The sequence below is a fragment of the Pangasianodon hypophthalmus genome, chromosome 17, assembly GCF_027358585.1.
Source record: "Pangasianodon hypophthalmus isolate fPanHyp1 chromosome 17, fPanHyp1.pri, whole genome shotgun sequence".
Lineage (NCBI taxonomy): Eukaryota > Metazoa > Chordata > Actinopteri > Siluriformes > Pangasiidae > Pangasianodon > Pangasianodon hypophthalmus.
In genome coordinates this window covers 7,353,697-7,419,482 of record NC_069726.1, presented here as the reverse complement: position 1 = coordinate 7,419,482, position 65,786 = coordinate 7,353,697, and the positions used below count along the sequence as shown (strand labels likewise).

Here is a 65,786-nt window from a genome sequence, read left to right as displayed (position 1 = left end):
TATCACATTAATTGTATATAAAAATGTGCCTCTCTATGTAGCAGTAACATTTATAAATAAATATTAATTAAATTATATACACTCACTGAGCACATAATTAGGAACACCTGTACTCAGTCATGCAGTACAATGCATAAAGTCATGCAGATACGGGCCAGCAGCTTCGGATAATGTTCACATCAACCATTAGAATGTGGAAAAAATGTGATCTCAGTGATTTTGACCGTGAAAACGCCTTGTTGATGAGAGAGGTCAACGGAGAATGGCCAGAATAGTTCACGTTGACAGGCTACAGTAATTCAGATAATCACTCTGTACAATTGTGGTGAGCAGAAAAGCATCTCACAATGAACAACATGTCGAACCTTGAGGCAGATGGGCTACAAGAGCAGAAGACCATGTCGGGTTCCAAGTCTGTCAGCCAAGAAGAGAAAGCTGAAGCTGCAGTGGGCACAGACTCACCAAAACTGAACAGGTGTAGACTGGAAAAATGTAGCCTGGTCAGATGAATCTCGATTTCTGCTGAGGCACACAGATGGTAGGGTCAGAATCTGGCACCAACAGCATGAATCCATTGACCCAGCCTGCCTTCTGTCAACAGTCCAGGCTGGTGGAGGTGATGTAATGGTGCAGGGAATGTTTTCTTGGCACACTTTGGGCCCGTTAATACCAGTCAGTCATTGCTTGAATGCCACAGCCTATTTAGGTATTGTTGCTGACCCTCATTGTTGCATCCCTTCATGGCATCCCTTCATCTTCTACTGGCTACTTGATGATAATGCACCATGGCACAAAGCAAAAGTCATCTCAAACTGGTTTCATGAACATGACAATGAATTCAGTGTTCTTCAGTGGCCTTCCCAGTCACCGGATCTGAATCTAATAGAACATCTTTGGGATGTGGTAGAACAGGAGATTCACAGCATGAAAGTGCACTTGAAAAGCATGTTTATAATGCACATATATACAGTATATATACGTTTTAGTCCTCTTTGTCATGTTCCTCAAACCATTTCTGACAATTTTTGTAGTGTGGCAGGGCGCATTATCCTGCTGAAAGAGGTCAACGCCATTAGGGAATAGCGTTGCCATGAGGGGGTGTACTTGGTCTGCAATGATGTTTAGGTAGGTGGTACGTGTCAACGTAATATCCACATAAATGCCAAGACCCAAGGTTTCCCAGCAGAACATTGCCCAGAGCATCACACTGCCTTGGCTGGCTTGCGTTCTCCCCATAGTGCATCCTGGTGCTATGTCTTCCCCAGGTAACCGATGCAAACACACTCGGCTGTCCACATGATGTAAAAGAAAACGTGATTCATCAGACAAGGCCACCTTCTTCCATTGCCCCATGGGCCAGTTCTGATGCTCACGTGCCCATTGTAGGCACTTTCAGCAGTGGACAGGAGTGAGCATGGGCAATCTGACCAGTCTGCAGCTATGCAGCCCATACGTAGCAAGGTGAGACGTACTGTGTATTCTGACACCTTTCTATCATAGCCAGCATTAACTTTTTTAACGCACACTGCCAATTTCCTTTTGGGTGAATCCCTCTCAAGTGGTCCAACACGGGTTGCTTGATCATTTTTAGTTTAATTTTTTTGAGTGATTACTTCTATATACTGGGGTGGTCCCTGGAGGACTACTGGCTAAGCCACGGTGCTCTCACCACCGTGGCCTGGGTTCGAGTCCCAGACAGGGAACCAACCCCAGTATATAGAGGTAATCACAATGAATTCAGTTGCACACGACAGTGCACTCCCAGTTCTGGTCCCAAACCCGGATAAAATTGGGGAGGGTTGTGTCAGGAAGGGCATCCGGCATAAAAACTATGCCAAATCAAATATGCAGACCAGTGATCCACTGTGGAGACTCCTAATGGGATAAAAAACCAACAACAACCTCTATGTATTGGCAAAATCATCAGGTTTTTTTTTTATTTAACTTGGTTTAACCATGACCATCTTATGTTATGGCACACAACAAATTTTGGTTATACAGCTGTTTACAGAAACCTCAGTATCTTGGCTCAGGACTGCCCTAGACTCCTGGAACAAAAACTGATCTCTAGAACACATAACAAGGTACATGGCCATAAATTGCACATTTTGCACATGAACTTAAGTCCTAATGTAATGCCCACAGTCCTAATGGATTGCTTGCAGTTCCACTATTAGGGTCAATTTATAATGGGAAGGGTCCGGGTCTCAATCTTAATGTTTTTAGGGGGTACTCAGGTTTGTGACCTCTCTTATTATTTTTATGGGGGCGAGAAAATGCTTTTTTTTTTTTTGGGTTGAATATCTCTGGTGGGGGATCAGATATGAACCTGAAATTTTCACAGAAATAAGGAATAGATAAATAGATAAATAAATAAATAAATAAATAAATAAAATTTGAGATTCTACTGGTTACAGAGCTAGGGCTAGTAGAAATCTGGGGAAAAGCCTACATTATTCATGCATTTTGAGAAAACCATAACCAATAACCAATAATAAAAATTAACAATATTTTATAGTAATTATGTTTATGATTGACATAAAATAGCTTATGCTTGTCAGTGAAGTAGAAAATGTTACTACATTTGATATTGGCAACAGTGAAGCATGATCAGTCACAGGGTTCTTCAAATTATTGAATTATTGTTCAAATTATTGTTCTTCTGCAGAGTTTAGCTCCATCCTCCAAACTCACCTGCCTGTAATTTTCTAGTAATCCTGAAGACCTTGGTTAGCTTGTTCAGGTGTGTTTGATAAGGGTTGGAGCTAAACTCTGCAGGACAGTGGACCTTGAAGGCCAGATTTGAAGAACCCTGGTCTATCACGCTGGTACATGCTTACAGTTGGTAAATACCTTGTAATATACCAGTTTTTGTTCCAAGGAGATAAGACCATCCTAAGCCAAGATATTGAGGTTTCCATAAACAGCTGTATAACCAAAAACTGTTATGTGCCATGACACAAAGATGGCTGTCATGGTTAAACCAAGAGAAAAAAAAAAACACGAAAAATTAAAAACGATCAGGCAACCACCTTTACAATTATTGGACCAAGAGAGACTGACCCTTTTTTGTTTTTTTTTTTGTTTGTTTTTGAGAGAGACTGATCCTTTTTGTTTTTCGCACAATTCTGTGTAAACTCTGGAGACTGTTGTCAGTGAAAATCCCAGGAGATCAGCAGTTTCTGAAATACTCAGCCCAGCCCTTCTGACACCAACAACCATGCCACGGTTAAAGTCACAGAGATCACATTTTTAATTTATGCTGATGTTTGATGTGAACATTAACTGAAGCTCTTGACCTATAAATGATTTTATGCATTGTGCTGCTACCACATGGCAAAACACATTTATATTTACTCTATTTATAAATGTTACTGCTACAGAAAGAATTACACACAGCAGGTTGTGTTGTTATACGGAAATAATACACGTGAGGGGGTGTGATGAGGCACGATATGCAAGTGGAGTGCCCCAATCCCTCAAAGTGCATACAATAATTTTTTCACAAATCCACACATTTCATGGTGCCATACATTTCTTTTGGAAAATCAATCATAGCATCTAATTAAGGTAATTTTAAAACAATTGATTAGAGACAGATTTAGTTCAGATTTAATTCACTATATCAGAATTCCATTTAGATAGACCAAGCTGACTGTCCTTTTAAACAGTCTTTTAAATTGATGTCACTTTTAGAAGCTTCTGATTGGCCAATTGTCATAATTATGAGATGTTATGAAATTATGAGAATTATGCGAGCGCACCTGTGGCTGTATTTAAGATCCTAGCTTTAGAGACAGTGCCTTTTTGCCCTTAAAACCATGGGAAAACTCAAGCAACTCAGCCAAGCACCCAGAGAATAATTGCGTACCTCCGCAAGCCCAGTTCCTCTGTACAAGGTACCATAAGCATCTGTACAAACAACTGCATGCAAATATAAAAATTTTGGGATCACAAAGAGACAAGTTAACCTTCAGAGATGAACAAACTTTAGTCTGAAATGTTAACTCCCAGAGATGAACAAACTTTAGTCTGAAATGTTAACTCCCAGAGATGAACAAACTTTAGTCTGAAATGTTAACTCCCAGAGATGAACAAACTTTAGTCTGAAAGGTTCAACTGAACCTCAAGAAAGCAACAAAGGATCGGCATAAAAAAAAAAAAGCCAGACTGAAGTTTTGTAAGTGATCACCCAGAAGAAAACCTAGCATTCTGAGGAGTGTTGTCTGGTCCAAATTGAACTGTTTGTCCATAAGGATAAATGGTATGTATGGAGGAAAAGGGTGAGGCTTTTAATCCAAAGATCACCATCCTAACTATGAAGCATGTTGGTGGCAGCATAATGTTGTGAGAGTGTTTTGCTGGAAAAAGGACTGGTGCACTTCAGAAAATAGATGTTATTTTGAGGAAGGAGGATTATCTAGAAATACTAAAGCAATGCCTCAAGACATCAGCCAGAATGTTAAAACTTGGTGCAACTGGGTCTTCCAACAAGACTTTTTGGTACTAACTGCCTGGAATGCTTTCCATAAAGGGCAGGTCTATATCATGTTATGGTAAGGAGCCATTACTGCAATTCACACTTTGGCCCACCTTTCTCCATATTTTTTTAATGCTGACAACACACTGGAGGTCCAGTGGTATCCACGTGAAATGAAAATTCTGAGATCTGAAGTTACTTACACATCAGCTTCCTCTGTGCCATGCAAGCATGACAGAAAAAGGGAATCTGCCTTAGCTCCCGTTGAGCAACTGCACTTTAACTGCAATTAAAATAATTAAATTCTCCTCATTATCACTCACCATCTTTCCAGTCACACAAGCACTTCCTCTGACCATGAACAAGCATATTCTAGCATATTCTCAGAGCCTCATTCACTGCCCATTTAAAGATCACTGCAGTTGAAGCATTGTAATTTTACAGATATGATTAATGCGCTATAAAAAGCAGCACAAATTATGTGCATTATAAATGGTCAACATACAAAATGAAAAGCAGGAAACTACATTAACCATATGTTATTTAAAACAGTGGTTCTCAAATCGGGGTCCATGAAGCATAATTTTTAAAAAATGATTATTATTTTGTTACATTTGTGGAAGACCCAACCACATTATCAAAGTTATTTTATCATTGAGCTATTATAGTTAATAGCCTGTTTGACTGGTCATTTTAATTGAATGGATTTAATCCAAACATCAATAACTCTAAAACCAGTAGGCCTACAAATAATGAGGAGTCTAATGTGTTATGTCAGTGGAAAGTTGAATAATTAAAAAGCAGTATGGTTCTAGTAAATAGTCATTGTATTATTATATACATTTAACCAATAAGCTTAATATTTGAATTGCTGGGCTATGTTCATAAAAATTCTGTGCTGAGAAGGGTCTGTGGAATTTATTTTACTGTTAAAGTGATCCCTGGCCGCAAAATGTTCAAGAACCTCTGATTTAAAATTAAAAAGAAAAACAGTTTCTAGAATTCATTTAGATTATTTGTTATTGCTTATGCCACAGAGTGGTTGAATTCTCAAATCTGACTAGTCAGGAGGTGTTATTTTTGTATATACACATGGCTATCCATGTACATCCATGGTATAGACAGTTGTAGCCAGAGTCTGCACAGTATAGACCATTGTAGCCAGAGTCTGAGCAGTATAGACAGTTGTAGCCAGAGTCTGCACAGTATAGATAGTTGTAGCCAGAGTCTGAGCAGTATAGACAGTTGTAGCCAGAGTCTGAGCAGTATAGATCATTGTAGCCAGAGTCTGAGCAGTATAGACTGTTGTAGCCAGAGTCTGAGCTGTATAGACCATTGTAGCCAGAGTCTGACCAGTATAGATAGTTGTAGCCAGAGTCTGAGCAGTATAGACTGTTGTAGCCAGAGTCTGAGCTGTATAGACCATTGTAGCCAGCGTCTGAGCAGTATAGACAGTTGTAGCCAGAGTATGAGCAGTATAGATAGTTGTAGCCAGAGTCTGAGCAGTATAGATAGTTGTAGCCAGAGTCTGAGCAGTATAGACCATTGTAGCCAGAGTCTGAGCAGTATAGATAGTTGTAGCCAGAGTCTGAGCAGTATCGCCTGTTGTAGCCAGAGACTGAGCAGTATAGACCATTGTAGCCAGAGTCTGAGCAGTATAGATAGTTGTAGCCAGAGTCTGAGCAATATAGACTGTTGTAGCCAGAGTCTGAGCAGTATAGACCGTTGTAGCCAGAGTCTGAGCAGTATAGACCGTTGTAGCCAGAGTCTGAGCAGTATAGATAGTTGTAGCCAGAGTCTGAGCAGTATAGACTGTTGTAGCCAGAGTCTGAGCAGTATAGACCATTGTAGCCAGAGTCTGAGCAGTATAGATAGTTGTAGCCAGAGTATCAGCAGTATCGCCTGTTGTAGCCAGAGTCTGAGCAGTATAGATAGTTGTAGCCAGAGTCTGAGCAGTATAGACCATTGTAGCCAGAGTCTGAGCTGTATCGCCTGTTGTAGCCAGAGTCTGAGCTGTATAGACTGTTGTAGCCAGAGTCTGAGCAGTATAGACCATTGTAGCCAGAGTCTGAGCTGTATAGACCATTGTAGCCAGAGTCTGACCAGTATAGACTGTTGTAGCCAGAGTCTGAGCAGTATAGACTATTGTAGCCAGAGTCTGCGCAGTATAGACAGTTGTAGCCAGAGTCTGAGCAGTATAGATCATTGTAGCCAGAGTCTGAGCAGTATAGACCGTTGTAGCCAGAGTCTGAGCAGTATAGATAGTTGTAGCCAGAGTCTGAGCAGTATAGACTGTTGTAGCCAGAGTCTGACCAGTATAGACAGTTGTAGCCAGAGTCTGAGCAGTATAGACTGTTGTAGCCAGAGTCTGAGCAGTATAGACTGTTGTAGCCAGAGTCTGAGCAGTATAGACCATTGTAGCCAGAGTCTCAGCAGTATAGATAGTTGTAGCCAGAGTCTGAGCAGTATAGACAGTTGTAGCTAGAGTCTGAGCAGTATAGACTGTTGTAGCCAGAGTCTGAGCAGTATCGCCTGTTGTAGCCAGAGTCTGAGCAGTATCGCCTGTTGTAGCCAGAGTCTGAGCAGTATAGATAGTTGTAGCCAGAGTCTGAGCAGTATAGACAGTTGTAGCTAGAGTCTGAGCAGTATAGACTGTTGTAGCCAGAGTCTGAGCAGTATAGATAGTTGTAGCCAGAGTCTGAGCAGTATCGCCTGTTGTAGCCAGAGTCTCAGCTGTATAGACCATTGTAGCCAGAGTCTGAGCAGTATAGACCATTGTAGCCAGAGTCTGAGCAGTATAGAACATTGTAGCCAGAGTCTGAGCAGTATAGATAGTTGTAGCCAGAGTCTGAGCAGTATAGACCATTGTAGCCAGAGTCTGAGCAGTATAGACCATTGTAGCCAGAGTCTGAGCAGTATAGACAATTGTAGCCAGAGTCTGAGCAGTATAGATAGTTGTAGCCAGAGTCTGAGCAGTATCGCCTGTTGTAGCCAGAGTCTGAGCAGTATATACCATTGTAGCCAGAGTCTGAGCAGTATAGATAGTTGTAGCCAGAGTCTCAGCAGTATAGACTGTTGTAGCCAGAGTCTGAGCAGTATCGCCTTTTGTAGCCAGAGTCTGAGCAGTATATACCATTGTAGCCAGAGTCTGAGCAGTATCGCCTTTTGTAGCCAGAGTCTGAGCAGTATATACCATTGTAGCCAGAGTCTCAGCAGTATAGACCATTGTAGCCAGAGTCTGAGCAGTATAGACCATTGTAGCCAGAGTCTGAGCAGTATAGACCATTGTAGCCAGAGTCTGAGCAGTATAGATAGTTGTAGCCAGAGTCTGAGCAGTATCGCCTGTTGTAGCCAGAGTCTCAGCTGTATATACCATTGTAGCCAGAGTCTGAGCAGTATAGACCATTGTAGCCAGAGTCTGAGCAGTATAGACAATTGTAGCCAGAGTCTGAGCAGTATAGATAGTTGTAGCCAGAGTCTGAGCAGTATCGCCTGTTGTAGCCAGAGTCTGAGCAGTATATACCATTGTAGCCAGAGTCTGAGCAGTATAGATAGTTGTAGCCAGAGTCTCAGCAGTATAGACTGTTGTAGCCAGAGTCTGAGCAGTATCGCCTTTTGTAGCCAGAGTCTGAGCAGTATATACCATTGTAGCCAGAGTCTGAGCAGTATCGCCTTTTGTAGCCAGAGTCTGAGCAGTATATACCATTGTAGCCAGAGTCTCAGCAGTATAGACCATTGTAGCCAGAGTCTGAGCAGTATAGACCATTGTAGCCAGAGTCTGAGCAGTATATACCATTGTAGCCAGAGTCTCAGCAGTATAGACCATTGTAGCCAGAGTCTGAGCTGTATAGACCATTGTAGCCAGAGTCTGAGCTGTATAGACCATTGTAGCCAGAGTCTGAGCTGTATAGACCATTGTAGCCAGATTCTGAGCAGTATAGACTGTTGTAGCCAGAGTCTGAGCAGTATCGACCATTGTAGCCAGAGTCTGAGCTGTATAGACCATTGTAGCCAGAGTCTGAGCAGTATAGACTGTTGTAGCCAGACTCTGTGCAGTATAGACCGTTGTAGCCAGAGTCTGAGCAGTATAGATAGTTGTAGCCAGAATCTGAGCAGTATAGACTGTTGTAGCCAGAGTCTGAGCAGTATAGCTTGTTGTAGCCAGAGTCTGAGCAGTATAGCCTGTTGTAGCCAGAGTCTGAGCAGTATAGCACATTGTAGCCAGAATCTGTGCATTATAGACCATTGGAGTCAGAGGCTATACAGTTGATTCAGCCGGTTGGACAGTATGTCTGCCTCTCACCTGCTCTTATTGGTCATAGCCACTCCTCTTCTTCATGCAGGGAGTATACACATATTTTTTGAGGGAAATAAAAATCACTGCTCTCCATGATTTTCATCTAGCTCTTACATCAGCAGTAAGCTACCCATCTGAATGGTGGTTATGCGCACTTTTTCATGCTCAGGCTATTGGTGGAGAATGTTTAATAAGGGGTGACTGACTAACCATACCAAGCTACTTTGAGTGTTAGCCAGGGTTATACAGTCAATGTAAATTGTTATGAAATTTGGCTCATTTTAGCTGTCTTGGTTTATGCCAGCACTTTTTGGTTCATGCCATCACTTTATTCACTTGAATACAATGATCACCCCTGCTTATATCCCCCTGCTTAATATATATATTGATCTTGTTGAAAGTGTTGTTTATGTTTAGTTCCATGTATGGTGCGGACACTTTTTTGGTCTAGAAGTGTTAGAAAAAGTCTAATGCAAGATGGCTTTTTAGTTCGCTGATGTTATCTAGCAGTTAGCTAGCTAAGTAATGAGCTAGTTTAGGCATCAGAATGAGCCACATACCAGAAAAACTGCAAAGATGTCTCCACTGAGGGTTTGTTAGAACAATTTAGAGCAGAACAAGAACATGGCTTTGCTATAGAAGTTGTCAGCACTGCAAATCTTCGGTACAGGATTTCAGCCCACCTTAAAACTGTCAATCACCTCATCAACATTCTTTATCAAATAAACTCTTATAAAATGCATTTAATTAATTCAACATATTAGGGGAGGTATCATGGGCTCAAACCAAGAGTAGGCATTCAGAGCTATTAATTGTTTAAACAATCAATCTAACAGAACACACCTGGGCAACACGAAACACCCGTCAGTGACATGTCCCAATATTTTTGATCACCTGAAAAATGGGTGGATTCAGAGAATAGGTGCCATGTGCTAAGTTGTTTATTACAGCTAGATGTAAATATAAGGAAATGAAAGCTGGAATTCTGATCTATCGTCTCATATTCATCTTTTGATCTTAAACCCAAATCTCTTCAGTGTTTAATAAAAATAAAAGAATTAGCCTTGCTGTTGCAATTCTTTCTGAGGGGACTGTATTGATAAATACTGTATATTCTTTATAAATATATTAAGAAGAATACAAATTTTCAGCTGTCACTACCAGTTTCAACAAAAACATTACACCCTGAGCAGCCTACTAAAATTAGGTTTCTTGTTTGTGAATTTGCATTTATGGATATGAAATATTTTTAAGAATAGAATCAAATTTATAAACCTGGTTACTGACATTTTGTAACATGTGGCATTGACACATGCACGGTACAGAGTGGGCGGCATCATCGCTACCCAATGTGCTGTGCGTGTGCAAAATTGGGCAGCGACAACTCTCCTCACTGTTTGTTGCACAAAATGCACTGTAATGTCAGGAAATGATATACGCGCAGTATAGATCAGCCAGTGCCATAAAGCCCAATAAAAAAAGTGTACATGTGCAATGATGGTGCGCATGCATGATGCAAATTGGGCAGGGGACATGGATCAGGTAGCAACAGTGAGTAGACCAGTGGCATGGATTAATGATGTGGGCACACATGTCTCCACACCCCTGTCAAAGAGTGGACAGAAGTCAACCACAAAATAAAACGACAAACACAAAATGAGAAAAACACTCCAAAATAAATGGTCGATAAGTAGATAAGTGGTATTGCAAAGAATTATTTGTTTTTGACAATATTTTAAATATTTTAGCAACTTGCTGAAGCATCATCCTTGCGATATTTACTTTTTGCTTCACCATTAAATTCTACAACCTTCTCGATAGTCTCAAATTGGTGAAGCTGAGGTATTTCCTCAACATTGTTTGGTAGTGAAGGTAAGAGTGATGAAGCTTTGTCAGCTATATGTCTGTTCAAAGATTTCACTAGTCTCATCACTAACCAACTGAGGGACGTTGATACTGCTTTCAAGGGTGTCAACCTGGCAGATGTGTTCCAGTTCTGGCAGATGTGCAACACAGTTCTCTTTAGCAACCAAAAACAGCAATCAATCACAAATTCTATGAGACCAGCAATCAAGATGTTGCATATAATGGTGTCATGAAGAACCATTATGGACCCAAGCAGAATGAAACATTCCACAGAGCAAAAACCATAAGATACATCATGGTCATGCAGCTGAGCCTTGTATCTCTACCACACAGACGGCATGATCTCTGTCGGCCCTTTAGAACAAGATGCATCACAGGAATAGCATCGCTAGTCAGTGGTGAACTACTTTGCTCCCTGGATATCTTTAACAGTCAGCAGCCTCATGCTGGCAAACTGCTGACTAAATGTGCATGCATGGAAGTTTGTTGGGACACCAATAAAACAGCACGATATGGACATGCTGCTCATAGCAGGTGTCAAAAATAGCCTAAAACAAACTGTTCTTCGCACATGTGACCGCATCTGCACAAATATTTAGCTAAATTCAGCAACAAGGAATTTGCTGTGGTTACTACTGTGATGTGAGCACTTCAAAAGTTGATTGTATTACTTTCACAATAATACCTTTTGAAATATACAGTTTGTAACACCTCACTGGAAATAATAGAATGTATCATAGAGAACTCACTTTGAGTATCCTCTTTATCCTCGACAGGGTGGCAGTGGATCTGGATCCTGCCCGGGGAACACTGAGTCTGAGGCAGGAACACGTCCTGGATGGGATGCCAGTCCATCACAGGGCACCATTTACACACACATTCACAATTAGGGGCAGTTTATCATAGCCAATCCACCTACTAGGTAGCAGGAAACCAGAAAACCCTAAAGAAACCCACACAGACAGAGGTAGAACAAAAACAGAAACTCCACACAGACAGCAACCTTAGCTCAGGATTGAACTGGGGACTCATGTATAGTCATATATATTTTTCTTTAGATGGTGATTTTATTGATTTTTTTGCTGTCTGGACTGATCACTGTCACGGCTGTTTAGGGTCAGGACAGGATTATTCTGTTTCAAGAAGAAGAACGATTAAAATGACACCATTCACTGATTGCTTTGTCATTTGCATCACCTCCCAGAAGATGGCACTGTATGAACAGCCTTCAGATAAAATATGAAATAAGTTCTCTTCCAATGGAATTAAGTAAGTAAAATGACACAAAGCCTTTCTGCTGTGTGTAAACCATAATTCCTTTTCTACAATATAAGTTCATTGGGAGAGAAAAAAGCTTTTTATATTATGGGTAGAAATGGATTCAGCAGTGTCATCAGGTAAAAAATTAATTTGTGACAATATACTCAATGTGTAAGAAAAAAAAAACGTAAATGTTAGCTACATGTTCCTCTTTCAGAAAGATGGACCACTTCTTTCCCCTGCAACAACAGATGCATGACTACAATTGTGCACATTAGTGCATTTTCACTAACTAGTCCATTACACAGTCCTGCTGTGGCCCCTCTCACCCACTGGACCTGCCTGATTGATCCTGATGCTCTGCTCCTCCTCTGTTTTTCCTGTGCTTGTGTCTCACTCCCTGTAAATACAGATAAAATCACATGGATAGGTGCAAAGACTTGCACTTCCCAAAAACAGTTTCATAAACACTGTCTTGTATTCATTTCAGGATTTCTATTAATAATATGATCAAACCGAACATCAGGTATCCTTTTGACACACCTGTATACTGTGTACACACATAATGATTTATAACTCCACTATCTGGTGTCACTCAGACTAGAATGGGTTCCTTTTCAATTCTGGTTCCTTATTTGGGACCTAGAGCTACATTTTTCTTATTTGGGACCTAGAGCTACATCTGGATTAAGTTAAAGCTAATTTACTGAATTTGTTATAGTAATTTACTGATGACTGCAAATAAATCATACTGTGTATGTAGTTACTGTAGACTGTACAATGTACATTTGCTTTATTCAAGTAATATATATAGTGCAGCAATTTATTCTACTGTAGAATTATATTGTCTTTTTTTCTGAACAAAGTATCATCAGTGTTCACCCTGTACAGGTAATTATAAAGTCACAGATACACAAACATCAATCTAATAACATGAAATGTAAAGCAGTTCAAATTGCACCAGATAAGGAGAAGGATTTTAGGCCTATAGGCCATGAAACCTGGCCTAAAGTGGTGTGCAGAACAATGCAACATCTGTAAAAGACAAAGTAACAACATAATAAACTTATTAACTAATACTAATAAGAATGCTACTTATCTGTTGCTACTTTAGCATTACAAAATTGGCTAGCTACACAGAAATGCATATTAGACTATTGCTAACTCCAAATTGCTACTACTGCAGTCAAGACCAATAGCTGGATAGCTATTTTAGCAGTAAACAACTAGATAACTACATAACTAACTAATTATTTATAGCAATATTAATAATAATGAATATAATATACATATACATACAAGTGTGTGTGTGTGTATATATATATATATATATATATATATATATATATATTTCCCACTAACACAAACAAACTTTGAACTACTGTGAGTACAGTCAGTAACAGTGGCTTCACTCATCCTTGTGTTTGTGTGTGTGTGTGTGTGTATGCAGTTCTTGGACACTACGTTGTCTGCCCTTTATGCTTATTTTTGTCTGTAGATGATTTACATGTTTACTCTTTTTTTTTTAAATAAACCATACTGCAATTCACTGTAATAAAATGTAATATAATGTAAATTCAATACAATTCAATTTAAATAAAATGTAGTATAATATAAATTCAGAGTGACAACACAAGTATACAGTTTGTAAGTGTATAAAATACAGCAAGGGTTAACAGTGTAGCTATTTTTGGGATTGACAGGCATAGCAGTAATCCACCATAATCCCCTGGAATTGCCACTGCTTTCAGCACAAACACTTTCTGAAAAAAGAGTGCCACAGTTTTACATTTTGTATTTTAAATATAGATTTTTAAATTACTGCAATATTTTATCCTTATTCGGTGGGTAATTCACTGAGTATATGCTGTTTAGACCTGAACTCAGGTTACTGTCTGTGTGAAGGTTCATATACTCTCCCCATGTTTGAATGGGTTTCCTCTGGGTTTTCCAGTTTCCTCCCACTGTCCATAAAATGGCAGGTAGTTGCGAATGAGTGTGTGATCTCATGACTAGACTAGTGTCTCATCCGGGGTGAATTCTCCTGCCTTGCTGCCAGTTTTCCCAGATATACCGTGACCCTGACTAGGATAAAATGATTACTGAAGATGAATGAATAAGGTGTTCAGACCTCCTGAAATTTCAGTTGTTGTTTTTTTTTTCATGATAGACACAGATTTATCTATAATTAGAGAAAATGTATTCATTTATTTATTTCTTTAATTACTAAACTGGTTAGGAAGTTGAAGTGGTTTGAAGTGGGCTTTAACCTAGTGGGCAGTGGCAGCTCAGTGGTTAAGGTTCTGGGTTCCTGATCAGAAGGTTGGGGGTTCAAGCCCCAGAACCTCCAAGGTGCCACTGTTGGGCCCTTGAGCAAGGCCCATAACCCTGTCTACTCCAGGGGCACTGTATCATAAGAAATAAAATAATAAGTGACCACTAGAGGGTGTAAACTCTACTACTACTACTACTACTATTGAAAGTGCAAAATGTGAAATCTTTCAATTACTATCAGTTAATTTTCTGCTATTGGCTTAATAAACTAGTAAACAACAAGGTTAATACAAATACAGGGGGAAAAAATAGCAAATAGTCTCCTGTGGTGCTGCTTCACATGATTCATAACAGAGTGTTGTGTCTCAGTACATTCAGGACCTGTGTTAAAGAAGCATAAGACAAAGAAAAAGCCTAAGACTTCTTCTTGAAGAAGGAGTTCAGTAATGCACACACTGTTTTACTGCTGTTTGCAGATATTTAGCGCGTTATTGCGCCTTTGGCGTTCCACAGGAGAGCGCTTGGCCCTGTCTCTGGGGATGCAGCAGCGCATCTTCAGCACTCCTCTGAGCAAACAGAGCGGTGGCTCTTTAAGTTGAGCCTAAAGCCGATTAGGGTCGGTTCTGCTTTCAGCGTCTGTTCACTCTGTGTTTTTTTTTCTTTATGTTATTGTGTGCACTAGATGATCAAGCGTTTACCGAGCTCTTTGTGGACTTAAGCGCGCTTTTGTCGCAGGGGATTTACTCTTCTGTCTGTTTGTGCGTTTCTCACGGATCGGATATTCCTGGATTATCTTTCTTTAAATCCACTTTTCTTACTTTTTTTTTTTCGGTCTGTCTCAGATGATCATGGGTTCATGCAAAGCGGCGTGAGACGTCGGGGTGGAAGATGCAGAAAAGTGTGCGCTACAATGAGGGGCACGCACTTCATCTCTCTGTGATCGCGCGTAAAGAGGGAACCAAACGCGGCTACCTGAGCAAGAAAGCGACCGAGAACAGTCGCTGGAATGACAAATACTTCGCTCTGTACCAGAACATCTTGTTTTACTTTGAGAATGAGCAGAGCACCAGGCCGACAGGGATTTATTTACTGGAAGGGTGCACCTGCGCGCGCGCCTCAGCCCCCAAAGTGTCTACAGTCAGCCGAGACAATCCTGATAAACAGCAGGTATGCCTGTGTTAGTACTCTTCTGCTTATTGTTATTAGTAGTATTAGTAGCAGTAGTAGCTTCAGTACTATTAGTAGTAGTAGTAGTAATACTACTACACCTATTATTATTATTATTATTATTATTATTATTATTATTATTGTGAGTAGTAGTAGTATTAGTATTAGCAGTAGCATTAGTACTAGTATTATTATTATTATTCTTAGTAGTAGTAGTAGTAGTAGTAGTAATAGTACTATTATTATTATTATTATTATTGTGAGTAGTAGTTATTATTATTATTATTAGTAGTAGTAGTAGTAGTAATAGTACTATTATTATTATTATTATTATTGTGAGTAGTAGTTATTATTATTATTATTAGTAGTAGTAGTAGTAGTAGTAATAGTACTATTATTATTATTATTATTATTATTATTGTGAGTAGTAGTTATTATTATTATTATTATTATTATTAGTAGTAGTAGTAGTAGTAATAGTACTATTATTATTATTATTATTATTATTATTATTGTGAGTAGTAGTTATTATTATTATTAGTAGTAGTAGTAGTAGTAATAGTACTATTATTATTATTATTATTATTATTATTGTTAGTAGTAGTAATAGTACTATTATTATTATTGTTGTTGTTGTTGTTGTTGTTGTTAGTAGTAGTAGTAGTAGTAGTAGTAGTGTGTGTGTGTGAGAGAGAGAGAGAGAGAGAGAGAGAGAAACCATGTTTGTATTTGTTAGTGGGGACCAAATGTCTCCACAAGGGTAGGATTATGTGACAGTTTTGACCTTTTGGGGCCATTTGGTTGATACTTTTTTTTTTTTTAAAGAAAGAAACAAACAAACAATCAGAATAGAAAAGAAAACAATCTAAGAGCCAAAATGTTTCCTTTTGCTTACTGAGATCAAGGTAAGGTGTAAGCACAACATTAATAATTATGTCAATGTAAGGTCCTCACAAGGATATTAACGCAAACGTGTGTGTGTGTGTGTGTGTGTTTGATGGGTGGAGGGGTTGGGGGTGACCACAGTACCACAATAATCGTAATCAAATAGGAAAACTGAAATAAAATTATGGTAAGTCTGGCACTGAGTATAGTGAACTGTAAGTCCTCATCTGACTAGATCAGAGGTGTTTAACATGCGGCCTGCCACATCTGGAAATGATCTGGAAATTAAGTAGCTATCTTAATATTAGATAAACTCAATATATTCATTTCAAAATGTCAAGTTTTCAAGAGACAAGTTTTAGTATTATGATTTATTAAAATTGGCATGATTTTAATAAATCAATCCACAAAGAGAAGGTCTGGTGAATTGATTTTAAGAAAGACATTTCAGTCAGTGCAGGTTAGTTTTGAGAGAGTGGTCATGAATGACGATACAAATGTAATTTGAAAAAAAAAAAATTTAAATACGTATATGAAGTAGTTTTCAATGCTACAATAATAAAAAAAAAATAGCCGACATCTGTGAGTCAGCAGATCCTCGTTCGTTCACCTAGTTCATTCATTTCATTCACAAATGACAATTGCCAGTTCATTCATTTCATTCATGAACTGCAAGTACCAGTTTGCTAAGAATCAGTAGGTCTACCACTCTAGTTCAGACTCAAAGTAAGGGGCTTATTCGTTCAATATGTCCAACCAGTGACATGCTCTTTCACAGTCTGCACTCTAATGCAGTCTTTAAAAAACCTGGAAAAAGCTGCCAAAGCAGTAACGTGTTTTACCCGGGCGGGTAAGTGAACGAAAAATATGAGTCAGTACATGGACATGAATGAGAACAATTCGTTCACTTAAAAGATTCGTTCAAAAACACAGATTCATTCAGGAAATACCACTGATAACTATATATTTTTTACTATGGCAGAATATTCTGTCAGGTTAGCTCAGGATAGCTAGACAGTTAGGATTAGCAATTAGGACTTCACTTAGGACTGCTATTCACTGTTATCACGTTCAGAAAAACATCTGTGATTTGTCTAAAAAAATTGGTGTCTATATTCTATTCAGGTTCTATTCAGTGACACCAGAAGTTAGACACTATAACTACAGACCACAGTAACCAAAACTATATGTGTATAAAGCTCACATTTACTAATAAATGATCATAAATAAATGATCAGTGAACTTTGCTTATGTTAATGATGTTAAAGCTATGTGACATTCTGGTATAATCAATATTGAAATATTATTTAGAATAAAAATAAAAAGTGATTGATGACTTAATGCTATATTTTTGTATGTAATAATCCTGATACTGTAGATTAATCCATGTAATGTAATGTAGATTAGATTCAATTATATATTTGAGTAGCATGTTAATGTTAATGTAGCATGTTAATGTAATACTTGTTTCCCAATGGAAAGGTTGAGGAAAAGAAGAAACATAGCTACCTTTTCCAATGCTCAAATTCTTGTGTTTTTTGAGGTGTAGTTGGGCTGAAAATTTTGCTGAAGACTGTCAACCATGGTTAATGATATTATCTCAAACACAGTTGAAGATATGTCTAAAACTGCTCAGACAGTATGCTGGATGACTGTCATCTCTCAACTGCCTATATGGGGTTGCTCTAAACAAATTTTTGTTTTTCTAAAATAAAGTCATGTGAGAGCCTCTTGACTTTAAAGTGTTTTCAGTCTATGTCATTATTAATGTCATCCTGCCCCACCAAAATCTATGGCCACAAGCAACTGATTTCTATAGTTTTTGTGTTTCATTGTGGGCAGCAGGCATTTGGGAAATGTCCTACAAACACCAGTGTAGTCAAAACTTAGGCTTGGGCCATAGTCAAACAGGCAGTATTTAAAATATGGCCAAATAAACTAATGTACATAGGGCTAAGGCAAAAACCAATGACAGAAACAAAGATATATATATATATATAAAAAACAAATAGAAACAGGGTTGATATTGATATAGGGATATATCAATGGGACACTGGCAAGACTGTTTCTAAAGTGATATACTGTATATATATACACTGAGTCCAATGAGTAAATGAGTCAGCTGTAAATTATCAGGCTGTTGCCTGAGTTGCCAAGTTTTAAAAAACTTTTTAAAAGACCTTTTAAGAAGGCCAAAATGGCCAAGATTGAGTCTCTCTGCCATCTTGATTTTCAATTAAATTTTATTTGTATAGCGCTTTTAACAGTGGATATTGTTACAAAGCAGCTTTACAGAAATATATAAATTCCAGATACAAATTTTAAATTAATAAATTTATGCCTAATGAGTGTAATGAATGAATGCTAGCCAGAGCCGACAATGGCAAGGAAAAGCTCCCTGAGAAGAAACCTTGAGAGAATCCGGACTCAAAAGGGAAGCCATCCTTGCCAGATGGTGCAATTATAAATCATTTCTTTTCAAAACAACTGTATACTATATAGTCAAAAAGTGCAATTGTGAGAACAGGACCTTATGGGCTTATGAGTATCTTACGAGTATGAGCATCAGAGTAATTTCTGAATTCATTATAGTTTTAACTTAAGTCTACTGTATCAAACTGAAGTTATTAACTGGAGACTTGAGTGCAAATTGTTCATAGCAATTGCAAACCTATGGCTATCCAAGGACGAACATCCACAACCATCTTTATGGTTTCTATGTGGTACCATCCACAGTAGTCTCATGGTGATCTTTAGGTTGTCCATGTGGGGCCATCCTTAGCAGCAGCGAATGATTTTGCTGCTGACGAAAACAGAAGTAGGGCATCAGGATGGATCAGGCAGGCATCAGGTTTTTCTGTGAAAGTTTCTTGAGCTCAATTCAACTATAGTCTCCAATCTGAGGCTGCTTGACTGATAACAGTTCTCTAGTTCTTTCTGCTAGTGACGTTTTTAAAGAAGGTTGCATAAGGGAACATGTATAGAGCTTTATACTGACATTGAGATTGCAAAACCAAATCTCTGAAAGGCTAGGTCAGAGTGCCAAAGCAAAGTGATGAAATATATTCTTTTAATGTCTTAAATGCCTACAAAGCAACAGGCTCACCAAAACTGGAGAGTTTGAGAGACCAGGTTTTTCCAATCTTCAACTATCCAGCTTCAGGGAGCCTGTGCCCACTGTAGCCTCAGATTCCTGTTCTTGTCTGACAGGAGTAGACTTGCTGAATACCTCACTAAGGTCGTCATCTTCAGGACATAGGCGGGATATATCGTCATAGGCAGGAATGATAGTTTCATGCTTAGGGCTATTATACTGATGTGGAGGTGCAGTATACATTTAGGCACATTTTAAGGCATTTATGTGACAGAAGACCTCTTTACTGGCCCAATCTGTTCTTAAATACTTATATGTGTAGGGGCATTAATAACCAGAAATTAAATATTCTCATAGTGAACTGGGGCCAACTGTGAGATATATTGGCTCATTCAAACTGGTCTGCTTTCTAAGCATTTGCAGAAATTGGTGATTCAAGGGAATGTGTGGTGGTCATGAGATGAGTTGCCAAGTAATCTTTCATGATGTTTCATGCTGTTCCTAAATGTATAGGAGGCATAGAAAGCAGAAAGGGCAGGTATAGAAGATGATTCTGCAGAGTGGATAGAGGGGCCCAAGGGAGCAAACTTTAGATAATGAAAACTAAAAATGATCAAGGGCATGGTGACCTCTCTGTTAACCTTTTAGTAAATGCAGAGGCATTGGTGGGAGGTCATTTACTGGCCTTTTCCTTTCCTGAATTAAGATGAGATTTACTGACAAATTTATGAGTCTATCTAGTGTGAGGTGTTCATTTCTGCATGCTAGTACTTTTAATGAAGAATTTTGATATAGCAAGGTGCAAGCTGCAAGGTGCAGCTTCATTCTAGCCGATAGGCAGAGTAACCTTTCACCGCTTTTCTTGCTATCTGGAAGATGATCAAACTCTGTTCTAAAGTGAGAAAGCACTTGTAGAAGGCAGTTTCTTGACTAGGCTGTTTCCTGATAGCAGTAGTCGATTCTTCCAGTGAATAGTAAGATGACTGACGTTGGAAACCTCAGTGCTCAAGGTGTGAGAAAAATCATTACTTGTTTGGCTAATATAATTATCAGATATAACTAAATGGGTATCACATTAGGATATGCTTGGGGAAGCTAGTGTGGTAGATTAGCATGCTGGTTAAATAGAAACACTGTGGAAATGGCATGTATAGAATTGAAAAGAATTTCTGTGGAAAGCTAACTACCCCTTCCATGAGCAAGTTTGCATTGACTTTCTCCAACCACGCAATATTGGCTTGATACAGTTACTTGATTTCATGGTTCCTTTGGAATTGCTAGCCTTATTCATGTGAATGACAAAATCCTCTGTCTCAAACATGAAAAATGGGTAGATTCATATCCACATTTCCAATGCATTGTCAAAAACATGTGAGAGGTTAAAATATCAGGTACAGAGTATTAAATGGATCCAAAAAGCAGAAACAAGTAAATTGGCAAATGCTTATCATGATAGAAAGTTTAGTATTGTGCACTGGAAAATTAATAAGACTTCATAAAAATTGTTTGATCAAACAGGATTCATGTACATGCTAAGTTGATGCTAAGTGACTAGGGTGGTGGTTAGTAATCCGATAAGGTGGACCACTGGAAACCTCAGCCAGGATTAGAGATAAACTGGGATATGACAGTAGTAAACATGTGACACATCATCTTTATGGAAAATTATAAATGCCAATACATTGAACCCTATTTGACAGAGGTCTCTCAGTGGACCAATACTATTCAAATTTTCCTCAGCAGCACGTCTCCAGTGAAGCTCCAAACTACTACAAAAGAATAGAGCTTCAAAGTAATACGAGGCATTCTAAAAGCAAATGGCTCATTGTAATTTGTTTTGTTGGCCAGCTGGACTGAGGAGGTCTTTGATATGTGCAAACCGCTCTGCATATTCATAGAACAGTTGTTTGTGGAGTCATTATAAGATTCATTATGAAGTCCATCAAGCTTCCATCATTCAGCTGGAATACAGAAATCAGATCAGTGTATTTTGGAAGCATAGCTGACACAGTTTCATTACCACATTGAACTGATTAGAGCTTTTGATGGTAAAAAAAAAAAATACCCCTGTTAAGCTTTTAGGGTGGTCAAATTTTACCAAATCACAACAACTGTGGATATTAGTTATTAAGACAATCCATCTCTTTGATTGTACCTGCTAAAGATTTAGATTCCAAATGAAACATACTTGACAGAACGGCAAACAAGTGAAATGTCTCGGGTTACCATGGAAATCGGGTTTCGTGTTATGCTGAAGTGGTACTGTATTATTATTCCAGAAGCACTCACCACAAAATGTTACACAAGATATCCTACCCCCCACCCCCATCCCACTAGTGAACTCTGGCCTCAGATGATAAATTATATTCTTTGCATAGAGTTTGCATTAGATTATTCTGTATCGGTTTGTTGATTCCAAGAACACAGCCATCTGAAAATAAGGCTCCTTTACACAACGTTACAGACTACTAAGCTTTAAGAGATCAGTGCACATGCAAGTGTGTCCCTGCTACACAATGCACCACTACCTTACAAGTAATAGAAGCCTCTCTGGTAGTAGCACAGCCATTTGAATAAAAAAAATAAAAGAAGGTATAGAGGTCTGTGTGCACTGGATATATTTATACTTACACAGGAAATAAAAACATTAGTTCCCCCTTTCAGTGAGTATACGGTGCTAGTGAATATAGTTGAGTAAGTAGATATAATTTATTTAGTTTTACACACATATAAATGCTATCAGGAGACATGATTGTGATGATGAGTTGGAGGGTTGGATGTGAGGCAAATTGAAAAGTGTGTCTAAGGAAACAGTGATTCTATTGTTATCTTCCAGCTTAAACAAGGCCTGGGGCTGAGGAGAGTGCATTAAAAGCAGAGATGAGAAGCAAAGGCTGTTACATAAGTGCAGATATGAGCGCACACAAACACACACACGCACACGCAGACAAACACACACACACACTCACCAGATGACCTGCTATGCAGTGAGAGAAGACAAAATGCCCTTAAGCTTAAGTCCTATAACATGCACGTGTACACACACTCGCACATTCACTTTCGTATTCACTCTCCTATTGCATTAACACCCTTTTGGGCTTTTGGATTGCAAATCACACTATAATCCTCTTATGGAAAAGAAAATATGAAATAAAACCTCGCAATGAAATGAAAACCCTGTTTTCACTTACCTGTGCTGTAAATTTAGCACCACTTCCTTCAAACAACACCTCTACTTTGGGGGAAAATGTCAACGGGGTGACTGCTGTGAGAGCTTTCTCCTTTCCAAGCAAACAGCTTTAGCATTAAAATATCTCAGTTTATGTCTTTTTTTGCAGTTATAATAAATATGACCTGCACAATCTTCATTGTATGACCAATGTGATGACTTCATTGTCTGTCCCTTATTAAGCACTATTTCCTGGTCATCTTCGGCCATGATGGGCAGAAACCTCTGGAGTTGCGGGCCGAAGAGGATACAGACTGTACTGAGTGGGTGGAAGCCATTCAGCAAGCCAGGTACGGCAGCGAATGAAAGCATTTAACTGATTTTTGTGAGAAAGACGCACCTTCAGCTTATGTAAGTTGCAGTGGCAGAACGCAGTAGTATTTCAGATATACTGCAGCTGGGTCAGGAAACGCTGAATGTTCTCATTAAATGATGTGTCATTTCTGTAATTGCAGTTTTTCCATATGTAAAAACAAACTTGGAAACAAATATGGAACAAACTTCAAGCTGTACAATTTAAAGGCACGAAAAGTCAAAGAGAAGCTTTTCTCAACCCCATACAACAGTTGTTTTTGTTTTGTTTTTTTAACCACAAATCCACCATCTTTAATTTTTTACCTCCCCTATGTTTAAAGTTTGCATCTCTGACTAATATCCTATATTAATGAACATTTCATTTGTAACATTCTGTTGTACCTCAAAGAAATAGTAGAATTGTGCTGTAGTTTGAATCACTGCTTTCCCTCTATTCATCCCTTTGTCTTCATCTCTCTGTCAACATCCCTTATTCAGCTACTCTGACCTCATCATCGAGCGTGAGGTGCTCATGCAAAAGTACATCCACCTGGTGCAGATCATGGAGACAGAGAAGGTGGCTGCTAATCAGCTCCGCACACAGCTTGAAGACCAGGACACAGAGATCGAAAGGCTCAAGACTGAGGTCAAAATCAACATCATTAAATTAATACATGTATAGTGCATAAGTATTCACCCCCATCATACATTTCCACATTTTGTAGTGTTACCACCTGGAATTGAACTAGACTTAATTGGAATTATATATTCATCATCTATTTTTATGGAACTTCTATATAAGTCAATTATTCGCCCCTTATTTTATTCTGATGAGGTTTCTTGTATTTCATCTTAGGTTTTGTCCCTGAACAAAGCAAAGGAGAGAATGTTACCTTGTCATTCCAATCAAGAAGAGGATGACCCTGATATAAAGAAAATAAAAAAGGTAAGTAGTTTAAATTCTCTGGAAATGTTGTGACTATACTACAGATCCATCTATAATCAGATATGTTTCATTTAGTGAATCTCGTATTAATGCTACCACTAGGGAAATGAAAGTCAACTTTATTATCATTCTGCTTAACACAACAAAATGAGGTAGTGAGCCTTTTCAGTGCTTAAAAATAAAGAGACACTTAAAAAAAACAGGTACATGCAAACGTAATGGAGAAAAACCAAGGACCACGATATGCTAGTGCAATAAACCAGTTTTGTTCTTAAGAGATGTTATTTGGAATGAGAGCAGAAATAATGGTTAATACTTGTTATTTATCTCAGAAAAACATCAGAGAGGTTAGGTATGAGAGGAGTTTTGGTTTTTCATAGCATCGTATAGTATTGTATAGGATAGTGTAGTATAGTGTAATATGGTATAGTAAAGATTTATTGTTGTGAGTCTCATGGGTTTTAATGTTTTAAAAAAAAAAAAATTATGTAAAATTCATAATGACCTACTAAGTTTTTGGTGCTTGTAGATACAAAGCTTCATGCGTGGCTGGCTTTGCCGGAGAAAGTGGAAGATCATTGTTCAAGACTACATCTGCTCACCCCATGCTGAAAGCATGAGGAAGAGGAACCAGATTGTCTTCAACATGTTGGAGGCTGAGACTGAATATGTGCTCCAACTGTCCATCCTGGTTAACTGCTTTCTGCGGCCACTCAGGATGGCTGCCAGTTCCAAAAAACCTCCAATTGGTCATGATGATGTTAGCAGCATTTTCCTCAATAGGTATATACATTCCATAAACCAGCCATGGTAAAATATGCTAGTCTCATATTATACTCAATATAGTCACTGTCCTTCCATTTATCAGAAGACACTGTTGATAGTGAGGTTACTCTAAATTAATATTCTCATCTAACCTTTTTTCCCAAGTGAAACTATAATGTTTCTTCATGAGATATTTCACCAAGGCCTAAAAGCAAGACTTGCCAATTGGCCAAGATTAGTTTTAGGTAAGTGCCATTTGCTGTTTATTGATCATTTTGCAGCTCGAGCACATACAATTTGAATGTTCACTACAGGCCAAAAGAATTGAAGCAAATTAAAAAAATAACCATGAAAGGAGATGTTTTAAAAGATAGCATTAATGTGTTTATTGATATAGAACAAATATGTTTAAAATCGTAGAGTGTTATTGCAGCACTATCATGTACACCATATTCTCACATTCAGACACTCAGATGTGTCAAATTAGAAGTTTGTCAAATGTTTAAGGGACTGTTATCAACAAAGACTTTCAACAGAGGCTTTCCTGATTTAATACATAAAAGTAAAGAATGCAAAGAATATTTTGGGAAAACTACTTTATTTAAACTAGATGCTAAACATTTTTGGTTGTTGGCAAATTTATTTGCTACAGCATTTCTTTCAGATCTTACATTCATTAGTGAATGAACATGATTTAGAATTCACTAAAATTTAATGTTAATATATTTGTATTCATAATCTTTGTCACTTTTTAGCTGACCTCTTTGATATATTGCTGCCGATGTTAAACATCTACCAAGAATATGTGCGGAACCACCAGTACAGTCTTCAGGTTCTAGCTAACTGCAAGCAGAACCGGGACTTTGACAAGCTGCTGAAGCAGTACGAGGCCAATGCTGCCTGTGAGGGCCGAATGCTGGAGACATTTCTGACCTACCCAATGTTTCAGGTGCACATCTTTGAAAGAGACAAATCATGGAAATATTTGCTTTGATTTTTTTTTACCTTTTGGACTATGTTAAAATATGACTTAACTATTAAATCTCGCTGTTTTCCAGATTCCTCGATATATCATCACTCTGCATGAGCTGCTTGCCCATACTCCCCATGAGCACGTAGAGCGCAAGAGTCTGGAGTTTGCCAAGTCAAAACTGGAGGAGCTGTCCAAGTATGCAAAATTTTATTTCAGTATGATGGCTAAGCTCTTGATAATTATGTAACTGGGGTTTTATTGCATAAAATTACAGATTTATCAATTCTGCAGAGCTGAGATCAATTTAATCCTGGTTGATACCCTTCACTCTCATATCATGTACTCTCATATACCATATGCCAAAGTGCATTTTCTGAGGAATTGTTTTGAAATAGATATGGTTTGGGTTGTGCATGTCACTCAGGCTTTTAACCAGTCACATGTCTCTTTAGTCTTATATAGAATTTTGAATGCGGATATTGGCAATTAGAAATATTAGGTTTTTTAACCCCAAGGTGTTATAACCCCATTGTTCAGTTATACAGGGCAAGTGATTTTTTTTGTTCATTTTCAGAATGATGCATGATGAAGTGAGTGACACTGAGAACATCCGTAAGAATCTTGCCATTGAGCGCATGATTGTGGAGGGCTGCGACATCCTCTTGGACACCAGCCAGACCTTTGTACGGCAAGGTGAGTCACACAGAGTCGCTTTTTTCCCAAGTTCCATTGCCTTTGCGTGTCTGTGCATGGGCCACGACTATCTCCAGATTTATATGCCACATTATTTTATCTGATGCCAATTTCATAGTGTTTTCTAATGAGACTAATTAGATTGAGTCTTGAGTCTCCTTCACCAGGAAAGTGCCACCCCTTTTTTTAATTTAGATTAGATTGAATTCATTTCCATCATTCTCCTCAATAAGCTGACCTCTTCTTTCAGGCTCTCTCATCCAGCTGCCTTCAGTGGAAAGAGGCAAACTGAGCAAAGTGCGCCTGGGCACACTGTCGCTGCGCAAAGAGGGCGAGCGCCAGTGTTTCCTCTTCACCAAACACCTCCTGATCTGCACCCGCACCTCCAGCGGCAAGCTGCATCTGCTCAAAGTGAGTTACATGGGATGTGCACACTTATGCATCCAGGTTTTTGGAAGTTTTTCCCCCTATTTTGCCCTAAAATGTTTCTATTATCACTTGAATACATACTGTTGGTTGCTATATCATGTTAAAGGTGGAAAAAGATTTGACATGGTTTACCTTGGTTTGATTTTTTACATCACAGAAACCTGTAATTTTATATAAACTGTATGTAGTTACAAAATTGAGGAATGTAAGTCTGGACACGTCAAAGGCTCTGTCCTGGGAGTTTAAGGGGTTAAAAGCATGGTATGCTTTGCAGTATAATGACACAGCAATTGCTTTTTTTTCCTTCTCAATTTATAGCAAGGAGGCACTCTGTCTCTGATAGAGTGCACTCTCATTGAAGAGCTAGATGCCAATGATGAAGACTGTAAGTACTCTTAAATTAAGATTAATTTAATCATTGTTGAAGACAAAGCTTAAGCAATTTGATTTTGTGGGGTTATTTTTGGTATGTGTGCATTGTAAGAGGCTTACAATGAAGGCTGACAGTATAAGTGCAGATTTCAACAAAGATGTAAAGCTTAAAAAAATAAAGCTGACTGAGGATTGCAATGTCTTATGCTGCTACTTACTGTGACTGTAATGTGAAATGTATTTACAGTTAGTTTTATAAGAATCTTTTTCCAGCATTAGTTTTCTTCATCACCTCTCCCATTACAATCATTTCTGATATACAGTATACAAATTATATTTATATCGCATTTCAGTGTTATTTTTGAACAAGAAGCAGATACATCCAAGTAACAGGAATAAAAAACATAAATCTGCTGTGATAGAAGATAATCGATGATGGGGTGGTGCGATGCATCCTGATGCAGTGAAAATTGATCTTGATCTTGCTATTACAGCACACCCTGAAGTGTTTTTATTCCTTTTATACCACAGCAATTAGCCAATTATTTTTTTTAGTTATTAATGAACAATTAATTCATTTTAACCATTTATAGTCACAATTAATGTTGAAAGTTCATTCCTGTTAGCAGCTATAAACAGTGGTTCCCTCACTTTCTCTTGAAGTTAATTAGACAGAAATTTTTTTTTAAGCTTGTCATGCTACTGACAAAAAAAAAAAAACCAACAACAACAGCACACAAAGCCCAGAGACCTCTGCCCTTTCACTTTCCTATGGCAAAAACTTTAAAGTTACAGCTTTACTTCTGACACTGGAGACTCCTTCCAAAAATTCTAAATGCCTCCTTACAGAAGCTTTACCATATCAATGAGTAGACATTTTTCTTTGTTAAATAACAGATGTTTTTATCTGTTTATGTGGAGCATCCACCACACAAGTCCCTGTGAATTAGTTATTACTATAGAAATGATATCAATAAGCCCTACTGTCAGAGCAGCTGTTACAGAAAATGAATCAACACTGTCTGACCAGTGAGTGGTATAATCAGTGCTGTGGTATAATCACGAATATAAAATAACTTCCAAAATGACTTTTGTGTCATAAAACTAGAGAGTGTCATGTTTTGTGAAACTCCCATTTGGCACTTGTGTTCCATTGTAAGCGTTCTTGAGGAGTACTGAATAGAAACGTACTAAATAAAGCCATTAATAGATGCTTGAATTAAGGATTTTTTGCCTTTTAGATACTGCTGCAGGTCAGAGCTTTAGTCATTTAGAGTTTAAGCTGCTGGTCGAGCCAGCTGATGGGCCGTCTTTCTCAGTAGTCCTGCTGGCACCGTCTCGCCAGGAGAAAGCTGCCTGGACCAGTGACATCAGCCAGGTAGGCTTCAGTGTGTGCTGCTTTGGTTAATTTTGAGTGCAAAACAAATCACAAGCTAACTGTTGCCAAATAATAAACCCCATAAAAACGTAATTTACCTTTGAAAGAATTACAGTCTTCCTTGTTAATTCTTATGATTTGAAAGACAGCTGGATTGTGATTGGACTGTACACAAATACAGAAATAAAGCTCGTGAAAATCCTCTCAGAACTGAGCACCAAGGACATAAGCAGGTGGATCTCTTGAGTGCTGTGTGTTTTTGTAGTGCAAGCGAGGTTAAAGCTCTGGGGAGCCCAAGCTGCTTGTTTTGTTTTGGGCTTGAGGGTGTTTCCAGCTCCTCCCTTCAGCTGCAATATTCCCACTGGACCCACAACACACTGCGGTTTTACACCTTTCTCAGCCATACTAATATACCATATACCAATATACCACATATAGCATGTAGCAATTTTAGCAAAAAGGAAAGTGTGTATAGATGGGGCTGTTAGCATGGTAAACCACATGGTAACCCAATGGATAAGTGTTACATTGGTGTAATTGCCTTTATATTTTAAGTAGGTGCTCCTGGTTAGCTTTTTTTTTTTAAACAACTTCACTCTAAAACCTTCATAAATCTCAATCGTAAAAGAAGTCAAAGGAAGGTTGATGTAGTGACAGCAAGTTTGAATTCCATCACACATGATATCTGTTTTCTGTCTTACTAATCTCACATTAAAATGAACAATTTTACAGTATTCTGTTTTCACAAGTTTTATATTTTAACATTGTAGCATTGTTTCCAGCAATTTTTGAAGAAAATTATGGTAAGTAGGAAGTGAAACCGTAAAAAGTTAAATATAAATCATTTTTCTTCCTGTTTTTGGGTTGTTCTCACAGTGCATCGATAATATTCGCTGCAATGGCCTTATGACCAGTGTTTTTGAAGAGAACTCCAAGGTCACTGTGCCTCACATGCTCAAGTAAGATGCTCAAGTACAATGCAATGGCATTCTTTTCAGGAAATGATAACATGGCTAGTGAATGAAGGTTGAAGTGGATCAGTCAAAGCTGTATAATTGTCAACTGATAGCTTTCATTAATTATTAAAAAACAATGTATTTGCATGACATGCAAGGAATAAAACAATGTGGGCATTAAGAAAATAATCAGCACTTCGTGTCATATCACGCAATTGTTTCTTTACCAATATCAGCACATCCTGTTTTATTCCTCTTATACCATAGCAGTTTGTCAACGATTACATTTTTTAAATTAATTAAAAAATAACACAACATGCTTTATACTCATTTATAGTTATATTTAATGTTGTGGAACATCTGTGATAAAGCCTGGTGGTATACAATATATTTTTAAATGTACATCATATACAATTTCCTAGAAGTTGATTGCATGATAATTTAATCTAATAGCAGCATGTACAAGTAAAACAGGAGGGGTCTAAGTATCAATCCCTGAGGAACTCCATGAACAATATTATTCCCTTTTGATACACAGGCACCAAGGCTAATTCTTCCACATGATGATAATTCTTCCCAAGGCTAATTCTTCCATATGATGTAAATCACTATTCCACATAGACCAAATGACATCTCAAGAGAATTTTGTATATGTTCAGGAATATACCGTGCTCTATACTGTCAAAATCTGCACACAGGTTTTAAGTCCTTATGTACAGCTTTCTGTCATTATTAAAAGTTTTTGCATGACTTTAACTTGCCCTTTAACTTGATTTACTGTATGAAGCAAAATTGTGAAACACAAAAGTCAATATTCTCCTACAGGTCAGACACACGGTTGCACAATGATGATGTGGATATTTGCTTCAGCAAGACACTCAACTCATGCAAGGTGCCGCAGATCCGCTATGCCAGCGTTGACCGTCTGCTGGAGCGGCTCACTGACCTCCGCTTCCTCTCCATTGACTTCCTCAACACCTTCCTGCACACATACCGCATCTTTACCACTGCAGCTGTGGTAATGGACAAGTTGAACGACATCTACAAGAGGCCTTTCACCTCCATCCCCGTCAGGTCAGGCCTCACAGATGGAGTGGGTTTTTTTTATTGCACAAGTATTTACCCCCATTGCTGTGAAACCTTTAAATTACTGGTGCAACTAGTTGCCATCAGAAATCACATAAATCACCTGTGTGCAATTAAAGTATCACTAATGTATCTAGCATCCTGAAGACCAAGGAGCTACCAAAACAAATCCAGGAGAAAGGTCTGGGAAAGTATCAGTTGGAGTTTTGTTATTAAAAATATCCTTAATGTGAACATCCTGCAGAGCAATATTAAATCCATTATTAAAACATGAAAAGAATATGGCACAACCATGACTCTGCCTAGAGGTGGATTTTTATCAAAGGTCAGTGACTGGGTAAGGAGGGCATTAGTGAGAGATGCAACCAAGGGTAACTCTGAAGGAGCCTGGGGAGGTCCATACCTCAGATCAGAGAAGCTGTTTGCAGGATAACTATAGTCCAGAAACTCCACAAAGCTGGGCTTTATGAAAGTGAATATCTTGTTTGATGTTTGCCAAAAGGTATGGTGGAAACTCAGAAAATATTTGGAAAACATATTTGGCCGTGGCACAAAATGCTCCATTTGGCAGAAACTCAACACTGCTCATCACCCTAAGAACAGCATCCCTACAGTGAAGCATGGTGGTGGTAGCATCATATTGATAGTTAAGCTTGGCTTCTTTTATGCTTGCTTCTCTGGCTAATGCTCTCCTTGCCTGGTCACTGAGTTTTGGTGGACAGCCTCCATTAGGCAGTCATTGTTGCTCTATAATATTTCCATTTTTAAAAAAGATTCAGTGGTACTCTATGGGATGTTCAACCTTTGGCATATTTTATGTAGATCCATGACATATAATCCCAATTAAATCCATTTTAGTTCCAGGTTGTAACACTACAAAACGGTGAAAATTTCAAGGCAGGTGAATACTTATGCAATGCACTGTACATGTACATAAAGTTTTGTAAACCCAAAAACTGTGTTCGAAGTGTAATGGTAGTGTGTACAGTAAATTGAGCTATAACCCAACCCTCTCCCTTCTTCCCTGCTCCACTATCACTGCCATTTACAGGGTTCAGTACCTCTCATCTGACCGTTTGTCCATCTCCTCCATCTGTCCAGACTACAGCCTGAAGATCACAAGGCTTTCCTTGGACCAGTCTAAGTAAATCTATCATGCCTCTATGTTTCTCCTTCTCCTCCTGTCTCTCATCCCATCCTCATTCTCTTATTTCATTTCACACTTGTGTATCTTCTTGTGCATCATAGCTAATGACCTCAGTCTCTTAATTATATACTAATTTTGGTGCTGTGTATGTCTTACATCATCACAGCAACCATAAGGTTCGGTGTTAAACTCCTAGGGATTCTAGGGATTCTCTGGCTTCAGCACAAACATGCTGTTTTTGGAGTAAATCCACCATGCTTCTTGCTTCAGTGAAAACAGTGTTGCTATGTATTTATTAATCACTCTGCTTTTCTCCCTACCTTCCTCTCTCTCTACACCACTGCACCTCTTCTGGTCTCCCAGGTCTCTAGAGCTCTTTTTTGCCACTAACCAGGGCCCGTGGGGCACTGAGCTCCTGAACAACAAGTCCCCCCGATTGTCACGCAAGTTCTCTACACCTCCTCCTCTCTCAATCCCTTCCCGGACATCTTCACCTATGCATTGCCGTAAACTGTCACTCACTTCACCTGTAAGTGGGGGTAAAGCCATGGCTCTGGATCTCTCAGCCTCGTCCTTGGCGGTCAGTAGTCCCACATCCACCTGCAACCCCATGGTCTCTTCTCCACCACCCAACTATACTAAGGCTCCACTGGACCTGAGCAAGGGCCTCAGTTCACCTGAGCTAGGCTCCACCACACCAGAGGAAGGTGGGGAACTCCCACGTATTGATGCTTTCTGTAGCAAGCTGAGGAGGAGCGTTAAGCGAAGTAAGTCATGTGAAAATTTGTAGAGATGCTCATCAGCAGGTGATTTTTCCACTGCCCATTCAAAAATAAGAATTGACCCAAAAAGGAACAAATTGACCTTAGGGTTATTATTACTTTTATAGTTTAGTTTTCCACCAACTTTTACAGGTATAGTCATTGTAAAAGTGACTGTATCACCACACTGTGTTTATTGTTAATTCCAAAATAGAAGAAGTACTTGGATTAACTTTGTCCTTATCTTCTTATGTGATTGGCCGTTTGGTTACCCAACCTGCACTGGCTTAGAAAAGATTAATGACTGGGTCGCCTCGTTAGCCCCATAACCTCCATTTTCAAATAATCTTAACCACAATAAACTTAATCACAATAAACAATAAACCATCTGGTGTTCCTAACTGACTCACCCACTTACCATAATTACATGAAAAAGAATTTCAAGAGATATCACATGCACATAGTGTAGGCCGCATCATATTAATACTTACAATACCGTTTGCATGTCCAAAGTGGAGTTATATTTCAATAATGAACACAGCAATATTCACACACACACAGATACAGTATGTATCCTTGAACAGAGCTTAGAAAAGGGCTGTTCTGCAGTCTTACATGGTGTGAGGACTGAGGTTCCTCTTTGTCCTGAGAAGAAAATGATGTCTAATTAAATGTAGATGGCTCAGGTTCAGGTCTGGGATGGCTGCCTGGGTGTCTTTTCTTTATTTCAAGCCTCAGGAATTGGAGAAACTGAGGGCAGCAGTGGTATCCCTAATTAGATATCTTTTACTTCACTGTGCCATTTGCTCTGCTGCCACCAGGAGGACAAGAGTATATTTTCACATTTTACTCCTACCTTATAAATTAAAACTTAAAACTATTTTCTACCCAGTACTCTTATGAACCATTTCACACAATATGTACATTTTTGAATATGTTTCGGCAATCTAGCCTGCCTGTGTTAAATGTGTAATACTTTGTTAGCCCTAAATAACACAGAAGAGTCCTTTAAATAAGTAAGGTTATTTTGTGTCCTGACAGATTTCTTAGAGTCTTTGTCATTTGACAAGTTCATCCCAGAGACACCTACCTCTGTTGAGTCAGGAGACTTATCTCTGTGCAGCTTGCCCTCTACCCCTTCCTCTACCCCACGACACCCCCGTTACAGACAGCCAGGAGGTAAAAGATTTAGCATTTCTCCATAATATTTTCTATGTGAGAAGCTTTAATAGTGACATTTTCAGTGCATGTACACACACAACTGTTCACTATGACACCAGTGATAAAATCAACAACAGTACCAAGCCATGCACAGCACCATTATATTTGTTTTTTGCTGTTTAATGACAACCTGCATCCCCTGCTGGGATCTGACAGGTCAGTCCATGGAGAATTTGCGCTGTACAGTGTCTCCTGCCTCCGCCTTTGCCATCGCCACAGCAGCAGCTGGACATAGTGGCCCTCAAGGTCAGACAGTACTTATGAGCTATTACAGCTCCATTCCAAATCTCTCACTGGGCCATGTCCAACATGACAAGGTCCCAAAGGGCAGCTGGCATTGGTTTAAAAACCTTTACAATGTATAGTGGTAAAGATACTATTCTTTATCTTTATCTAAGAAACTATTCTGATACTTTAAAGAAACTATCATAATTTATCTGTACAGGATTTCACTAATCCAGGTCATTTTGAATGTCTAGTAGTAATCAGTTAATGCTTGCAAATTCTGAAAATGTTTACTCCAGCATCTGGGATTAGTAGTGAAATTCACTATACTGGCTAAATGTATGGGGAGAGCAGATCATCACATACATATGTGGTTCTTCCTCAAACTGTTGCCACAAAGTCTGAAGCACACAATTGTATAGGATGTCTTTTTATGCTGTAGCATTACAATTTCTCTTCACTGGAACTAAGGGGCCCATACCTGTTCCAGCATAACGCTGCCCCTGTGCACAAAGCGAGCTTTATGAAGACATGGTTTGCCAAGGTTAGTGTGGAAGAGCTCGAGTGGCCTGCACAAAACCCTGACCTCAACAATACTGAACACCTTTGGGATGAACTGGAATGCAGTCTGTGCCCCAGGCCTTCCCTGATTCCCGAATGCTGTTGTACCTGAATAGGAAAATCCCAACAGCCATGCTCCAAAATCTAGTGGAAAGCCTTCCCAGAAGAGTGGAGGCTATTATAATAGTAAAGGGGGACTAAATCTGGAATGGGATATTCAAATGGCACATGTGGGTGTGATGGTCAGGTGTCCACATACTTTTGGCCATATAATGTATCTTCAAGATTATAATAGTCATTGTGTTCAGTCATAGCCTAATACTGCAAAAAAGTTTGCTACTCTCACTCTCCCTAGGTTTCACCAGCCCAGAGAAGTCATACGACAAGGAGTTTCTCATTCGCCGGGCGGCCACAAACAGGGTGCTCAACGTCCTGCGGCACTGGGTTTCCAAGCACTCGCAGGTCAGCTCCATATTCACCTCTATCGCTTGATGTTACAAAATGATGAAACAGCTAAACACTTCTCCTTTTACAGAAAGAGAAAAAAGAGAATAGTATGTTTAAGTTCAAAACTTTAGCCAACAATAAAGTGCAGTTTTTTCAGAAATAAATTTTTTGGGTGCATATTGAGTAGGAAATTGACCAGGTAAAGCAACTCAACTGAGTCACAGAATAAAGATGAATCGCAGAGCAATCTGATCTGAAGCAGGTAGTGACTGGAAAATAGTTTTGAGTCCTGGGTTTAATTCTGAGCTTGGGTTACTGTCTGTGTGGAGTTTGCCATGCTTTCCCGTGTCTGTACAGGTTTTCTCTGCATACTCCAGTTTCACCTCCCAAAAACATGCCAGTAGGTGGACTGGCTACACTAAATTGCTCCTCGTGTGATTGTGTATGTGCAAGGTGCCCTCTGATGGATTGGTGTCCCATCAAGGGTGTATTCCCATCTCACATCCAGTGTTCCTGGGATAGGCTCCGGAGCCACAATGATCCTGACCAGGATAAAGCAAAATAATGTAACCATTCATGAAGCTGTGAATGAATTGTCACTGTCTTGTCATAGCTCTTGTCTCTAAGGCACTTGTGATACATCTCGGGGTTCTTGATACAGTTGGGTTAGGTCAAGGTCTTGGAATTGGGAATAAGGCGCATTCTTGGTCAATAAAGCAGTAAGAACTGGAATTGGTTAAAAACAGCCCTAGAAGCTTGGCAAAGGTTAAATAGAGCTGATCAAATCTGATATACTCAGGGTTTCTATAATTAGTCAGGATATGAAATGAGTGTTAATGAGTGTTTAATTTATTATTATTTTATTTATTTATTCATTTATTTATTTTCTTTTTTTTTTTCTTGCTTCCCCACTTTCTTGTTTCCTTATGTGGAAGTATGGAGCCAACTGCATTGTAACTGAAGATCAAGTACATCTTTATCTTTTTGTATTTTCTTTCCTGCTCTCTTTTAAGATTCCTCCTGTAACTCTTACGGATATGGGGAATTGTTCTTCATGTTTGTCTTCTTTTTGTTAATAGATCACATCTTTCTTTAAATTCATGCTTTTAAATATTATCATCTCTGAAAAGCCAATAAAAACACTGTTTTAAAAACAGTAGCTTGGCTCATACTGTTCAGACTAGGCAAAAACAAGACTTTTAGACATATACTGTATACTCCAAGTAATGAGCAATAGGTGTGCAGGGAATGAAAAACCAAGAAGATCAACAGGAAGTCCATTGCATACCTAAAGAGAGTGAGCATGTCTTATACATATGTATCTGCACAGCAGGTGAAAGATTTTTCTCTGTCATTCAAGCAATATACCTTTCAGGTTTCCTGCAAATCCATTCAAGCAGTTTGAGTTGTCTGTTTCACTGAAAACTGTGTGTGCTGTGCTAAAACTTTCTACTATTATTACTTAAGTATGGTGCAGTTACTCCCTGGATTCTTATGCCTTATTCCTTTGTCAGAGTTGATCTGCTCATCACATTTATTCTACACATGGAAATGATTGCAGTGAAATGTCAACAGGCCCCCTACAGCTCTGCACCGCTAACACCACTCTCTATACGTGTCGGGGCCAAGGAAGAACATGACACTTTTTGTTTTTATCAAAACAATTGGCTTGATGTTGCCATGAATGGTGTGATTTTTCTGTTTTCTGACAAAAAATTTTTGGCCATGATATAATGTGTGTACTGTGGTAGACTGGCATCCGATTCAGAGTGTATTCCTGTCTTTTGCCCAGTGTTTCTGGGATAGGCTCCCTGACCAGAATAAAGAGCTTACTGAAAAAGAATGAATGAATGAATTAATTAATTAATGTAATTTGTGTGTGTGTGTGTGTGTGTGTGTGTGTGTGTGTGCTGCACAGGACTTTGATATGAATGGTGAACTGAAGGCGGGAGTGATCACTCTGCTAGAGGAAGTGCTGAGGGATCCTGACCTGCTACCTCAGGAAAGAAAAGCCACAACCAATATACTAAGGTTGTACCAGAAGTCTTATCACTCTCATCACTGACATTACCTTTATATAGTTTTATAGCAACATATATAGATTTTGTAGCCTTCATGTCATGTTGACTGTTATGTGATTGTAAAATTCAAAACAAATAAAGCCTCATGAGACCTTAATCTGTATATATAGATTGAAGCATCTTGAGAGACTGAGGCCATCAATCTTTGCAAGTTGTGAGATTTTTGCACTCCATCATCACAGTTTCATAACTTCCAAAGTATATGTTGTTCTTCTTCTTCTTTCGCTGCCACAGCGGATCATTGGTCCACATATTTGATTTGGCATAGGTTTTAAGCTGGGTGCACTTCCTGACACAACCCTCCCCAATTTTATCCAGGATTGGGACCGGCAATGGGAGTGCACCCCCTGGCTGCGAATCAAACCCAGGCCACGGTGGTGAGAGCGCCAAGGCCTAACCACTTGTCCTCCTAACTTCCAAAGCATATAACACTCAGAAATGTGTGCTTTCCATTTTCTTTTTTAAGCTTTCTTAAGATTGCATTTGTTTTTTTGCTCCTTTGGGCCCTGCGTGTTGCTGGGTTTCAGAGATTCACGGCTTCCTGCCTTCATATGTTATTGCCATTGCCACATTAGCAGGGGTGAGAATCACTCATAAGCCAATGCAAGTCTATGTAGAAATGCAGCTCTACCCTAATAAAATAGGATAGAACTCTCTTTATGTTCAACTGATTTTTACAAATCTGTTAATGTGTTTATATACAGCATATAGTCTGTATATAAGCAATTTACTGCTGTTAATACTTTCAAATCTACTAGCTATAATAATAGTAAATCATTATATATATAAATCCATAAATCCATATATAATAATAACCTGAAGACATGAAGCTTCATGTTGAAATACCGTTCCAACGACATATTCATTATAAATTTAACATCCAACTTCATCCCATTTGCTAGTAATACATTTCTTCATTTTGGAAGACATACTACCAAAGTTTAGTCTCATTTTACTGCATTTCTTTTCATTTTCATTTCATTTCATTGAATGTTTTTTGCTAACAGTAAAAGATGGGAACAGAGTGAAGGGACATTATAAAAAATGTCTATAAAAGGACTGACAGGAGGCCCATGTAAACAGAGACCAGCTCTCCACATTGGACTGCAGTTCCTTTTCATCATCTCGTGTTCAACATCCACCTATGGGAAGGGCTTTGACAGACAGGAGTGTATGTCCAATGCCAGATAGAGACACGCCCCTTACCTGAGTGCGTAAAGGACCTGTACGCGCTACTCTTCCTCAGGACATTCGCTTCTCGCAACCTCTGGTTTATTTTGTGCTCACAGCTCGCTGGATTACTGACTTGCACCTTTTGTCTGCAGGAGGACATGTCCCTTGGATCAGCCTCCACCAGGCATGTTTGTCTTGCTAGCCAGGTTAGCTGTGTTACTCATTGCAAGCCGCCCACACTCGCAATACTTATTTGGCTGCCCGCCTCCTCTCAAGCTTTTTCCCCTGTCCTACAACTGCCCACCTTACGGGCTCAACTGAGCTCTGTGTTTTGCCGCCATGGCGTATTCTAAACCGGCTTCGGCTTCCACCAGGTTTAACCAGCCACGTGACGATGCAGGCCTTCTAGAGGGTTTGGAAGATGAGGACATCTTCTTTAACTCCCCAGGCTAATGCCCCGCTGCCTTACCTCAGTCTTACCTCTTCGAATTTTGTGAGAGAGCGGTCGCTCGCCTCAATATCAAATGGCCGGCTCTACAAAGTGCCACTGACCAAGAGAGGGATGTTTATGATTGGAAAGTCCTGGGACCCCCTCCCAGCCCGACAAAACAGCTCCCCGCATGTGGCAAGCACATGAAACACTGCTGGGGAGACTTGAGGTTAAGGATATGGTGACTCTCGGCATGGGTGACCCCCCCCGACATTGAGTCCACTATCGCCAGACTCCTTAACCCCTCCCAAGGTGGCCTGCTTGCATCCCCCAAGCCCACTCTCCCCAGCAAAATGGACCATTTTTCTGCGTCCGTTCACCAGGCCTCTTATAAGGCCTCACAGTTGACTGTCAGAGCCCTCAACGTCTCCTCGCTTCTTTCAGCATACTAGGCCGAGCCCCTGGTCGACATGGGGCTGCAACTGGAGAAAGGGTGTCCCTCACCCTTGCTCTGGAAGGAGATTATCACTGTTAATGACCACGTCCTTGGTAATGCACGCCAAGCTATCCAGGTGAGCAGGCATTCTATGGCCCTCTCGGTGGTTGGAGAGCATGCACTCTGGCTTAATCTATCGGGTCTCCCGATAGTGAGAAGCAGCGCATTCAGTGAGCCTATTCGCTTGTCGTGTGGCAAGCGGGGCAAGGCCAGGCCTTTTTGGTCCTGCCATCGCTTTGATGCAACAGCACTGTGATGATAAAAAGAAAGAGGATGAGGCTTTCAAATTGTGCTTACCGAGAAAATCTGTGTCACGCTAGGCCCCCCGTGTGGCCACACAATCGCCCTGCCACAGGACGCCATTTCCAGAATGCCGCTTCTGCCAAGCCCGCAGTCGCAGCCAAGAAAGCCCCTAACCCCACTCAGAAATGGAAACGGCTGGCCTGATGCATGGCTCTGAGGGGGCTTTGAGTCCATGTTCCCGGGCAGCCAGCCCTCAGGACTCCAGTTTTGCCCTTCTAGTTCACCCATACAAGAAAAGGAGGCCTTCTGTCAGTGGGGTCAGTGGGGTCAGTCAGTGTTGCCCAGAGTGTGTTCCCCCTCACAGCTCATGCTGGGGGGCATCCACGTAGGAATTCTGGGGAATTCAGTGAGAAAATGTGCACAAGCAGTGTCACCACACAGCTCCCTACACATAGCTCTCACACATTCAATAAAGGCTTCAGCCCCAGTGTTCCCCAAACACAAAAAAATATTATAAAAACTCAAATGTGAATCAAATGTGTTCGTTCCCAAGAGACAACATCTCCTGGCAGCCCCACATGTCGACCCCAAGATGTCCGCTAGATGGTGCCATTGTATCACAAATGAACAAACTGGCCACGTTCGCAGCTCTGAGCGATTCCCTGGTCCAGGTGGGAACTCTTGAGAGTCACATAACAGCCTGGCAGTCTGTGTCGGCCCTCAAGTGGGTGATTCGGACTATAATCAAGGAGTACAGACCCCCGTGTTTCAGCTTAGTTATCTGTACTCACACAGAGGAGAGCTCCGCTCACGTTCTGAAAGAGGAAGTCTCCTCCCTACTCGAGAATGGCGCGATTCGAGTGGTACCCCCACATCTATGCCATCAGGGATTTCACTCTCGTTATTCCTGTTTCCAAAGAAGGATGCCTCTCTTCATTCTATTTTGGATCTCAGAGTTTTGAACAAACATTTGAGGAAATACGCTTTCTGAATGTTGACACATGGCACTCTTTCTTGTTTAATTCATCAGAACGACTGGTTCACATCAGTCCATCTGAAAGATGCTTGTACCCATATAAGCATCTATCCCCCGCACAGGAAATTTCTTCATTTTGCCTACCATAGCATACATTACAAATTCACAATTCTTATTTTTGGCATCTCACTGAGTCCGAGAGTGTTCTGTCTGTGTGCAGAAGCAGATTTAGCCCCGCTGAGAATGACGGGTCTCAGGATCCTAACATATATAGGCGATTGGCTAATTATAGCCAATTCCAGAGAGAAAGTGGTGCACAACACTCATCATGTGCTCACGCACACATATTGCTCTACTTCAGAGTGAATGTGAGCAAAAGCAGTTTCACCCCCAATCAGAATGTCATATTGCTGGGTCTGGAGCTGAATTCAATAACTATGCGTGCATCACAAGAGCGCTTTCTTTCCCTAATGAATTGCATCTCACAGTTCAAGGAGGGGGTGAAGGTACAATATTGCACATGTCTCAGACTACAGGGTCTTATGGCATTAGCTATTCAGGTTTTGCCTCTGGGCCTTCTGAGAATGAGGGCATTCATGAAGTGGGTTTTATGCCACCAGCTCAGCCCTTTACGTGATCTCTGCTGCTCCATCACAGTGATGCACTCGTGCTCAGCAGCCCAGAGCCACTGGAAGAATGCAAAGTTTTACGTTCCCAGGGCGGTTATGTTGTGAAAAGTTGTAATGACAGATGCGACCTCAACAGGGGCAAAGCAAGCGAGCTTCACTCAGCCCACATAAATTATTTGGAGCTCATTACAGTTTGGAAGGCTCTGAAACATTTCTGGCTCACCTCCAGGGGCATCATGTGCTGGTACGCTGCGACAATACCACGGCTGTAGCACATATCAATCGCCAATGAGGGATGCACTCCCCCAAGCTTCATGCTCTACCTCACAGGCTTTTAGTATGGAGCAGTGGCACTTTCTGGTTACGTGCGACCCTTGTCCTGGGCATTTTGAACAGGGGTGCAGACCTCTTGTTGAGGGGGATCCCACTCTACAGAGACTAGGGCCTCCACCCTCAAGTAGTGGGTTTGCTGTGGTAGAGATTCGGTCAGGCAACCGTATATCTCTCCGCCTCACGCGAAAACACCCATTGTCCTATGTTCTTCTGGCACTAGCCCATGGCGTGGAGGCACTAGCCCATCTGTGGCCTAATGTGCTGCTCTACACATTCCCTCCCCTTTGCCTAATAGCCCCCACCATGGCCAGGATGAGAGTTCAGAGCCTGACCCTCATTCTGGTGGTGTCCAGGTGGCTCAAAGCACCATGGCTGGCAGAGATAATTCCTGTTTTGTATGCTTAGCTGTGGCCCCTCCCATTATGCACAGACTTCCTGTCTCAGGCAAACAGGGAAATCTATCACACTCACCCAGATATGGTGGCCCTCTAGGGAAAACCTGAACGCAGTGGGGCTCCCTCCACATGTGGATGCCACCATACAGAGTGCTAGGGCCTCCTCCACACACTCCCTATATGACTGTAAGTGGTGTGTGTTCGAGGAGTGCTGTGATGGGCGCTGGCTGATGTCATATCAGTGTTTGGTTTCGGATGTTTTATGCTTTTTGCAAGACCTTATGGACGGTGGTAAATCCTTTTCCACTATTAAGGTCTACTTAGCGGCTATTGCTTCATGCCTTGTTGGGTTCAACGGCACGACAGTGGGACAACACCCACTCGTTCACAGGTTCCTGAAGGGCTCTCACCGTTCCCTTCCAGTCACTAGAAGAGCTGTTCTGGAGTGGGACCTCTCCATGGTGCTGGAGGCTCTGTCTCAACAGCCTTGCCCTGCTTGCCACACGACAAGCGAATAGGCTCACTGAAGAAGACTAGTGTGTGCAGGTCCTTTATGCACTCTGGTAAGGCGCATGCCTATACCTGTCATTGGACATGTGCTCCTGTCTGTCAAAGCCAGACTTGGTGCAAATGGATGCTTCTGCAGAGGTCAGGCATGGATGCCCTTCCCATAGATGGATCTCTCCACTCGATGTTTCAAAGAACCAGGGTTACGGACAGTAACCAATTGTTTTCCCAGCCACATAATACACTTGTGCTGATTCCACTTTTTTAATCATGTTTTACAAACTTTCCAGGTTATTTATACTAGTAAAAATGTAAAAAAAAAAAAAATAATAAAATAAAATTTTTTTAAAATTTTATGTTGCACATAAAGCTAAAGCTAACTTGACAGACAACTCCTGCATGACTTCTGCATGAAGTTCCTTATGAAATTAAAACACATTCTCCAAGCTTCTCATGTGAAAAGTGATTATTTTGCAGGTGTCAGTGATCCTTACATCCAAATGCTGCATATTCCAGCATATTTGCAAAAATCTGTGTGCACTCTGAATGAAGTGAAACTCAATGGAGACAACATGGAAAGTCACAAAAGAAGGGCAACATATACCTATGCAACATAGCCCAAAGTGGCATCTACATTTCCTGTATCTAGAGCTACACTGCTATTAAAATGTGCTTTTTTTCTACTTCAGTGCCCTTTCTCAAGAGGAACCAGATGACACGCAGCTTAAAATCAAAGATGTTCTCCAAACGGTCTGTGCACTTCAGAATTAGTATGTGTATTGATTGTTAATAGCGAAATATTGAGCTAAAAAGCTTATGTCCTCATCAGCCAAACCACAATCAAATAAAGAATCAATGCTAGCTCCTCCTCGCTATCTCTTCTGTAGGTAGCTACATTAGCTCAGTCAAATAAATCATTATATAATTGTTGAACAGATCTTTTAGGTGTAATAGCTATAGCTTAGTATTTCCTAATAGCTGAATTAGTATATAGAGTTTACTGTAATTCACCTCCTACATATTGTACATACACTGCCATATACTGTATATAATTTTGTTTATGTGTGTGTGTTTGTGTGTGTGTGTGTGTGTTTGTGTGGTTCCTAGGCTGAATACCCCAAAATGGAGTGTTTTGATTCTCTGTCTGCCATGGAGCTGGCTGAGCAAATCACCTTACTGGACCACATTGTGTTCAGAAGTATTCCCTATGAGTGAGTATCTTTCAGTAGATCCTGCTAAACAGTAGTAAATAGAAAATGAATAAGATTTGAGTTATTCTATAATCCAGATATTCTGTCTGTACGCTTGTGTAGACCTCTCTCAGAAGATTGATAGAAAGGTACAGAAAGAGATGACATAAATGGGACAACAGGGCTCAGGTGTACCATGTTAGTCAGTATCCCTTTAGCTCATCCCCAAACATTTCCCTCACAGTGTAAACCCATGCTGAACTATGCTTCCACCTCCAGTACTACAACCACTACATGAGCATACATGACTACACTTTTAGAAAATTAAAAGAATTTTCAAGAGTTGTTTTGGATTATTAAGGGTTGTTAGGTTTGTTGAGTTCTACTTGCAACTTTTCCTGATAGAGAAACACCTATATAGCAGTTCTCCACCACAGCTTGCCATGACTCTGCCACCATTTAGAGCCTAGGGCTATCTGAATCCTGGTCCAGTGCGTATCCTAGACGAATACGTGTGTCACTCTCCAATTATGTAACTCTACCCATGACAATAAAAGTTTTATGGAGGTACCACTGCTGACTTGATAGGCACAAGTAGTAAAATACTACTCAAAATTATATAAAAAAAGAAACTGAGGCTGGCTGAGGCTGAGTTTCTACCTCTGAAAGAAAGAAAGGAAGGAAGGAAGGAAGGAAGGAAGGAAGGAACCTTTCAGTTTAGGTCATACCCACTCTGGGTTTAAATCTGGATACAGAAATGGATAAGGATAGTGGCATTGCTTTCTATACCTAGCTATCATAGAACCTTTAAGGGTTTCAAGAATTCAAGGGGATTCAAGAAAGAAGGGTTTCACGAAAGAAAAGGTCCCTAGCCCTTCTCCTGGAGTACTTCCTGTTCTGCACATTTTAGTGTTTTTGCTGATCTAACACACCCATTTCAACTCAGGAAGAGCTGTTAATTTATGATTAGCTTATGTGGGTGTGTTCGATTAGGGAAAGCACTAACATGTGCAGCACAGGGGTACTCCAGGACCAGGTTTGGGAACCTGTGAGCTATTGTGACCTCTCTGTTGAACTGTTATAATATGCCTGTTGCTTCCATCAGGGAATTTCTTGGCCAAGGATGGATGAAAGTGGACAAAAATGAAAGAACTCCTTACATCATGAAGACTAGTCAGCACTTCAATGATGTAGGCAAGCATAGAAAACAAATCAAAGATTTAAAACACTCGAGCAAGTTTGATCATATTCTTTCAGCTAATATTCTCTCTCTCTCACACACACACACACACACACACACACACAGATGAGTAATCTGGTGGCATCTGAGATCATGTCCCACACAGAGGTGAGCTCCAGGGCCAACTCAATTGAGAAATGGTTGGCAGTGGCCGATATCTGTCGCTGCCTCAACAACTACAACGGAGTGCTGGAAATCACATCTGCTCTCAATCGCAGTGCCATATACAGGCTGAAAAAGACCTGGGCAAAAGTCTGCAAGCAGGTACACTGGCATGCAAAAGTTAAATAACCTCATTTTAATACTACAAAATTTGAGAACCTAACCAAGGAAGAGGTATATGAAATATTGGTTATTAAATGTTTGGTTCATTCTGAAAGAATGTAACTGTTTTGACTATTATAACATAAATGCAAAGTTGGTTGGTTAATTGCATTTTTCCTTCATTAGACTAAAGCACTGATGGACAGGCTGCAGAAAACAGTGTCTTCTGAAGGAAGATTTAAAAACCTAAGGGAAACCCTGAAGAAGTAAGCTTGTAATTTATACTGAGTTGGCATTTTTGTATAAGCTATGATGTTTCTAGAATAATGTATAATATTTTTTGTTTACCGCCCACAGCTGCAATCCTCCATGTGTACCATATTTGGGCATGTACCTAACAGACTTGGCATTTATTGAGGAAGGTACACCAAATTTCACAGAAGAGGGGCTGGTCAATTTCTCCAAAATGAGAATGGTGGGTCTAAGGCATGTTTTTTCCAAACATTTCTTTCAGTTTCCATGGGTTTTTTTTCTGCTTCAAGAAAATGTATACATACTATATATTAGTAATATATAAAAACCAAGAGTTAGCAAGCTAGCTAACATTGACCTATTATACAGTATTGTGTAAATCAGCAACCATGGTTGGTAGCAAACTATCTAACATTAAGCTAACTTACATTGTGTAAACACATAGCCAAATTTGCTAGCAAGACAACAGGTTAACTATTATCAGAAATACTAGGAGTAAAGACAGGCTTAATGCCCAGTATGGTGCCTGTATTAGGTTAAGTACCCTTAGTAAAGAGACCAACACTTTACTGGTAAAGACATTAGTAGCAATGTTTTACACTGATGCACATGCTTGCAATGAAGCCATTTACTGTGTGCCTGGGGACTCATTTATCAAAGAGTGCATAGAACAAGTTGTAATTCTGTGTGTATGAACTGCCAAGTACACACAAGAAAATTAGCATTTATCAGACATATGTATGCACAACTATACAAAATGGATGCTGATAAATCCCACATGTATTTGCATAAAGAATCACCCTCAAATCACCACACATCATAAACAAAGGTGATTTTGTGGCTACATGTGTGCATTCTCTGGCCCTAATTACATTCGGAAAAGCTGCGATGGGTTGAAAATCCCTCATTGTCTTTTCTGTCACTGTATTTGAAATGTAAAGTGCTGCATTGTGAGTGATATGAATACATGTAAGTCATGTGTCATTACTTGGTGCATAGTTGGTTGTGAAATATCAGACCTGTGGATAATACCCCTACAGTAGCACTTGCATGTGCAAAGGGCTACTGCTGCATTTTGTTGGTCTCTCCAAAAGTGGGGCAGGTTGCTGGCAGAGAAAAAAATTGCACTGGGGAAACAAAATCAACTGATGAGCCACTCATCACTCTCACCAAAGTGATGATTGACAATAAGTGAGATGGGAGTTCCGAATCATCAGTTTACCCAAGATTACACTTTTCTACCACTAAGGGGTTTCTGCATACCTGTAGTCAAGGGCATTTCTAAATATACACACATCCTAATGCACAAGGAAAGAACCTGATAAATTGCATACCTTTCTCTTTGAACTTTTTTTGAACATTTGAGGCCATTCTGACACATTTAGATACTGACTCATGTCAAACATCTTATTTCAACATTGGAAATTTTACTGTGCAAAGTCCTAGAAAATCCTAATCTGGAGCGACACCATTAAGGGTAACAAGCTTGTTTCTCTCTGGCTGATACACAAGAGTGATTCAGATGAAAACCTTATTTATTATTATTATTATTATTATTATTATTATTATTATTATTTTAAGATTTTGCATTGTTTATTGCAAATAGGTGACACAAAAGTGTATCATTCTTCTATATAATCTCTATTCCATTCAGTGCACATGTTCCAGCGCTTAGCAACTGTCCAGACTGAAACTAATTTATTCAATTTATGTCAAACTTTTAAGGTTTTCATCTGACTCACCCTGATAGATATAGATGCTGTTTTATATGTTGGTAGTATGAACAGTAAAGGAAAAAAAATGGTCCTCCTCTATAATATTCTGTATTTATCCCTGTTTGTAATCTGTAGATTTCTCACATCATAAGAGAGATACGACAGTTTCAACAGGCCCCCTACAGGATAGAACATCAACCCAAGGTACTTTAACTAGTGATCACTGGAGCAGTATATGTTAGAGGAGCAGATGCTAATCTTAATCACAAAGCAGTTTGTGTGAGTTTATCACAACCAATCAATAACACTTCTGATTCAGGTATTTAAAATTTCAGCTTTTAAAAGCTGTTTAAGCAATTACTATTTGAGCAGTTGTATTAAAGATGTTACTCTTTGTTTTGTAGAATTTCTGGCTTTTGAAAGCATTTTGAAATTTACACTCCTCCTCTTTTCTGACCAGGTGACACAGTTCCTACTTGACAAAACGCTCGTTATGGATGATGACACTCTATATGAACTGTCTCTAAGGCTTGAACCAAGACTCGCACCTGCCAACTGAAGTCAAGTTTTAGCACTTCTGCTGGACCATGCTGGAACATAGCATATGGACAAAAAAAACTTCCTATTTTGGCAGCAGGCCAGGGAACGCTTAAGTGAATGTGGAAATGATGAGAGATCCTGCTTATCTCTCCAGTCTGTTCAAGAAGTCAGCACATAACTTTTATACAGTTCAGGCCAAAAGTTTGAATACACCTAGGCTAAAGATATTAAATCTTTTTATATATATACACTTCATGTTAACATTCATTTCTATTGGCAAGCCATTGAAGCCATTGCCTTTTTGCCCTTGATACCATTGGAAAATCCAAGAAACTCAGCAAAGTTCTCAGGAAAAAAATTGTGGACCTCCACAAGTCTGGTTCCTTGTGGAGTGGAGCTGAAGGTGCACTATAAGGCCAAAGGTTTGTGGACACCTGATTATCACACCCATATGTGGGTCTTCCACAACCTGCTGCCACAAAGGTGGAAGCACAAAAAATTTATCTGGAATTGTCTTTATACTGTATGTTGTAGCATTAAGATTCCCCTTCACTGGACCTAAGGGGCACAAACCTGTTTCAGCATGACAGTGTCCCTGTGCACAAGGTCCAGAAAGACATAGTTTGCCAAGGTTGTCGAAGAACTCAAGGGACCGGAGCAGAGCCCTGACCTCAGCTCCACTGAACAATGCATTAATCCTGACTGCGCAATAGGCCTTCCTGCTTGACACTAGTGCATTGTTCAGGAAGGAGGCACAGACTAATTCCCAGGGATGAACAAACTTTGGCCTGAAAGATTCAACAAAACCACAACAAAAGAACTGGTAAAGGAGTTGGAGGCATCAGATACCAGAGTATGTACATCCACAGTTAAGAGAGTCCTACATCACCATGGCCAGAAAGGCTATTGCATAAGGAAGAAGCCCCTAGTCCAAGACTGGTCTAAAAAAAGCCAGACTGAAGTTTGCAGGTGATAACCAGCCTATTGGAGGAGTGTTCTCTGGTCAGATGCAACAAAAATTGAACTGTTTATCCATAATGATCAGCGCTATGTATTGAGGAAAAAGGGTGAGACCTTTAATCTGAAGTGAGGCTTTTAATTTTTCATCCCCATTGTGAAGTATGGTGGTGGCAGCATCATGTTGTGGGGAGTATTTGCTGGAAAAGGGACTGGTGCCCTTCAAAAAAATAGATGGCATCATGAGAAAGGAAGATTAACTAGAAATACTGAAGCAACACCACAAAACATCAGCCAGAAAGTATAAACTTGGTCACATCTGGGTCTTCCAGTAGAACAATGATCCTAATCATACCTAAAAAAAAATTAACAAATTGACTTAAAGATGTCAAGGAGAAAGTATTGGAGGGGCCATCAAAAAGCCCTGACAGAAAAAAACCTGAAAAAGTATGTCTGAGCAAGAAATTGAATTTTACTCATTCTGTCAGGAGGAATGGGCAAATATTCCAGCAAAGTATTGTGAGAAGCTTGTCGAAGGTTACTCCAAGCATTTGATTCAAGTTCAAGCAATTAAAAAGCAATGCCACCAAATACTAACAAAGTGTATGTAAACGTCTGACCCACTGAAAATCTGATATAGTAAATAACAGCTGTAACAAATCTGCCTCTTAGCTATTATATGGATATAAAGTAGATACCCTTACACAGGACATGTATACTAACATGAAATGTATGGAGTTGTGAAGAATTGAGTTTGAATGTTTTTATCCCAGGTGTATGTAACCTTTTGGCCTCAACTGTACATAGATACATCAATTTCATTATACTGTTTCTATTGTCATCTTTCTTATGAGGTAATATTTATCTGAAATTTAAAATGTTAGATATAGTATATTTTCTATTTGAATACTCAGGTCATACTGTGCCTTTTTTTCTGAATACAAAATATCTGTGTAATTCCAAAAAGGTCCATTTCATACTCGAAGACAGAGTGATTTGGAATTTCTTACATTTTAAAATGTTTGGCACTGAAAGAGGATATCATTAAGAGATATGCTGAAACACAATGCCTTAGTGAAATAAGGTACTGATGGTATGACAGACCTAAATTTTATAAACAGGGTCACATTTCAACACTTGTTTTTGTCTCTTTATTTTTAAATGGCTCTGAAGATGTTCAGTGTGGTGTATGACAGTAACAGTGACGCCACCTCCTGGAGGACAGTGAAACATGCAATGGCAGGGTTCAACCCTGCAAAGCACCTTTAGTTATCTGTGACTTCATATTAGCGATGATATAAATAGAAAAGAAAAAGAAATGCTGCTTTATTGTAATAAATTATTTACTTGATTTCCACAATTGGTAGTTTCCTGAATACAAATCACTTTTTTGGTGATAGCAGACTCAATGTTCCCATAACACAAATGTCTGATTTATGTTTAATGAGGTATTTATTAGTTTTGCACATGTTGATTTAATGCCATGTATTTATATTAAATGCATTCCACTCTGTTATTCAGAAATACTAAACTACCACGGGCAAGGTCTTTTTGTTTGATTAGTCCTAGCATACTTCCTAATTACTAAAACATTTGTACCATTTGCTGTCCAAGAGAAAATGAAAATGTTTGAATGGATTTCTTAGTATCTTAATACCTGAATACAAGGGAGTTAAAACCTCTCTAGCAATAATAATAATAATAATAATAATAATAATAGTAATAATGATGTTTTAGCATGCCAGAATATTCTTTCAAAGTTACGTTTGCCTTTTTTTCTTTGTCAAGATTTTTTTTTATAATTTAAGTTAACAAATTCAGTTGAATGACCTAAGCCATTTGCTTATTTAAAATGTTACTGTGCAGTGTAATTGTTTAATTCTGTTTTGTACATTGCACAGAGTTGTGTGATCCAACACACTCAGCTAATATTTTTTTACTTTTATACATTAGTTTCAAATAGTCATCTATAAACACTCACATCCCTTCACAAAGTAAGCATTGTATGTGGAATCAAGTACACACTGACTGACCACTTTATTAGGAACACCTGTACCCCTGCTTATTCCTGCTTTTATTCAATCAGACAGTCATGTGACAGCAGAGTTCACATTAAACAAAAAACATTCAGTGAGCAGCAATTCTATGAGTGGAAAAGCCTTGATTAGAGGTCAGAGGAGAATGGCCAGACTGTTTAGAGCTGACAGAAAGTCTTTGGTAACTCAATTAACTAATGGTGGTAAGCAGAAAAGCATCTTAGAATGCACAAAACATCAAACTTTGAGATAGATGGGCTACAACAGCAGAAGACCACATCAGGTTCCACTCCTGTCCAATATCAGTGAGTCTCTGACCACTGTAGCTGCAGAACTGCCACTCACTGGAGTTTTTTGTTTTTCGCACCTTTCTGCATAAAGCCAATAACCATGCAACAGTCAGAGTCACTGAGATCACATTTTCCCCCAATCTGATGTTTGATGTGGACAATAACTGAAGCTCTTGACCTGTATCTGCATGATTTTATGCATTGTGCTGTTGCCACATGATTGGCCGATTGGATAATTGTATGAATGAGCAGGTGTACAGGTGTTCTTAATAAAATGGTTGATGAGTATATTATAATTGTTTATTATTATTATTATTATTATTATTATTATTATTGTTTGTTTGTTTATTCATTATTATTTCTTTATGTTTTAAATTCTCAAACAGTTTTATTCTAAGTCCCACTTTGTGGATAGTGTCATATCAAAGCTTGAAGGAGCTTAGCACAGATGCCGCACATACAAAGACAAACCATGGTGTACGTTCGGTGTCTGCTTCTGGTTCTCTAAATTTGAAAACATATTAATATTCTCCCCATGTGTGACTGTGTTGTTAAAACACACACATGGTCTATTTTTCCTGTAGCACAATTGGCGCTGCCAACACACAGCAAAAAAGAGTAACAGACTTCCTGCTTTTCAAATTCATAATCTCATAACTTATTGTGAATTACCGAACATTGTCCATCTTTTCCAACTCCTTGTATTCCAGAGCTAGATGGTGAGCTGTTTGTTCTGCCAGGCCACAGTGGAATTAATAATAAATAATGATCAGTGCCCAAATTGTCCTAACTGCAGCACAATGCTGATACTGCTGCTGATCCCTCTAGGAAGAAATACCTAAGCTCCTTTGCTGCATTGTTGCGGCAGGAACAGAAATGGGCAGAAGACATGTCTGCTCAGCGCCCTGGAATGGGAAGAGTGAGCGACTTTACTGCATTAAAATGCAGGGTAGAGCTGGAAGTGAGTATGAGCCAAATGCAACAGCTGTCATCAGCAATGCAATAGCCCAATAAAGTGAAGTGCAGAGCTTAGAGGAGCTAAGCAGAGCTAAAGAGATAGACTCTGATGGAGTCTCAATGGCTCCCAGCTGCAATGCCAGATGCAGAAGTACTAAGGTTTCAATCAGTGCCTCCAGCAGAAACACTGGTGGCTTCATTAATAGTATACAGGCTGATGTTAATAGCTTCAAAAATAGTATATAGTCTGAGTATAAATTTACACTGCATATAGCTCAAATAAAAAAGAGCTCACATGCTGGTCTGTGAAAGCATATGATACCCTGGCGAATGTGAATTGTATCTCTAACACAGTGGCACAGTTACTCCTGGCCCTTATTGAAATGCTCTAGGCAAGAGCTCCTGCAGACAGCACTACAAGCAATGTGAGCCAGTGGAGGGTGTTAAATTACTGAGTCAATTAATTTAATTCAAATATCATAGTACAGAGGCCCAGGAGGCACTAGATTGTCATCTAAAACAAAACTATTCACTTGAGGCAGCAGGCTACCTTTAGACACCCATGTCTGCCATCACACTATTCCCACAAAGTGCGGGCCTAGTTGGTGCCATGACCACATGATACCCTGGGAGTGCCAGAGCATCTCAACATTGTTTTGGAAATACACATTCAAAGGTGTGCTGGTTTTCCCCTCTGCAAAGTGAAACATTGGAGTGTGATATCATCAGATCAGTGGCTACTGAACACACTGTGCATTGGGTATCATTTACAGTTTCACCAGGTGTAAGGTGTCAGACCCAAGCCAGTTGGCAATACAGACAGCAGAAGTGCAGTCTCTACTACAGAAAGAGGCAATAAACATTGGGCCAGAATATCTGGTCAAGTTCTTTTCAATATATTTTCTGGGAGATATAACCTGTCGCATTCTGGATCTAACCACATAAGCAGAGAGATTTACCAGTCCAGTTTCCTTCTCTTTGGGGTAAATCTCACAAAATGAGTGCAAGTTGCATTAGAGCCCCTGCAATGTCAGAATCTCTGCCTGCTCCCCTATGTGGACAATTGGCTGCTGTTTGTACAGTCCTAACTGCAGGTGTTGAGGCTGAGAAAGCTTCTGTGGAAGCTCTGGGTTTAAAAATCAACAACATTCACTCTAATTCAGTATGCAATTGCAATTTAAAAATATTGCATAGGCTGCACCTTTCTAAACTGAAATTTCCACCTGTTCATTCCACGTGTGCCTGATGTGGTTAAATACCAGCTGCTTCTACTCTCACTTAGAGTTGCCCAGACATTGGTAATTCCTGGCTCAATTTTTTCCATTACCGTTTGACCTTTTGGAGCTATGTCCACCAGTTATGTAGAATTAACACTGTCACTTGCTTACTGTTAGCATTAAGATTGTTGTTTAATTGGACTCAAACACCAACAGAATTCCCAGGAATGACAATATTAGTAAAAAAGCGAATGATTAGAGCTTGATAAAGTCAGCCTTTCAAATCAAAATTAAATCCACTTCCTCAAAACATCAATAAGACTAGAATGGATTAGACAGCAAGTGTGCCATAGCAGGGACCATTTATAGGCTAACCATGCAGAGTCACGGTCATAAGGTGACAACTTTGATATTGGTACTTGGGAAATGGGAAACGGTATTAGAACAAGCGTTTTTAGGTTTGAAAAAATATTGTGTTAAAAAAAATGTTTTTTTATGAGGGGTGCCAATAGGTAGAGTAATATACTCCTTACTAAACAAGTATAATGGAAATATTTGGTGTAGAGAAACTCTGGGGAGAGATAAATAACCTACCATAACCTCAAACCAGGCCCAAAAGCATCTTGATTATTTAACCAATGTTTAAAGTTTGGTGCAACTGGATTAATAAATACATTTAATCCATATTAAATCTTAAACATTTAAAGTCTATTATTGTCATTTTCCACTACAATACAACTGTTTTTCCTATAATCATGCTTACTTAAATTCTAAAAGTCTAAATAGTTTAGGATGCCTTAAAATCAAAAACACTGTCTTTGAGTCTTGTTATCCGAATCCGTAATGCAGACAGTTATCTTGTATTAAGGTCAGTCATCATGGCCCATCTTATAGTACATTGTCTCCTCCCTAATGAGTGATTGAAATGCTCAAATAATAGTTGAGGACTAACAATTGTGGAGATTTCCCTTCATTGTCATGTTTTTATGTGAGTCAGTGAAAATGTGACCCCAGTTTACGAAGACAACCTCTTTTCATGATTTCATAGTATTTTCCTAAGTTATCTGCACTCTTTCTCTTCAAAGTAGAAAAAAGTTATAGATCAGATTAGATATGTTTCTGATCTGAACTATACAGCTTGTATATTGCTTCTATACTGCTTGTGAAAATTCACCCAGCATTTAAAAAGCAGAGTAGTCCAACTCCAGGGAAAGCTCGAAACTCTTCTTTCTACTGCAGATAAATTGGAACCCCAGTCAGAATTTAGCACTCCATTCATCATTGTCAGTGGAGTCTTTCTAAACATATGTACTGCAGTCAAGAAAGACAAGCTATTTTATGTTGCCTCCCAATATTGCTGACTTCCATGACCTTAAAAAAAAACTTTATGGCCAGTGCTCTGACTCCAGCCATTTATGCCAGGATGAGAGACAACATCACATCAAACAACTGGTTTCTTGACCAGTGAATCTAAACCACTGTGGACATCCCTGGTCACCTCTTCATCAAGACAGTTGGTATTATTGCAGGTGATTGCTGACCTTTTTGATGAGCACTACGCCCTGCCTTAGACCCCTTCACGCTTGTTCATGCTCAGAACAGGTTGGATAGGAATATCTGGTCTGAAGGGAGACCTGAGTGGATGCTACTACAGCTTGCACAAAATGACTGAGGAGGAGCATCAGAGATTCACTGATGTGTGTGGATGCTCCAAGATTCTATTATTTTCATTTGTATAACTTGACATGTCATAATGTAGGATATAGATGGTCCAAAGAGTACTAGAGGGTCAAAGGACTACCAGATTCCCCACATCAGCACTCCTTGTGAACTTGTTGCTAGGGGCATCTGGCTGGGTTATTCTGCTTTTACCTCTGGAGGGACCTTTAGAGATTCTATGCAAAACCCCTTTAAGAAGCTAAGAACCTTTAAACTTTGAAGAACCCTTGAGGGAGTCTATTTTAAGAGTGTACCAGAGTTTTGTCTATTTTTGAACTATTTTAGAACTGTTTTAAAGTCTCCACCAATTATAATATTTGATGTTTCATTCAATAGTGAAAATATGGAATGAAAAAAGATGGATAACTTTTACCACATTAAGTCTTTATAAGTATTAAATCCATCCATCTTCCTTACCTCTTATCCCACAGAGGGCCTGGAGTCTCTCCCAGGGAACTTGGGGCACAAGGTGGGGAACACCGCGGATGGGGTGCCAACCAATCACAGGATGCTATTTCACACACAATTTGGAAATGCCGATCAGGCTACAATGCATGACTTTGGACTGAGGAAGGAAACTCCCAAAGCATGGGGAGAACATGCCAACTTTGCTCACACAGGAGGGATTTGAACCCCCAACCCCAGAGGGTCAAAGCAAACATGCTAACCACAAAGCCACCGTGCTACTGCCCTTGCGCATATACTATCGTCATCCCAAAGTCACAACAATGAGAAGACCTTGATATGGATTAATGAGGAGGATCAAAACCACATCATCTCTATAGAGAAGGATGGAAGCATGAAGAGGGTGTTTGAGAGATTTTGCAGAGGCCTCAAACAGGTACGAGAATACCATAGTTACTTTTATAATAATAACTTTTCAGACTGTCAAAGAAGCAGTTAATTCAAAAGCGAGACTAGGAATTCATGTGGAATAAATGCCTGGGATACATCCTCAACTATCAGTCAAACCTGGGTACTGGCCTGAAGGCTAGAATACACATTCACTTACCAAAGCTTAGCAAGGTGACCACCATCAACAGTGCCAAATGTTGCAGTCCCTTTCTATTTTGGGCCAAGTATTAATGTACGCATTCATCCATTCATACATTAATCTTCAGTAAGCATTGCACAAGCAAAATCTGAATACATAATTTATATTGTGCAGGTCCTTTCTTCATGCTGGATAACCTGAGGCTACAGAACATATTCTTGCATTGTTCGCAGTTTTGAACAATGTCTGTCTGCGCAATTCTGAGGTAGGTTCACAAAAGGAATTTGACACTAACCTTTCAGACATCCTTTCTTGAGAATAGTTAAAGATGAGTAAATTCTCTTGGATAGTTATTCTCAGTCATGTTTTCACAGGTTGAACTGGTGCAGATAGTCACTGATGACAGTGAGAAGAGACTGGAGAAGGGCCAGGACATCAGGGTGCCTGCCCCCATCAGCTCAGGAGGTGACACACTGTTATTCAGACAGGCTGGTCAGACACACACAACCACTAACACCACATCCAAACAGAAGTATTAAATAAACCTGAAGATCTATATAATTAAATCTTAAAACTACAAATGTTTTTCAATCAAAAATATTAATAGTGATTGCATAAGTTTTGTCTAAAATTTGCAAGTGCATGATTGAAATCTGCAGTAGTCAAGGATCCTACAGGCCCCTGCATGGTATTATGACCAGAATGCTACTCTGTCCTGTTCAATGCATTTTATAGTCTGTGAAGACTTTACATTAGTAACAGTTCCAAGCTCCTAAGAGACAAAATGGCTCACACACAGCCTACATTTTACTCTGACCTGTCATAAGCTACTCTGAGAGCTACTCTGTCCAAATGGGAAGCCAATTTTTTTACATGATTGCCTCTGAAACAGCCTTACAATTTATATTTTAAAAATCCTTATTTCATCATTTAATATTTTCAACAAATTATGTGTCATTATTAAGATCTTGTAAATACAACATGATGCAGGTTTATCCCAAACAACATTCAAATTAAGTGTTTCTGATAAGCAGAACAGTCTTTATAGACTAACACTGTCTTCACTACATGAGTGTGTTTATCATAGCTACAGTCTCTGTCCCTAGACAGATTAATCCAGTGGGCCTAATTTCTTGTTCTAGAGCTGCTTAGTGACGTATATCACATAATGCTAATCTTTGTTCCATAAAACACTTGGGTTACAATTTTGTCTGAGGTCTGAGTGGATGTCCCGCACTGTGTGTCTATATAGGTGCAATATGTGTATGTAAGAGGTACCTTGTATTTTTAGAGTAACTTGTATCATCAACATATAAAATTCCAAAAAGAAAATGAAAAAGACTGTGTAATATATTCTTATAAATCTATTTCTTCTTTCAGACAAGCCTTCCTACACACCCTTCCCCTAAAACATTATTATGCAGGTAAAAAATGATACATTTTAGATGAGTGAGTGGGCTTTATTTTAACTGTATAAGGCTATACATACCATCCAGTTTCCTCTGAGCTCTCTCATCCACAAAGTATTTCTGCCCACAGAACTGCCACTCACTGGATGTTTTTTGGTTTTAAAAAACGTACCATTCTGCATAAACTCTAGAGACAAAAATCCCTGTGATCGGCAGGTTTTTTCTCAGTCAAAGTCACTGAGATCACATTTTCTCTTGTTCTGATGTTTGATGACAACATTAACTAAGCATTACATTGCTGTCATATGATTGGATTGAGCAGGTGTACAGGTGTTCCTGTTAAAGTGGCCAGTGAGCTTATGTATATTTGTTTCTTTTTTCATGACACTGGTCATTTCTAACATCAAGTCACTAAAAGGGCCCCTAATGGCCATGATACTGAAAAGCAAAAGTTTTATGTTGTGTATAAAGTGTGCAAGTGTGGCCACATTTTGAGGATATGGACTGGACTCACTTTGGGACCAGCCTTAAAGTAATATATTTGGCCTGGTTGTAGGGGAAAAAACATTGTCACATAGGATAAGTATGTATAAGTTATCTAACACCTCGACAATGTTTATGTGAATCTTATAAGTAACTTGAAACTTATAAGTAACTATAAGAATGTAACTTATAAGGTCACACTGGGCTCAAATGTCAAGCTTTTAAATTTACTGTGGATCTGTTGATTTACAACTGCTCCAATGTTAATTGAACCTACAGAAACTGATTGAAAACTGTTTAATCACCCTTTTTACATCAAGAATTGATTTGAGTAATATAGAGCAGTGTTGGTCATTGGTCAGATTTTGTGGCAGTAACCTCTGACAGACAATCACCAAACACTTTATTAGGAACAGCTGTACACCTACTCATTCAGGCAATTATCTAAGCAGCCAATCATATGGCAGCAGTACAGTGCATAAAATCATGCAGATACGGGCCAGCAGCTTTGGTTAATGTTCACATCAACCATCAGAATAGGGAAACAATGTGATCGCAGTGATTTTGACCGTGGCATGATTGTTGGTGCCAGATGGGCTGGTTTGGGTATTTCTATAACTGCTCATCTCCTGAGATTTTCACGTGTAACAGTCTCTAGAGATTATTCAGAATGGTGCAATAAAAAAAATGAAAAAAAAAAAAAACATCCAGTGAGCGGCAGTTCTGCAGACGGAAACGCCTTGTTGCTGAGAGCGGTCACTGGAGAATGGCTAGACTGGTTCGAGCTGACAGGAAGGCTACAGTAATTCAGATAATCACTCTGTACAACTGTGGTGAGCAGAAAAGCATCTCACAATGCACAACACGTCGAACCTTGAGGCAGATGGGCTACAACAGCAGAAGACCACGTCAGCTTCCACTTTTGTCAGCCAAGAAGAGAAAGCTGAAGCTGCAGTGGGCACAGACTCACCAAAACTGAACAGGTGTAGACTGGAAAAATGTAGCCTGGTCAGATGAATCTTGATTTCTGCTGAGGCACACAGATGGTAGGGTCAGAATCTGGCACCAACTGCATGAATCCATGGACCCAGCCTGCCTTCTGTCAACAATCCAGGCTGGTGGAGGTGGTGTAATGGTGCAGGGAATGTCTTCTTGGCACACTTTGGGCCCGTTAATGCCATTCAGTCATCGCTTGAATGCCACAGCCTATTTGAATATTGTTGCTGACCACATGAATCCCTTCATGGCCACAATTTACCCATCTTCTTCTAACGGCTACTTCCAGCATGATCATGCAACATCACAAAGGAATAGTCGTCTCAAACTGGTTTCATGAACATGACAGTGAGTTGTGTTCTTCAGTGGCCTTCCTAGTCACCTGATCTGAATCCAATAGAACACCTTTTGGGATGTGGTAGAACAGGAGATTCACAGCATGAAAGTGCACCTGAAAAATCTGTAGGAATTGTGTGATGCAATTATGTCAACATGGACCAGAATCTCAAAGGAATGTTTCCAACATCTTGTGGAACCCATGCCACAAAGAATTGAGGCTGTTTTGAGAGCAAAGGGAGGCCCTACCCAGTATTAGTATAGTGTTCCTAATAAAGTGCTCAGTGAGTATGTCCTGATAAGATTCTGAAATAGTTTATGGTTTAAAATTGGACTGTTAGACCAAAGGACCATAAGGCCAATGTACAGTTTTTATATAACCTGATAAATCCCCGGGCCCTAACCGCAACTCTAGATCATGTAAACAAAATTTGCATACCATCTTGCAGTCAAAACTCGGTATGGCTCAGTCAAATGACACTACACTAGTATTATTAGGTGTCTGATAAAAATGATAAAGTCCCAAACCTGCGGGTTTCAGAAAACTAGACCACACTTCAGATCCTGACTAAATCAGAAAGTGGGTTTTTTGTGGTTTCAACTACCGTACGTAAACCAGTTAGTTCCACTGGTTGACAAAACATGAGACTTACCGTAATCTGCTGAATTAATATAATCACCCAGTTTTCGTGTTAATCTGGCAAAATCCAGGTGAAAATTAAAGATGTAATAAGTAATTTTGCATAGTGATACCATTTCTTCCAGGATAATGTACATCTCTAGTAAATCTAAATACATTACTTAAAAAGGACTGTTAAATCAGACACAAATGGTTGGTTGAGTTTTTTTTTTTCCTTTTTTATAACATCATAAACATTATATTGATAACAGTGACTAAGCTGAAGTTTTGAATATTGGATGAATTACAGAGGTTATGAAGAACATAACACTTTGTTCCACAGAATACAGTGCAACCTAAGCAAAAACAAAAGAATAAAAAGAAATATAAAAGAAATGTATGCCACACACCTTTAGAACCTGGATTTTTGTCTGAACAAAGACATATTTGTGGAAGAGAAAGATTGAAAAGACATAATATAATGAAATTCACTGTAGTAATTTGCTCTGGGGAAAAAAAAAAAAAAAAAAAAAAAACAGTCAAGATTCATTGCACAGTAGGCTTTATGACCAGTACACAGCTCTGTGCAAATTAAGAACAAATTAAAAGGAACAGCATTTACCCCCACCCTCACCACCCAAATCTTGCCATTTTTCTCCAAGTTTCCTTTTACACTTGTATTTGGATCACATTTGCTTTATACACTATAGAAAAACCAGCCATCCAGTTGGCACCCAGAGGGCAAGTAGAACTGAGTCATAAAAGTCCTGTAGCGAGGTTGAAATGCTTTTGGGATGCTCTGCTCCAAGTTCAGAGTGGATGCTGGGAGCGTGGGTGGGAGGGTACAGGTAGAGGCAGAGGTTTAAAGATCGGGAGAGGTGGGCAAAGGAGAGAGTGGGCGTCACACTCATCTTATTAGTCCACCGGCCGCTTTTCACCATGTTTCTTTGTAAACTCTTCTGCATTCTTAAAGAATTTTTTACGGTCTTTCGAGTATTCCTCTGCTAGGTCGGCCCTCAGTGGGTGCTCTGGCTGAGGGTCATTGACAAGGGCGATGAGGGACTGGATTACTAATTTGTTGGAGGAGGGAAAAAAAAAATAGATATTGTTGGATGAGAAATGACAACAGACACCTTCATATAAGGGCTGAATATTTGCATTTACAATATTACTAAAGCCTAGGTTGCTTCTTAATGCTGAGACACCTTACCTTGATCAGTTTTGGTTGCGGGTTTCCAGTTTTCAGCACTTATGACTGGCAAGCACACCTGACCTTTCTCATCTATGTTTGGGTGGTAGATCTTTGTTTTGAATGTGATCTTGGGTGGCTTAAATGGATACTCAGCAGGGAAAATGATCTCAATCCGGAATGCACCTTTATCGTATGGAGGGTTGTCCTGAAATGAACAAACATCCATTTTAATTTTTTTTTTTTTTTTTTTTAAACCTAATCTGTGTGATATCAGTTTCTGGGAGAGAAAACACTCCATATAGTTCACCTTAAGCATGGGAGGTGTTCCAGTTTTTGAAGTGTCAGCCAACACTGCCAAATGTCTTAATGCTTAATTAACTAGATGCCCGACTAAATCTCGATCACGGCACTAAGCTAAGCCCCACAACTCACACCCTCCACTTGGAAAAGACTCCAGCTAGACAGTGCACATCTCAGACTCAATCTGATTACAGCCATTTTTTGGGTGGTACTTTAAAAGTCTTGGGGTGGGTGTAAATGCAGGCCAGTATTTTTCACTAAAAACACCACCACTGCGAGACCAGCCCCCTCAGGAAGTTCACCTTGCTCTCTGTTAGTAACCTTCAGGCCAAGGCCAGAGTCTTAAAACTAGTCTGAATTAGTTGTACTGCTGATGTTAGGTTCCAGAGGATATTAAAATTATAATGATGATAAAAAAAAAATCAGACATATTGGACTGCAAGTCCATTTCCAATTCACCATATATTCAAACCCAAACAACTGTGGGTTCAACTTTTGGCTTTACTGAATTGCAGGAAGTTTAGCACTTAACATGTTCAATATTTACTCCAGATTTCTTTGTGCTTCCAAGTGTTTTACATAACAAATTCAGGGAAAAGATGAAACAAAATCAAAGTTTTAAACAGGCACTTCGTAACACCACTGCATTACACAACTTGCAGCGCTTTCCACCTAATGTATTGTGATGTATGAGATATAAAGAAAAACCTTTATAAGACAATAATGAAACAGTACCATTATCATACTTACAGGAACAATAAGCCCTTGCCAAGTCAAAATGTTTGACTCGTCAACTTGGATGTTGCGGAAGTTTTTCATTCCAGACTTGCGGATTTCATCAAGTTCCTGTAAAATTCGATGGCACAGATCCAAGATATGATTTTGACAGAGAGGTCAGTTCTAACACCTGAAACTAGGCTCTGAGGTTTAGATCATATTAGATTATATTGTAATGAAGCAAACACAAGACTAAAAACAATAATATAATTGAATGATTAGAAGGTAAACCAGTTCATAGGAGTTGATATGAGGTGATATATTTCATATGGATGGGTGGATCCATGTTTCCTTTATCAGCTTAGAACAAAAGCTCATGAAACAGGTCACAACTTCCCTGCTGTCGTCATAATTATGCTTAAATTACAATCTATTGCAAATCAGCAAATGGGGGAATAAATTAGGGATTGAAATCACGTTTAAGACTTATTAGAAAACAGATCTTGAGATTGTCAACCACAATATCTCTCCCAGACTGTGAAACTGAACTACTCAAAGTCAAAGCTACACCCACTCGACACCTCACTGACTTCCTGCTTCTGCCAGCTAACAGTTCTGCTGTTGTAAATCGCTGGTGCTGAATGGTTTAAAAACACTGGTAAAAATGTTACATAGTGAGAAAATCGTTCTCCTGTTAAAGCTACACGGCTATAATGTTAGCTAGCTGGTTCACGTTTTGTCCAGCAGTAACGTTACTAAGTTGACAAGCCATCAGCAATCCCACAGCTAGCTAAATTTGCTCTTAGGCCATCTGAGTCTTCGGCTAGCTGACTTGATCTCTTTTAACCCAACAGCTTTCCTCTAAACCATTTCAGACAGTTGACACCAGCCTGATAATCCGTTTCTTTACCTTTAATTAAACTAACAACTAATGAAACACGACGCCCATGAGAACTATGAGACACTTTAGCGCAAAGTACATCAGCTTCTTTTTGCCGGCGGCCTCAGCAAGCGAACATGTTCATTCGCTATTACAGCGCTCGTCCGTTTTCACTAGCAAGCGGGCTAACAGGCTAACTACTTAGCTAGACTGGAGGCTAAATACGATGAAATTGGCTAACTTGTTAGCTTCCCCATTATCATATTTCTCAGACATAAGACAGAAAAGGAAATATTCAATTTTTCATTTACACCAGCTTCCTATACGCACTATATATAAAACCTACTAGGCGAAATAAATCTTATTTAACAACAATAATTAGGGATTACTCAGGGTATTTACCTTATGCAGCCTCCTGCTTGCCGCCATCTTGGATTTGCTGACTAAGTACCCACAATGCACCGCGGCAGATATAACTATTCTTCTGGAAACCCCCCTCAGCACATACAGTATGTGTCATCAGAAATTTCAATTTGAATAAACAATATGAAACTATAGATCAGCAAGTTGTATAACATGACAGACAAATCTAAATTGATTCCTATATGTTACCGTAACTATATTTATAGCTGGGTTTTTTTGTTGTTGTTTTTTTTTTGGAAAATGGTTCATGGTTCATGTTTTTATTGAAAACCCATTGCAATTAAATGTCATTGTGAGTCATCCCAATAGTTCAGTGTGTAGTCATCGTTTAAATTCCCTCGTGACAACAGAAAAATGTTGCTCAAAAAAAGACTATTTCAAAATAGCAACAGAGAAAAATACTGTGCAATATTTCATATGGTCAAGCTTTCTGTAAGGAGACGTTTATTTAACATTTATGGAGGAAATCTGCAGGAGATCCTTCAGGACAGAAGAGTTTGTGCTTTCTGGTTTCTCTGTAACATGCCAGACTGCATTTGTTTTGTCCTGTTAACTTAAAGAATGAAGAAAAACAAGGCAGTTGAGGAAACGAAAGTTTATAGCCACTATAACATAAGTGATAACAGGAACTTGTAACAGTAAATGGTTAAAACACAACATGTAGTTCATTACTAAATGAATCAATGACAAATTGCTGTGGTGTAAGGAATAAAACACTTTGAAACATGCTGTTAGAAGAAAATAATCAACTGGAACAGTTGGACCGCATGACACTACTCAATCGTTGGTTATTTTCCGATAACAGCACAGCAATGTCATGTTTTATTCTTTACTAATTACATACATGAGGTATTCAGCTTATTATTTAATTATTTTCTATATTATGTATTTCTATATTATTTTATTTTCTACTCCACAATTAACACTGGAGCTGAAACTAATTAGAATTACACCATTAACTTCTGCTCTAATTGAACACTGAACTCTAAATAGTTTTTATTTACTTCCTTACTTTCTAAATCTGACAGGAAAAAATGATAAAATTGTGATAGAATTAGAAGAAAGTGACTTCATAAAGCTATATATATATATATATATATATATATATATATATATATATATATATATATATACACACACACACATACATACATACCCTCAGATTTAACAGTAAGCTATAGGATTTATCATTTAAGATAAATTGCATTTAAAGGGATATTCTAATATAGAGGCAGCATCAGTAGTGAATCCCTGAGAACTGTGTGGGTATAAAACCAACAGAATTTATGTGGTAAGAAGGCTGGAGATTTTTCCTGTAAATTACTGGAAATTTTCAGTCATTTTACTATGCCTGGAACTAGAATATCTCTTCCACCATCTCTTCATTCGTTTTTTTCCTCTAAGAGCAATCCTATTCATATATCAATAAATATCTTTACATAATTGTATATAACTGCACATAATTGTAAAACTCAAAATTCCACAACATTGTTTCACCATGGGACAATTAAAGAATTTGTCCAGCAGGTGGTGGTAAATAGAATTAAAGGATGATTGACCATATTTGATAGGACTGGATACAAAACACCAAACTTTTGAGCTTGCCTGGTAGTGGCTTTTGGCAAAATCTTTGTTATAAAGCTTTCAGTTATTGTTGAAATCTCTATTTGGATTAAAGTTGTTGATTAATGTTCTGTAACAGCAGCTCTGGCAGTAGTGCTAGCTGCAATGTAAATCAAAGCTTTAATGCATTTGATCAATATTAGTCAAGTCAAGTCAAGTGGCTTGTCATTTCAACCACATGCAGCTAGTTATTACACAGTGAAATGAAACAACGTTCCTCCAGGACCATGGTGCTACTTAAAACAACATAGAACCACAAGAGACTACACATTACTACATAAAGTGCATGTGCAAACGTGTGCAAACAGCACAAGACAGTACAATGACTACTAAAACAGGACAATAGGCACAGTAAGAGACAGTGCAGTGCCGACCAGTAAGCAGTTCTAGTATGAAAGTGTCAGATATAACAGTAGTGCAAAAGAATAACAATATATTAAATTGCTGTGAATGTAAACGTAACATACTAATAGTATGTATACTAACATAGTAATAGATAGATAGATAGATAGATAGACTTTATTGATCCCATGAGGGAAATTCTTGTGTTACAGCAGCATGGTCAGTAGCAAGATACAACACATACATACACAAAATATGAAATATAAAATACAATAAGTTAAATTAAATGTAGTAGTGCAGATATGGAACACAGTTTTAGATTTAACCAGATTTACATCAGTATTTATATAAGTACTCTTGTGAAAACTGGCAGTGAATAATGATGAATATGAAGAACCTTGAGAATGTAGAATATAATGACAGCTTTCTAAATAATAGCTTTCTTGTAGTAGTGTAATGTGTTAAGTGTTATCATCTGTCACAATGTTGTACATGTTGTACAATGTTATTGCGAATGGTAAGAATGAACTCCTGTAACGTTCTCTGTGACAACGAATTTGAATGAGTCTTTTGGAGAATGAGCTCCACTGACTCTGTAGTGTGTTGTAGAGTGGATGAGACGGATTGTCCATGATGGAGAGCAGTTTGTAATCAGCAGATAAGCTTATACTATATATGAACATAGCAGTTATTGGGGTAGCAGCCAGGTAGAGAGTATGGTAATGACAAGAAATTAGATACAATATTTTTATAAATACACTAATATATTATCATTTCTGCAGTCGGGGTTGACTGTAAATAATTTCCATGTACTTCCTCTGCACACTGTATGAACCTTTGAAATGTTAGGCTGATCATTTAAATGTGTACAATAATATTTTGGAGCCATATAATTTTTTATTCAAGAATGACAGGAAACATTTTATTCAAATTGTCATTAGATTCAAGTTGATATTATTTATAACTGAGATTTAGATTAGACCAGTTAAATTCCAGTGAACAGACAAATTGCCTTTTTACCTTTGG

General features: G+C 39.1%; 2 protein-coding genes across 2 annotated transcripts; one reads left to right on the top strand and one right to left on the bottom strand.

Moving 5' to 3' along the window:
• The first annotated feature begins 14,766 nt into the window (after positions 1-14,766).
• rasgrf2a (Ras protein-specific guanine nucleotide-releasing factor 2a) lies at positions 14,767-49,361 on the top strand. Its single transcript, XM_026943854.3, has 28 exons — positions 14,767-15,344; positions 22,736-22,842; positions 23,345-23,492; positions 23,703-23,792; positions 24,322-24,575; positions 24,723-24,802; positions 25,313-25,506; positions 25,616-25,725; positions 26,105-26,223; positions 26,474-26,634; positions 26,971-27,037; positions 28,266-28,402; positions 29,279-29,361; positions 30,184-30,432; positions 31,496-31,588; positions 31,955-32,358; positions 33,394-33,531; positions 33,730-33,819; positions 34,715-34,821; positions 36,725-36,837; positions 42,759-42,819; positions 43,177-43,280; positions 44,365-44,449; positions 44,566-44,763; positions 44,950-45,029; positions 45,121-45,238; positions 46,866-46,934; positions 47,191-49,361. Exons 1-28 carry the CDS (start codon positions 15,066-15,068, stop codon positions 47,287-47,289), a joined length of 3,837 nt encoding a protein of 1,278 aa, XP_026799655.3. The 5' UTR covers positions 14,767-15,065; the 3' UTR covers positions 47,290-49,361.
• Positions 49,362-59,501: 10,140 nt separating this feature from the next.
• Positions 59,502-62,872, bottom strand: ube2l3a (ubiquitin-conjugating enzyme E2L 3a). The gene is made up of 4 exons (XM_026943630.3): positions 62,775-62,872; positions 61,526-61,621; positions 60,494-60,680; positions 59,502-60,353 (listed from the first exon to the last, which is right to left on the bottom strand). The coding sequence occupies exons 1-4, from the start codon at positions 62,799-62,801 to the stop codon at positions 60,199-60,201; spliced, it is 465 nt and encodes a 154-aa protein (XP_026799431.1). The 5' UTR covers positions 62,802-62,872; the 3' UTR covers positions 59,502-60,198.
• Between the last annotated feature and the right edge of the window lie 2,914 nt (positions 62,873-65,786).

Excerpts from the sequence above, each read along its gene's own strand:
- rasgrf2a (XM_026943854.3), top strand. The coding sequence starts at position 15,066 with ATGCAGAAAAGTGTGCGCTACAATGAGGGGCACGCACTTCATCTCTCT. Across the intron at positions 24,576-24,722 it reads AGCAGCATTTTCCTCAATAG|TGAAACTATAATGTTTCTTC; the intron begins GTATATACATTC and ends TTTTTTCCCAAG. Across the intron at positions 25,726-26,104 it reads AAACTGGAGGAGCTGTCCAA|AATGATGCATGATGAAGTGA; the intron begins GTATGCAAAATT and ends GTTCATTTTCAG.
- ube2l3a (XM_026943630.3), bottom strand. The coding sequence starts at position 62,801 with ATGGCGGCAAGCAGGAGGCTGCATAAG. Across the intron at positions 61,622-62,774 it reads CAAGCAGGAGGCTGCATAAG|GAACTTGATGAAATCCGCAA; the intron begins GTAAATACCCTG and ends CGAATTTTACAG. Across the intron at positions 60,681-61,525 it reads GGCAAGGGCTTATTGTTCCT|GACAACCCTCCATACGATAA; the intron begins GTAAGTATGATA and ends TGTTCATTTCAG.